Genomic DNA, 72,089 nt, shown 5'->3' with positions numbered 1-72,089 from the left:
AGGTTCCTTAAATGCGGCAACGGCGGCCCGAAGTTGGGTCTTGCATTCCTCCAGCTCCTGTGACAGTTTAATATTCTTCTCTGTAAGAACCTGCACAATAGATGATCCTTAAATCAGTTCTGCTAACTGTTTCAAGTCTCAGGGGCTACTGATACATATAATCGTCAGATTTGCTTACCCGTACATCCCTTACATACTGGTCCGTGGCTCTGGCTAGACCATTTTGAGCAGCACAGAGGTACGCGTCTCCAGAATCCTCTGTAGGGGGAGTATCCGGCATCCGCCCCATGTCGGCTTTCGCCTCTATGTCCGGTCCTGGAGCCCGACTAGTGGAAGCATGATCGGTAGCCTCACCGGACATATTCCGGCGAGCGTTTTTTCTGTTAAAGAAACATGGACGTCATTACATTTTGAGAAAGACGACAACCACGGAGCGGGGTTTTTGTCATACCTCTGCGCCGGCGTCTCCGTCCTGACCGCCTTCCTTTTTGGCCTACCCGGCCTCGGTGCCTCTTGTTGGCGAGTTGCTGCGGGTTCGGCACGGCGTCCCGAATGCCTTCCCTGTAAAACACCATATGTATATGGTAGGTGAAGTATCTAAAAGGAGATCCTAGTTTTTGGAGTTGGGATTTTGGTTTTTCTTACGAGCGACGCAGGGAGCAGTCCGGGATAGTCGGCCGTAATGGCCACCATGGTGTCATCACAGCTCAATTGATAGAACTGCCGGTCTATCAGCTCCACGAATATGTCCGGATCTTCTTCGAGTCCGGGACCGAGGGCCCGGTCAGGGTCCTCTGGTTGTGGGGACGGGCTGTTGACCTCCCTTATGGCTTTTCGCAGTTCCTGCCGTAAAATGGCAAGGTGAGTACCTACGACAAAGAATGTGGGAAGAATGGGAGTAAGGAGATATAACTCACCCAGCTTGGAGGGCTGTACATGGAGAATCCATCCTGTGGCTTGATGCGGATGAACTCCTCTTCCTCTCCCTTGAACATCTCGGACATGATTTTTGCTAAAGCAGCAGCGTTGTCCGGACCCTTACGCCCGCAACGGGTGGCATCGTCTTCCCCGTTAAAACACCACAGGGGGTGCCCTCGATATTGAAGTGGTTGCACTCTCCGCATTATGCATATTGACATAACCTCGATTACTGTCAATCCTGATTGAGCCAGCGCTTTAATCCGGTTCATCAGGTAAAGGACTTCTCCATTGTCTTCCTCCTGGGGGCTCCGTGGGTGCCAGCTTCGGTGTTTCTTCAGAGGAGCATTGTTGAACTCAGGAAGACCCCGCCGAACAGGGTCCGGAAGGGGGACGTCCTCCATATAAAAACATTCCGAAGGCCAGTCCTCGGACATCTTCTTCGGAGTACCAGACAGGTATCCGGTTTTGGCGATGCGCCATATTTCGGCTCCACCCACTTGATAAAGTGACCCCTCCTGTGTGCGGGGGACGAGGCAAAATAACCTTTTCCACAGCTCGAAATGAGCCTTGCAGCCCAGGAATAACTCGCAGAGGGCAACATAGCCGGCGATGTGTAATATGGAAGCAGGGGTGAAATTATGCAGTTGGAGGCCGTAAAACTCCAGGAGCCCGCGGAGGAACGGATGAATTGGAAATCCGAGTCCTTTAATAAGTAAGGAACAAGGCATACCCGCTCCCCCGTAGAGGGGCTCGGGAAGCTCTCCGCTTGCTCCCCGCCATTGTAGGTGGCAAGCCCGGCTCGGACGGGAACCATATACGCTGGAGGGAGAAATCCCTTAGTCTATAGTTGGACTAATCGACTGTGTGGGACAGAACACCTCTCCCAATCACCGGGCTTAGGGCTACGGGGGCGGGAGGAGGAGCTGCGGAGGTCGGCCATGCTGGAGTGGATTTTTCCGAAGCACGCTCCGATGGATTCTTGCTGGGGGAGGATGATGTGGATTGGATCTAAGAATCCCCACCCCTTTAATATACAATTTATTTATCTGGCTAGGGGGCGAATGTAAAAACGCCCTGGCTCCTCATATTCATTCGACGCATAGGAGATAGCCCTTATTGGGCGCAGAAGCCACGAGGTCCAACATTTATGGGGCCAGACACTGCTTAACAAACATTCAAAATTTGGAGAGGAACCCGCCTTGCAATGCCGAAGACAATACTGCATGTCGGACTTGACGTCATTGAAGCCTGGTTCGGGGGCTACTGAGGGAGTCCTGGATTGGGGGGTATCCGGACAGCTGGATTATATCCTTTGGCCGGACTGTTGGACTATGAAAATACAAGATTGAAGACTTCGTCCCGTGTCCGGATGGGACTCTCCTTGGCGTGGAAGGCAAGCTTGGCAATACGGATATGTAGATCTCCTTCCTTGTAACCGACTCTGTGTAACCAAGCCCCCTCCAGGTGTCTATATAAACCGGAGGGTTTTAGTCCGTAGGACAACATACAATCATACCATAGGCTAGCTTCTAGGGTTTAGCCTCTCTGATCTCGTGGTAGATCAACTCTTGTACTACTCATATTGTCAAGAATAATCAAGCAGGACATAGGGTTTTACCTCCATCAAGTGGGCCCGAACCTGGGTAAAACATCGTGTCCCCTGCCTCCTGTTACCATCCGCCTTAGACGCATAGTTCGGGACCCCCTACCCGAGATCCACCGGTTTTGACACCGACAACACCCCTGCAGGGTTATGAACTTTTGAAAGCCGTGCCCGCGGTTATGGGCAGATGGGAATTTGTTAATATCCGGTTGTAGAAAACCTGACACTAAACTTAATTAAAATGCATCAACCGCATGTGTAGCCGTAATGGTCTCTTCTCGACAGAGTCCGGGAAGTGAACATGGTTCTTGTGTTATGCTTGAACGTAAGTAGTTTCAGGATCACTTCTTGATCATTATAGTTTCTCGACCATGCCTTGCTTCTCTTCTCGCTCTCATTTCCGTAAGTTAGCCTCCATATATGCTAGTGCTTGCTGCAGCTCCACCTCACTACCCCCTTTTCCTACCCATAAGCTTAAATAGTCTTCCATATGGGTGTGAGATTGCTGAGTGCCCGTGACTCACAGATACTTCCAAACAGTTTCAGGTGCCGATGATACCATTGCAGGTGACGCAACCCAGCTCGAGTGGGAGCTCGATGAAGATCTTGTTCGTTGTGTTGTTTCATTGTCGTTTGATCAGTAGAGGAGCCCAGTTGCGGCGATCGGGGATCTATGCATTTGGGGTTGTCTTCCTTTATTTGGTTCCGTAGTCGGACCTTGATTGTATTCTGGATGATGTAATGCTATATTTATGTATTGTGTGAAGTGCCGATTGGAAGCCAACTCTTTATCCCATTCTTATTCAATACATGGATGTGTAAAGATTACCCCCCTCGCGACATGCCTACTATGCGGTTATGCCTCTAAGTCGTGCTCCGACACGTGGGAGATATAGCCGCATCGTGGGTGTTACAAGTTGGTATCAGAGCCTTCCCTGACTTAGGAGCCCCCGGCTTGATCAAATCGCTGGCGTTGTTGAGTCTAGAAAAAATGTTTTGAGTTTTATAGGATTATATATATCGGAGAGTAGGATTCTTTTTACTCCTCAGTCCCTTCGTCGCTCTGGTGAGGCCTCCTCATGTAGAGTTTTGACTCTTCTCTTCTCAAATTTCATGATTTTTTTAGGATCACGCGTGTATCTTGGAATCCTTCTGATGGTTTTGTGACGAGAACATTGTTCTTGGTGCCTCCTGACATTTAGGGGTTGTGGCAGTGTGTTGAGCTCCGAGGTGTGGTCGTCACAATTTTCTCATTGCAGTTCTGGAATACCTGAGTTTCACCGACATTGAAAATCTCTTTTATGCAGTTGTTGGTGAGATAACCTCGACGCCACCCAGTACTAGGGCGGGAGTTCGGGAGTATTGCCATAACTCGTATAACGGATGCTTTTCGAAGGTTGAGGTAAATGATTTCTGAAGGTTTCTTGGTTATGTGTTGAAGGATGGATACAGCTGGATGTAGGATTTGCTAATTTTGGGTGAGATATTATGCTTCCCCTGTATCCGCAACACTTGATTGCATAACCAGAAAGTTTCGGGAGTTTATAAGTGGGAATTCAAGTAGCTCCTAGAATATCTTTCCAACAGACACATGATACGATATGGGATCTATCATATGTTTGTTTCCGGCTTATTCTTCAAGCCAATCCTTTGTGTTGTTTTGAGTTGTGATATTCGAGTTGCTTCAATGTCAAGTGTTGATTCCATACCTTTCCTAAGTGTTGTTACCATATTTTTATGTGAATACCAATCCCTCTTGATAATCAAGATTGTCATGTCAAGCCTTTTTCAACCGGTGTGCTTCTCTTCAAGTGGATCCGATCATTTCAACATCTGCAAGATCAATTCTAAGTTTCCCAACGTTGTTTGTTTCATCTGTCCCAAGTTGCCTTTGTTTTCCCGCCCTCCCACCCTTTTTTCGAGGACTCGAATTTCTTAATCAAGTATCCATTTTATTCATGTGAATTTTCTTTATTATTTTCCTTCAATGTTCTTATCCGGTGATTCTCACGAAGATGATAAAGGGAGCTTCAAGTTCATCATTCTTCGTTTCTTTTATCTTCTCCGGTGGATTCAATTCAAGCTTTTGGTGTTGATCATATCCCTTTTCCTTGTTTAAAATGCGTTCCCATGCATGTGCACCTCTTAATCATCTACTTCTCGCTATTCAATTGTTCTGGAGTGCTCAAGATATCTCGAAGATTCGTGTTTCTACTCTGCTTTCGTTCAACCTCTTTCGAGGATGTTATCTCATTCAAGCCATTTAATTCAACCGGTACGATCTCTCTTCAAAATTGTTCAACAGTGTATCTTTTGAGTCGGCCCTAACCCACATGTCTTTTTCCCAGGATCTTACCTGACTCTTCTAATTTTCCTGGAGCGATTATCAAATCTTTTAAAGTTTGACGTAAGAATGAGTTATCATCAGTCAGATGTCTTTCTTCAAGATCTTTCAAATTCTTTTCATCGTTTGGTTCAATCTTTCTATTTTTCATTCCGGAGTGCCTCAAAAATTCTTGGTGGTGTTTCTCGTCATCATTCACGGACTTGAAGACCGAAGAAGTGTTTCCTCGAAATCTTGTGCCTTTCTCTTGAGGATTCTCAGTTCAAGCTTGATGACATCCTCTCATAATTGTTTTGATTGTGAGAATTTTTTTCATCCATCCGGAGCATTTCATGAGTTGTTTTCATTTCTTTCCTCCGGAGGCCATCATCTTAGGTTTATTCATTCTCAGTTTTCAGCTCTCGTTCTCCTAATCTTACCGGTGCATCGTTCAAATATCCTCTAATCAGTTCATGATCTCTTTGTTCTCATATATCTAAATCCCCTCAAATATCTTCTTGCGTTTTCCAATTCTTCCGGGTGAATTTTGCCTTTGATACTTTCATTTTCAATTCTTACGGTGGTTCGTTCAAGATTCTTCTTTTTTTTATCATATCAATTTATTCGTTGTTTCTTTTCTACCGGTGGTTCGTTGAAAACCTTCCGAAGTTCGCGCTATATCTATCTTAATCCTTTTTATGAGAATAAGTAGTATGCCAAATCCGTTGCTTGTCATCAATTTAAATTGGTGAAGGATAAGCATAATGTAATTCTTATTCTTGTTTCATCCAAGTGATTAATTCCTTATTTTGGAGGCTCATCAAATTTTCGGTTTAAATTGTTTCATCTTTTCTTTTTCCGGAGTTCCATGATTTCCGCATTATATCATCACGAAGATCCATCTAAATCATTGCAAGGCTTCAACTTGTGTTTTCAATTTCTCTTCCTCCCTACCATTTCTTTTATTACCGAAGTTCTTCATGGAGACTCTACATGGTGGTTCGTCAAGGATTCTTTTCATTCTTAAATTGTTCTTCAAGACTTCTCTCAGAATTTTGATCCGCCAAGCTATACTCTTTAATCAACATGGTGCCCAACACATGTTTTGTTTTGAGGAGTTCAAGAATTCTTAATCTTGCATTCCAAAGTGCAATTCTTTCATATCACATCTTTTGAGGTGGTGTTATGTCATTGTTGATAATTTCCCTTCGTGTTTCATGATGCACAAGTTTTCAAGAGTGACATATCTAAATCCATCATTTTCTCTTTGCTCAAGACATATTTTCAACCAATCATTCTCTTCATTAGAGTTATCTTGGGTTATATTTAACCTAAAGCTTTCCCTAAGGATTTTGCTATTAATGGTGCTCATAAATGACCCAAGTTATTCATTTATCCTCTCGGTGAAATAAGTTTCTCGTCTCCTTTTTGACCTCAATCCAGTCTATTGTTTCTGTTAGCGGCAGAATTTCACCTCATAATTTTGAGATGTCGTCTATAAGCCCACATCAAGCTTATCCTTTCGTGGTTGATAATCCAACAACTCCGTTCAAGAATATGTTGTAAGCGTGCTCTCCCAGATCTTGTTTCCCTCCGTTCATTCCATTCCATTCTTTCATTTCTTCCGGAGGCATTGTGATGTTTCTCTCTTCTCTCATCATCTCAAGTTGTGAGGAGCGTGTTTTTTCATGCTTATCCATTTAACCGGAGTGTGGTGCCCTCTGCTCAAGTTCTTTTCATCTTATCAAGTTTCATATCACTTTTCAACCGGAGTGCTGCCCGAATTTGTTCTTCCTAGTTCCTCTTTTCTAACAGAGTGTTTTCAACTTTGTTCATCTCTGTTGTATTTGTTTCTCGAAATTGGTTAACCTATCAAGGTTCTTTGGTTTCACTCGATTGTCAAAGAAGCAACTTTGTTTTACCTCTTATCTTCCTCTTCCTTTTTCCCTCCAGTGCCATCCTAGATCTCAGGACGAGATCCTTTCGTAGTGGTGGAGTGTTGTAACGCCCCGGATACAACTTTCCATATTCGTATTCAGACTCTTGCCTTTTCCGGAGATGCGATAAGAGATTCCCTTCGTGGTTGGGTTTTGTCTTCATTTTGCATTTTGTCCATGTCATGCATTGCATATCATGTGATCATGTGCATCTCATTTGCATACGTGTTCGTCTCATGCATCCGAGCATTTTCCCCGTTGTCCGTTTTGCAATCCGGCACTCCTATGTCCTCCGGCGCCCCCTTTAGCCTCTTTTCATGAGTGGGTGTTAAAATTTCTCGGGATGGACCGAGATTTGCCAAGAGGCCTTGGTACACCACCGATAGACCGCCTGTCAAATTTCGTGCCATTTGGAGTCCGTTTGATACTCCAACGGTTAACTGGGGAACCGTTAAGGCCTCGTGTGTGTTGCAGCCCAACACCCCTACAAAGTGGCCAAATAACCCATCCAAACCCCCTCCATCCTCTCGGTCGTTCGATCATGATCGCGTGGCCGAAAACCGCACCTCATTTGGACTCTCCTACCTCCCTCTACCTTTAAAAAGGTGCTCCCCTCTGAAATCCTCGCGCAGATAAACCCTAGCGTCTTCCTCCTCGCGCCGCCAGACACATCCGTCTGCGCCGGACATGTCCGCCGGCCACCTCACTCCGTCCAATCACAAGCCGCCACGTCACCCCGCCGCCTCTCTCCTCCAACCACGCGCCACCACATCGCCTCAGCCTCCTCCCCACCGCGCCACAGCCCGCGGAGCCCACGGCCGGCCCGCCGATCTCCGCCTCGCCGCCGGCTTCCCCGCCATCGCGCGCCCTGCTCGCCGGCCTCCTGTGGCGCCGCCTTGCGCCTCCGCCGACCGGACCTCCACCGCGTCTGTGCCGCTGCGCGCCGCCCGCCGCCTCCATGCCACTGCCACGCCGCTCCACCGCTTCCACTGCCGCCCCGCGCCGCCGCGCTTGCTCGCCACTACCGCCCTTTGCGCGCGCGCCGCCGCCCGACCTCCTCAGTGCCGCCTCGCCGCCTTGAACCTCGCCGGAGTGCGCCGTCCACCCAACTCTGGCCAGCTCCGGGCTCCTAGGCCCCGGATCCGGACTCGCCGCTCGTCGCCAGCCACCCACCTCGCCGGATTCGCTGCGCCTCGCCGTCGACCCGCGCTGGGACCAGATCCACTAGCGCGTCCAACCAAACGGCCGCCTCATCCCGCATCACTCGATCCCACTGGACCGCCCGATCCCGTTTCTCTGAGAGGTTGAAAATTCCACAAAGTCCCTTCTCTGTGATTATTTTTATTCCTACTTCATCATGCCATATCTCCTCATCTGTAGCTCCGTTTTGTGCGTGCTATATATCGAAATGTTCATCAGGATGTGCTCTCCATTTTGTTCCATTGCGCCTTGCTTGTTTGAGTCCATCTTGATGCCCAAATTATTGATGCACGAGTGCTATAAATTGCTAGGTGCTGATTATTAGCAGAGTATGAGCATTTGTCATTTTTGCTACAATTGTTGTGTGCTTCATATGATCATGTGCTCTACATGTGTTTTGGGCTATGCCATGCCATCTTTACAGGGGTGTATGCCATGTATTTTTTTGGTTAATGTGGTGACTAGCACAAGCATGCAAAGTAGCTCTCGTAATATTGCTGATTTCAGGGACTTCAAAATTTCACTAAGTCTTTGCTCTGTTGTTATTTTTATGCCATGTGTTCATGTTGCTACAGAGAGATTCATGCTTCTTTTGAGTATGTTCACTAAGGATGATGTTGACATATGGTTATGCTCTATCCATCCATGTCCCTTTTTGCATTTATGGAGTGCCCTAGCATGACTCAATCTTGCTCTATGTTTACTATAAAATGTTCCTGGCAGATTGTTTACGTGTTAATCAATTTTGCCAAGGTTGTTGTCTTTGATCCATGCACGCTATGAGCTTGTTCTTGCTTTGTTTAGCTTCATGAACATGTCTTCTTGCTATTGCTATGCTTATCTTGTCATGCAATGCCTTGTGTTGAGTGAATCGAGCTCGCAAAGAGGCCTTCATAATTCTATTTTTGCCATATCCAGTTTTCTGCTAAGTCTGAATCTGTTAACGAAACTTGCTATGTTTACATGGGTGCCATCTTATCTTCTGATCCTTTTTGGCTTATGGTCAGTAAGAGACTTTTGTTATATGCTTTGAGTCGATTCATGCCATGCTTTTGTTTGCTATGTTCTGTTAATGTAGCATATTGTTATCTTGCTCTAAACATTGCTTCCTGATGTTAATTCCTGACATGTTATTTTCACTAAGTCTGTGATGCTGATATCTTTTGCCCTTTTGCCATGCTTGTTTGAACCTGCTATTTTGTTATTTAGCCGTAGCTCAGTCTTCATCTTTTGTCAAGCATCTTGAGTAGATCACTTCCATGTGCTTTGTTGCTATGTTAGAGTGCAGTAGCTTAGTTTCTTGTTGCATTCTAGATGGCATCGTGCTGTTAATCGCAGAATTGTGCCATTCTTGTTTTGCTTACCATTTGCAAACCGTGCATCCGATTCCAGCGATCTTTTTATCGATTTCGACCGAAATCAACTCATCTTTCCAGTGGCACACTTGGTTTGCCAAGTTGAGGCCTAGTTCAATATTTCCCTTTTGAAGCACGCATATGCATTGCATATCACATCCCGCATGTCATGCCATGTTTTGCATCATGTTGCTTGCGCATTGCACCGTGGTTGATTGTGGTTTCCTTTGCTTGTGTTCTTGTCTTGGGTAGAGCCGGGAGACGATTACATGATCAAGGAACCGGTTGAGTACGCTTACGAGGATCAAGCTTTCGTCAACTCGGAGAACTTTGCAAGCAAGATGGCCATACCCTTGAAATCACTTCTATCTTTGCTTGCTAGTTGCTCGCTCTATTGCTATGCCGCGATACCTACCACTTGCTATATCATGCCTCCCATATTGCCATGTCAAACCTCTAACCCACCTTGTCCTAGCAAACCATTGTTTGGCTATGTTACCGCTTTGCTCAGCCCCTTTTATAGCGTTGCTAGTTGCAGGTGAAGATGTAGTTTGTTCCATGTTGGAACATGATTATTGTTGGGATATCATTATTATATCTTGTTTAGTTTAATGCACCTATATACTTGGTAAAGGGTGGAAGGCTCGGCCTTATGCCTGGTGTTTTGTTCCACTCTTGCTGCCCTAGTTTCCGTCATACCGGTGTTATGTTCCTTGATTTTGCATTCCTTACACGCTTGGGTTATAGTGGGAACCCCTTGACAGTTGTCTTTGAATAAAACTCCTACAGGAAGGCCCAACCTTGGTTTTAGCATTTGCCACCTAAGCCTTTTTCCCTTGGGTTCTGCAGACTCATGGGTCATTGTGGGATCGAAAGTATGTCTAGAGGGGGGGTGATTAGACTACTTGAACAAATAAAAACTTAACCTTTTCCCAATTTTAGTTCTTGGCATATTTTAGCTATTTTAGGATAAGTCAAGCAATCATCACACAATTCAAGCAAGCATGCAAAGAGTATATTGGCAGCGGAAAGTAAAGCATGCAACTTGCAAGAATATAAAGGGAAGGGTTTGGAGAATTCAAACGCTAATGGAGACACGGATGTTTTTCCCGTGGTTCGGATAGGTGGTGCTATCCTACATCCACGTTGATGGAGACTTCAACCCACGAAGGGTAACGGTTGCGCGAGTCCACACAGGGCTCCACCCAAGGGCAACGGTTGCGCGAGTCCACGGAGGGCTCCACCCACGAAGGGTCCATGAAGAAGCAACCACCCACAAAGGGTCCACGAAGTAGCAACCTTGTCTATCCCACCATGGACATCGCCCACGAAGGACTTTCCTCACTAGCGGTAGATCTTCACGAAGTAGGCGATCTCCTTGCCCTTACAAACTCCTTGGTTCAACTCCACAATCTTGTTGGAGGCTCCCAAGTGACACCTAGCCAATCTAGGAGACACCACTCTCCAAGAACTAACAAATGGTGTGTAGGTAATGAACTCCTTGCTCTTGTGCTTCAAATGATAGTCTCCCCAACACTCAACTCTCTCTCATAGGATTTGGATTTGGTGGAAAGAAGATTTGAGTGGAAAGCAACTTGGGAAGGCTAGAGATCAAGATTCATATGGTAGGAATGGAATGTCTTGGTTTCAACACATGAGTAGGTGGTTCTCTCTCAGAACAAATGAGTTGGAATGATGTGTGTGTTCTGATGGCTCTCTCACTTAATGAGAAAGAGGTGGAGGGGTATATATAGCCTCCACACAAAATCCCACCGTTACATAGTTTTCCAATCTCGGTGGGACCGAATCATAAAACTCGGTCGGACCGAAAATGTAAACCTAGTGACCGTTAGGAATTTCGGTGGGACTGACATGCAACTCGGTAGGACCGATTCGGTTAGGGTTTGGGCATAACGTAATCTCGGTGAGACCGATTACACAAACTCGGTGAGACCGAGTTTGGTAATTAGCTTACCAAAGAGTTGGTCAGGCAAACTCGATGGGACCGATTTGCTCTTTCGGTGGGACCGAGTGAAACTCGATGAGACTGAAAAGTTACAAAGGGGAAACACTGAGTTTACATTGCAATCTCGGTGGGACCGATTCGCTCTTTTGGTGGGACCGAAAAGTTACGAAAGGGAAACAGAGAGTTTGCAACCCCATCTCGGTGGGACCGAGAACCTTATCGGTAGAACCGAAATGCTAGGGTTTTGGCAGTGGCTAATGACAAGTGAAACTCGGTGGCGCCGGATAGGAAAAATCGGTAGGACCGAGTTTGGCTTAGAGTTTAGGTCATATGTGGATATGGGAAAGTAGTTGAGGGTTTTGGAGCATATCAATAAGCACATGAAGCAAGAGGCTCATTAAGCAACACCTCATCCCTCCTTAATAGTATTGGCTTTTCCTATGGACTCAATGTGATCTTGGATCACTAAAATATAAAATGAAGAGTCTTGAGCTTTTGAGCTTGAGCCAATCCATTTCCCTTAGCATTTTGAGGGTTCCACTTTCACATCCATGCCATGCCAATCATTGAGCTTTCCTGAAATAATCATCTTGGAATAGCATTAGCTCAATGAGCTATATGTTGTTATGAATTACCAAAACCACCTAGGGATAGTTGCACTTTCAGTCATCTTTATTTTAAACCCCCCCGGGCCAGTGCTCCTCTGAGTGTTGGACCGAAATGGGCAGCCTGCGGGGCCACCTCGGGGCAACTCAAGGGTTGGTTTTACTCGTAGCTTGACCTATCTGGTGTGCCCTGAGAACGAGATACGTGTGACTACTATCGGGATTTGTTGGGACATCGGGCGGCTTTGCTGGTCTTGTTTTACCATTAACGAAATGTCTTGTAACCAGGATTCCGAGTCTGATCGGGTCGTCCTAGGAGAAGGAATATCCTTCGTTGACCGTGAGAGCTTGTGATGGGCTAAGTTGGGACACCCCTGCAGGGTTATGAACTTTCGAAAGCCGTGCCCGCGGTTATGGGCAGATGGGAATTTGTTAATATCCGGTTGTAGAAAACCTGACACTAAACTTAATTAAAATGCATCAACCACGTGTGTAGCCGTGATGGTCTCTTCTCGGCGGAGTCAGAGAAGTGAACACGGTTCTTGTGTTATGCTTGAACGTAAGTAGTTTCAGGATCACTTCTTGATCATTATAGTTTCTCGACTGTGCCTTGCTTCTCCTCTCGCTCTCATTTGCGTAAGTTAGCCTCCATATATGCTAGTGCTTGCTGCAGCTCCACCTCACTACCCCCTTTTCCTACCCATAAGCTTAAATAGTCTTGATGCGAGGGTGTGAGATTGCTGAGTCCCCGTGACTCACAGATACTTCCAAACAGTTTCAGGTGCCGATGATACCAGTGCAGGTGACGCAACCCAGCTCGATTGGGAGCTCGATGAAGATCTTGTTCGTTGTGTTGTTTCGTTGCCGTTTGATCAATAGAGGAGCCCAGTTGGGGCGATCGGGGATCTATGCATTTGGGGTTGTCTTTCTTTATTTGGTTCCGTAGTCGGACCTTGATTGTATTTTGGATGATGTAATGCTATACTTATGTATTGTGTGAAGTGGCGATTGTAAGCCAACTCTTTATCCCTTTCTTATTCAGTACATGGGATGTGTAAAGATTACCCCTCTTGCGACATGCCTACTATGCGGTTATGCCTCTAAGTCGTGCTCCGACACGTGGGAGATATAGCCGCATCATGGGTGTTGCATTGGCTTCATTTGAAAAACGTACAGACCATAAGGCACTTACACAAATGTTCAAGTTGCCATGTTAGCACAAGAAAGTACAGAGAAAGGCACACATCTTCAAACTGCACAAGCAAATAATGTGGCAACTCACACGCTGCCCTCATATAAAAATGAGTTGCCATATGTTCACAGGCAAATGTACTAGGTTGAAATTGCCATGTTAAAATGCAAGATAATTCAAAAAGTGCTGAAAACATCCACTAAACACACTGTAATGTGGCAATTCAAACACTGGCCTCATATTAAAAATGAGTTGCCATGTAATACAGCCAAATATGTTCAGATATCACAAGTCGGCATGGCAAAACACAAAAATGAGTCTATGGTACAGTGAATTTGCCACATTATCCGGCCTACAGCATGGCAACCGACATAGTGTGATCACAAAATTAGTTGCCACATGAAAAGCATATCTGTGGCAATTGACATAGTTGATCAGGAAATTAGTTGCCATCCAGTGCAAATAGTTGCTGAAACTGCCATGGACGCCTTTATACTACACTTTGAAATACAACTACCTAGATCTAGGGTTCATTGGCAACAACCATAACCTGAAATTCAACAACGAAAAACTTCCTCCACTGATCGCAAATAGCATTTCGAGACAATTCATAAACTAACATCTAGAGAAACGCCGGCTCAATCGCAAGGCAGAACTAGGATGTGGCTGCGGACAGGCCGAGCCACACCGGCATAACTGCCAGCGCGGCGGGGACAAAAACTGCGCAATGCCACCAAAAAATGGCAAGCATGGGACTCCGCCGCCGACGGGAATGCCGGAGCACCGCGAATCCGCCGGAATCTCGATGAATCTCGAGCGAAAAATTGGCCACAGATGGGGGGAGGGAATGCAGGCAAGGAATGTGAGCGTGTGAAGGAGCATTACCTTCAATCTGCGGGGCACTCCGGTGAAGACGCTCTGGTCCGGCAAGCCCCACCAACGGCTGCGAATGCCATTGACTCTTCCACCTCCGCCGCTGCCTTCTCCTCTCGGCTTCTCTTCCAATCGAATGAACTGCGGGGTGGGTTGCGTGAGTAATGAAGTGGAGCGAGTAAATGGAACCGCGAGGGGAGGGGGCGAAGTGCGAGATGTGGTTGATGGCAACCGCAGTTGGGCGAGTCATGCGGGCGCTAAGTAGTTCCACCACATGCCCCCGAGTGGCAACTATTAACCGTGGAGACAAAACCGGCATGTGGGCAAACTCTCTCACACACCACACACGCGAGGCATCCTTTGTGGCACACAAAATCACCCATCTCGTGCAAAGATTCGTGCAGATGTGACTGGACAACGATGGAGACGTGTGGGTGAGTTGGCTAACGCCCACACATGTGGGCACTAGTGTTTTCATTAAAATATGACATTCTAAAAGGTTGACGTTGGACAAGGAAGACAACTTAATGGGTTATCCTTTCCTATATCCAAAACATTATATTGTCTTGGATCATCCAACATGTTGAGCTTGCCTTTCCCCCTCATGCTAGCCAAATTCTTTGCACCAAGTAGAGATACTACTTGTGCTTCCGAATATCCTTAAACCAGTTTTGCCATGAGAGTCCACCATATCTTCCTATGGATTGAGTAAGATCCTTCAAGTAAGTTGTCATTGTTGCAAGCAATAAAAATTGCTCTCTAAATATGTATGATCTATTAGTGTGGAGAAAATAAGCTTTATACGATCTTGTGATGTGGAAGAAATAAAAGCGACAGACTGCATAATAAAGGTCCATATCACAAGTGGCAATATAAAGTGACGTTCTTTTACACTAAGATTTCGTGCATCCAACCATAAAAACACATGACAAGCTTTGCTTCCCTCTGCAAAGGGCCTATCTTTTGTTTTCTTCCTATACTTTATACAAGAGTCATGGTGGTCATCACCTTTCCTTTTTACACTTTTTCCTTTGGCAAGCACTTTGTGTTGGAGTGATCTGGATATATATATATATCACTTGGATGTCGGTTTTCATAAATTATTATTGTTGACATTACCCTTGAGGTAAAAGGTTGGGAGGCGAAACTATAATCCCCTATCTTTCTCTGTGTCCGATTAATACTTTGAACCCACATAGACTCTTCCCGAAAATAAGATGAATTGCAATTGTTTGATGACTAAGAGCATGGTTTGTTAGTTCTCAAGAAAGTTTATAATCTATACTTTAACATGCGAATAGCTTGTTACTTGATCATGAGAAGCTTTATGAGTTGAGCTACTGTTATGATATATAATGATGCTAGAAAAAGTGATTGGAACTATCATTGATCAAATTTATGCACTTGCTAACATTCACACTTTGTAAATTATTTCTTTTATCATTTACCTACTCGAGGACGAGCAGGAATTAAGCTTGGGGATGCTGATACGTCTCCAACGTATCTATAATATATGAAGTATTCATGCCATGTTTACAATAGTTTTATATGATTTTGGTATGATTTGACTAGAACTAACCCGGAATGACGTTGTTTTCAGCAGAACTACCATGGTGTTGTTTTTGTGCAGAAATAAAAGTTCTCGGAATGCGATGAAGATCAACGGAGATTTTTTCTAAAAAATATAAAAAATACCGGAACAAAAATCTAACGGAGGGGAGTCCCGTGGGCCCCACGAGGGTGGGGGCGCGCTCACCCCCCGGGCACGCCCCTGTGCCTCGTGGACATCCCGTGGGGCCCCCTGACTTGTTCTCGACGCCAACCTCTCCTATAAATGCCCAAACCTCCGGAAAATAACCTAGATCGGAAGTTCCACCGCCGCAAGCCTCTGTAGCCATGAGAAATCAATCTAGGCCCTCTCTGGCACCCTGCCGGAGGGGGCCATCATCACCGGAGGCCATGGAGGAGGATCCCGGAGGGGCCATCATCGCCATGAAGGCCAAGATCCAGAGGGAGAACCTTTCCCCATCCAGGGGAGGCCATGGAGGAGGAAACACAAGGGGGAGAACCTCTACTCCTCTCTCTCGGTGGCACCGGAGTGCCATCGAGAGGGGAATCATCGTCGCCGTGATCGTCTTCATCAACATCACCATCCTCATCTCTTTTACGCGGTCCACTCTCCCGCACCCCGCTGTAATCCCTACTTGAACATGGTGCTTTATGCCACATATTATGATCTAATGATGTGTTGCCATCCTATGATGTGTTGCCATCCTATGATGTTTTGAGTAGATTTCCTTTGTCTATGGGTTGATTGATGATCTAGATTGGTATGAGTTGTATGTTTTATTTTGGTACTGTCCTATTGTGCCCACCGTGTCGCGCAAGCGTGAGGGATTTCCCCTGTAGGGTGTTGCAATACGTTCATGATTCGCTTATAGTGGGTTGCTTGAGTGACAAAAGCATAAACCCGAATAAGGGGATTGTTGAGTTTGGGATAAAGGGGACTTGATGCTTTAATGCTATGGTTGGGTTTTACCTTAATGATCTTTAGTAGTTACGGATGCTTGCTAGAGTTCCAATCATAAGTGCATATGATCCAAGAAGAGAAAGTATGTTAGCTTATGTCTCTCCCTCATATGAAATTGTAATGACGACTATCGGTCTTGTTAACAATTGCCTAAGACAATTCTGCACACGGATTCATCATTATTCCACACTCGCTATTTATAGTACTTAAGTAATATATTCTAACTTTATGATAACAACACCTACTTTTATATTTTAGCTTTCCGATATCATGCAAAGTTATCCTCTTCATACCCACAACGTAGTTTTATTTCTCGTTTCTAGTTGCAAGCAAACGTTCGGTGTATGTAGAGTCGTATCAGTGGCAGATAGGACTTGGGAGAATAATGATCTTACCTTTAGCTCCTTGTGGGTTCGACACTCCATACTTATCACTTCCACCTTTGGGAATTGCTTTGATGATTCCTTGCACTTGGGGATTATCAATAGGCCCCTCCCGACGGCCTGAGCATCGGTCCTTTCGAAGGATAGATACACCAAGGCGGCAAGCAGTACAGACGTGTGGGGGCATCTCTAGATGTTCTTCTTGACGATCGTTCTACCTATTTTCGGCACCCGCATGCAGCTCCCCCTTGGTCTTGGCATGTTAAATAGCCAGGTTGCTTATCACACTATTTGTACAAATACGCTTTGATGTATTAATCAAATTATAATGGAAACAGTTTGCGGCCCAACTTACGTGGCACTAGCTTACTACTTCATTTTATCATTCTTATCGATTGCACCCGTACACTTTGGTACGCTTTCATTCGCCAGGGGCATCATTGTGCCCCATACTACGACAACAATCTCCGAACACTTTTTACAGTATAGTTTGGCACCTTGAATTTTAGCATTATATGCATCAGCTCCGAATCATGTCTTTGGTCAATAGTTGGGCTGCCCGGCTCCTGTGCTTGCTACCTTATGTTCCATCCTATCGGCTAGGGTAGTAAAGGGAGAACTACTGTGATTGTGTTTCTGGTTTATCCGAGCAAACACATCAGTAGAGAAAGCTGAAAACTGACTGTCATGATACGGGAGAGCTGGTCAGCTATTCGGAGGTTACAAATCTTTTGCGATTTTTTCTGCATTATGCAACGAATCAGCCTCTACCCGATCAGGTGTCTACAGCACCCTAGTCCGGATTAAATACTAACTAGGGGCTGCGCCTACATTTCTATTGTCAAACTCCTATGGCTAAGTGAGAGTGCTAAAGTGTAACGTCCCAAAATTCTAAATTTTGGAATGTTATGTTAAATAGATAGATTTGATTGATTGTTTGATTGATTGACTGAAAGGGAGTGAATTTGAAACTTTTTGAAAGTTAAATGAGAGGGAATAAAAGGACTTTCCCAAACTTTCATTTTGCATTTATGGTCTCCATGAATTCAAATTCTTCTCATCATAAAACCCTGGAGAGAAGATGACATGACTTCTTCCATTTATTTAAATGACGAGGGTTTTTGAATGCATTTGAATTTCATTTGAAAATATTTCAAATTCAGAACTTTAAGAAACTCAATGATTTTCATGAGAGAAGATAAATTGACTTCTTCAAATTATATGAAATATGAGTTGGAAGTTAAAAGGATCAAATTCAAAGTCCTTTTGAAATTATTTTCAATTTGGAGTTATTTCGGTTTTATTCAAATTATTTTTCTCCAAAAATAAAATACATGGAAAATAGGGTAACATGATTCCCTACATCAGAAAAATTGGAGAGAAATAAATTTGAAACCATTTTGGTATTTTTAAAATGATTTTTATTGGATTTTATTAGAGCAGTAGCACTCTTTGCTTTATTTAGATTTTTGTGGATTTAATTTGGCATTATAAAAATGTCCAGGTTGTAGAAAATATTTTTCTACAAATTTTGGTACATTATATGCCTATATAATATTTTTGTTTATTTTGTTTTATTTATTTTAGTTTGTCTAGATAAATTTTTAAAAAAAGTTCCGACTGGGCCGGCCCAGCCAACCGGGCCAGGCTGCGGCCCAGCCTCGCGCCGTCCCCGAGCTAGCGACGGACTCCGTCCGCCGTACGCCACCGCGCCGCCATGGGAGCCGTCCCCGACCCGGGCTCTCCTCGTCGTCGTGCCCCCTCCCCCACGCCACCTTCCCCCTGGCCCCTTAAATAGCCGGGCCACGAGCCCCGGTCCCCCGACGCCGCCTCGCCGCCGCTCGCCTCCACGCACAGAGCCGCGGCCGCCGTGCCGTCGCCGCCGCACATCCCGCCGCCGCCACTGCCGCACTCCACCACCGCTGCCGCCGTACTCCGCCCGCGCCTCCACCTCGCCGCCCCCGCCCCTCGTCGCGAAGCCGCGCCGCCGCCGCGGAAAACCGCCGTCGCCATTGACCCGCGTGGACCGGTAAAACCGCCCGGTCCGATCCGGTTTTTCTTATTTTTTTGGTTTTTTTGTTAAACCCGATTTTATTTAGTTAACTTATGTAGCAAACGTTCACCAGTTAGGCCTCTGTAGTGAACGGTTTTCTTCGCTTATACCTCTGTAGCGAACATTCTTTCGATAGGATTTTTCTTTTTCTTTTAATTTCGGCCAGGGATCCTTGTGCAAATACTTTCTTTATAGTTCAGTCCTTGAACTTTAAACGATCATTACTTTTCGCTTGTTTATCCAAATCCAACGAAACCAACGCCCACTTATTCGTTATGATCCCCTCTATCCGGTAAAACAACTTGAACATGTTTTTGAAATTTTAAGATTTGAATTGTATCAGATTTAGATTCAAACTTCGTTTGATTATAACTTGAGTTTGTAACACTGTTTCAGTTGATTCTTTTTGCAAATCGAAGCTCTTGACCTAAACTTTCTGCTAAGGCCAAATTCACATAGTTTTGGTACTGTTAGAAATTGTTTTATGTTGCACGAGTTATTTGCTTGGTTTTGAAGTTTTCTGAATCGTTTTCTTCGATCTTTCTGATCTTTTGAGTGATTGCTTATGTGTGGTTACTATTGCTTGCTTACGATAGATTGACCGGAGTGTGACGAGTAGAACTATCAAGAGTTATGAGTGCGAATCGTCTTCATCAATATTGCATGCAACTTCACACTTTGATCATATCCCTTTCATACCCAGTTTTTATGCATTAGTTTCACCCTCAAACGTTGCATGGTTAGGAATTGACAACATGTGGGTATTGGGAAGTAGTTGATGAGGTAGGAACCTATTGCCCTGCATTCAAACCTTGGGAGTTACTTTTACGTTATGCTCATATTGCTACGCTATGCTCATAGACATGGATTGGTTGAGAGAATTCATGACAGATGTGAGAGTTATTATTTAATGGTTAACTTAAGGTGGCTACTCTAATACACATCTGGGTGGATTGGTTGGGACACCCTGGAGCACCCAATGGTTTCCCGGGCACCTGGAGAACCCAGTGCTTGCCCAAGGGGATCCCGGAGGACCCGTGTGATCACCCTATGGAATGCCACCCAGGCTCAAAGGGATCATAAGATTATTCATGCTAGAAACTTCCGTGTGCAGCCACAAGCTATTATGGGCTCTAGCATAGTTGAGTAAGTTGCGTGAAGCTCCTGAAGAGGTGGATCAGCAGGTAGAGGGATGTAGGTTGGTATGGTTTGCCCAGAGTAAGGAGTTAATGCTTCTGAAAGACTGTGTCTCGGTCATCCGTTTCTCAAACACCATGTAGTGCGAGAAATCCAACGGAGGAGATCGAGTCTTGTGGGGAAAAGTGTGCAAACCTCTACAGAGTGTACAAACTAATCATGGTTAGCTGTGTCCCCGGTTATGGACATCTTGAGTCTCTGGTATTTGGATTATCATATTGATCTCATCACATTACTTAAATAATTTGTTGGGTTATTGATGTTAATTTGGGATTGAGTTGGAGGAACCTTCTCAATATTTTCAACCAACCTTGTAGTATAATTTGTTGGGTTATTGATGTTAATTTGGGATTGAGTCGGGGGCCTCCAGCAGCGAGCGGGGAAGCAGGAGGTGGCCGGCGTGTGCTCGTGCGCGGCGAGCACGCGCTCGGCGTCCTTCTGGCGCGGTGGAGACGACGACTGGCAGCGCCAGTCAGCTGGGCCGGCCTGTTGGGCCACTGGGCTGCCAGGCTGCAGGTAAGGTCCAGGTAGGCGTTTTCCTTTATTTGTTTTCTTTTCTATTTTTCTGACATTTGTTTTGATTTGATAAAAATACCAAATCATTTTATTTAATTCTGACAATTTTTGCAGGGGCCTAAGGGATTATTCCAAAACCCCTCACCAAAATTCAGAATTATTGGACAATATTTCATATATATAAAAATATTTATCCATGCAAATAATTACTGGATTAACTCCAATTGTCCAAAATAAATATTTATGAGTTCCTTAAAATATTGGTTTGATTTTTACCTCTGACCAATATTTTCAGAGAGTAACATGAACATTTTCTTGGACCTTTTTGGAGAAATTTTTATCTGGATTATTTCCAGAAATGATTCTGAGGATTTCACAAATCCCCATTTCAAATTTAAATGGAATTTAAACATGATGCACAAATGGCTAGCTGGTCTAGGACATACCAGAACTAGGGATGTGACAGTAAGTTGCGTGAAGCTCCTGAAGAGGTGGATCAGCAGGTAGAGGGATGTAGGTTGGTATGGTCTGCCCAGAGTAAGGAGTTAATGCTTCTGAAAGACTGTGTCTCGGTCATCCGTTTCTCAAACACCATGTAGTGCGAGAAATCCAACGGAGGAGATCGAGTCTTGTGGGGAAAAGTGCGCAAACCTCTACAGAGTGTACAAACTAATCATGGTTAGCCGTGTCCCCGGTTATGGACATCTTGAGTCTCTGGTATTTGGATTATCATATTGATCTCATCACGTTACTTAAATAATTTGTTGGGTTATTGATGTTAATTTGCGATTGAGTTGGAGGAACCTTCTCAATATTTTCAACCAACTTTGTAGTATAAATTTTATTCCTTTGCAGTAGGGAAAAATTGGCTTTTCGCAAAAACATTATAACCATAGAGCTTTTCCACCAGCCAAATATGCATGTAGTGATAGCTATTATTCATCATTATCCTCTGGTGTGAATTTGCCAGTACATTCAATGTACTGACCCTTTGTGGCTGCAACGTCTCATGTTGCAGGATCTTACGACGAGTAAGTGATACGTTAGGGTTACAATTTCTACACTCAACTTTGCCGTTGGTGTTGATGGGAATCCACAACCTTGTTGTTACTTCCGCTATTTGGATTGAGGTAATAGTATTTATGTTATTTAATACATGTGATTTACCTATGTTATAAATCCTCGAGTATTGTGTGTGTCAGCATACCGATCCAGGGATGACACTTAAGCACAGAGACTTGACCGTCTGAGGTCGGGTTGCTAGAAGATGGTATCAGAGCACATGTTGAATGTAGGACGTGACCCTAGAAATTGGCAAGCCCATAGGAAAGATTTTTCTCTACAACTTCATTTTTCAAAAGATCTGTTACCTCTCTTCTCTTCTGAGCTTATTCAAATATTCTGTTTTTTAGTGAGACCATACCCCTTTACCCTTTTGACCACACGAAGATTCAGCTGATGGGATCACTCCAAGAAGTACAAGATATCGGACCACTAATGCCACTTTGGAATGAAGAGGATTTTACCGTGCATTATAATAATGGAAACTATAATGGTTGTGGACTCCGAAGACCAGGATAATTTGAAGGTTGTGTAGAGTTTCCAGATTGGTATGACCTAGGAAGGCTACCCCTATGGAACTTATCAGACTATTGAAGTTGTCACTACCCGAGATCAAGGTGTAATAGAGAAAAACCGGAGCATGGAGCATTAGAACTCAAAGTTTTGTCAAGAAACCCTAAGGCAAGAGATATCAACTATGGAATGATAGCTCATGGAAATGGCAAGAACAGAAACACGGCTACCCATGATTTTAACGCCCGCTTATGCTATTGCCGCTGTGCAAAGTTAAGCATGCATTTCTTTGGAAGGATTGGATGACAAGAAGGCTGATGAAGCACCTATCAGCAAGACGAAGTTTTAACCTTAGCTGGTGTATCGCCAGGATTTGGAGTGTCACATCAAGAAGTTAAGATGGACCTTCGGGAAGCCGAATTTTGACAAAGAAGTATTTTGTGAAGAACTTAGGACCCAGAAGCTAAAAGTAGCCAAGATGGTGGAGCAAAACCTCAAGACATCGGAGATTCGTCAGGAACTTAAGGACAGTAGGGTCATGGTTGATGCCAAGGATGTTGAAACCTAGAAGTTAGGAATGCAGCTCCAGAATACTAAAGGACGTCACGAGAGATTTTGTGTCAATAGAGATGATCTGGCAAAAGAACTTGAGAAAGACAAGCACGATCGGAAGAAGCCATTGGAGACATGAACAAGACTAGAAGAGTTTGTCGATCTTGAAGATTTGTTGACCTTTAGTAGACCAAACCCCTGTTATATACCTATGTTAGATGCGACGTTTGTGAGCTGTCATTTGTTTGATGTTTTCCCGACAGCCACAAAATAAAAATCTGTCTTTTCAAAACTATTGTTTGTATTGTGTGTATCCCTCTCTATCTCTTTTATCTCACCCCAAACCCATGGACCCAATAGAGGATGAATGAAGATGATCTTGTATTTTCTGGACCGATGAGTCAATTGGAGACAGATCGATGGATCCAGAACATGGAAGGTCATATGGAGTATAACACGATAGCCGGAAAGGATATGGCCCAGCATGCTCTTCAGTGCTTTGTAAGAGTTGCTTCTACTTGGTGGAGGATGTACCAAACCATCAATGGATGGCAAAGAGTAACCACTTGGGAAGAATTTAAGTTGACTCTGCAAAGATCTTGTCTTGTGTCCCAGAAGTTGAGGCCTTATGGAAATGATATGAAGAAACCTTGTGCCTACAAGTTTTGTGGAGAAATAGGATACAACCATAAAGGAAACAAGGATGAATACCCTCATAAGCGGAGGATTACCAAAGGAGTTAGCCGAGGATCTTAGGTAATTTCGGTTGGAGATTGTTCGCAAAGGTTTTGTTGAAGCAATGGAAGTTCAGTCTACATTGTTGGGAAAGATCCATGAAGCTCAGAAGGATGACAAAGAGATTGCTGAGGTAAAAGAGAGGAAAGGCCAAAGGTTTTCGTAAGGATGAGCACGACACCTTATGGTTCGAGGACCATGTATATGTGCCCAATAATGCAAAGATCAGGAAGAAAATACTTTAGGAGGCTCATGACTCACCATACTCGATTCGCCCTAGAAACACCAAGATGTATTTGGATTTGAAGGAGCGTTTCTGGTGGATTGGTATGAAGAAGGATATTGCGGAATATGTAGTCGTAGGTGATCTATGCCAGAGAGAGTAAAAGCAGAGCATTAGAAGCCAGCAGGATTACTACAGCCTATGCCGATACCCAAATGGAAGTGGGATAAACTTGGCATGGATTTCATTACCGGATTTCCCAGAACCCAATCGGGATATGATTCTGGGTAGTAGTTGATTCGCTTGACCAAAGTGTCTCACTTTATCCCAGTGAAAACCACCTATACAAGTGCGAAGTTGACCAAGATATATTTGACCTGGATCGTATGTTTGCATAGAGTTCCGAGGACCATCGTATCAGATAAAGGACACACAGTTTACCTCAAAATTTTGGAATCAGCTGCACCAAACTTTGGGTACTAGGCTAGAGTTCAGTATAGCCTTCCATCCGCAGACAGATGGATAGACCGAGAGAGTCAATCAGATTCTGGAGGACATGTTGAGAGCGTGCGCGCTAGATTATGGATCTAGTAGGGATGATCATCTACCTTACGTGGAGTTGTCCTACAACAACAGTTACCAAGCCAGTTTGAAGATAGCCCTTTTGAAGCTTTGTATGGGAGAAGGAGCCAGACACCGTTGATATGGGATGAAGTTGGAGACCGTCAGTTGTTTGGACCAAATGTGATCAAGGAGTCAGAAGAGAATGTTAAAGTTGATTCGAGATAGACTGAAGGTAGCTCAGTCCGGGCAGAAGAGTTATGCACACTCAAAAACCCAAGGAGGTAGTCTATGAAATTGGAGACAGAACATGTCTTCGTGTGTCCCCTCTGCGAGGAGTTAAACGATTTGTAGTTAAGGGAAAGTTAGCCCCGAGATTTGTGGGACCATACCAAGTTTTAGAGCGTATGGGAGAAGTGGTCAACAAGTTGGAGTCACCCGAAGGACTGTCAAGAGTTCATGATGTGTTTCACGTTTCCCAGTTGAAGAAGTGCCATGCAGAGATGGCCAATATTCCCCTGTAAGGACGCTTTACCCTGGAAAAGATAATGATATACCACGGAGTGGATTTCAGACAAAATAAGTATGAGTTTTGTCTCGATATGTGGGATACCCCATGAGTATGAAGGGATGAAGTACTATTGGATATACAGGAGATTGAATGTTGGTAGTATGGAGCAATAGTAAACCCGTGATGAGTCTGAGTAATCACATCTTAGTTTGGAACCAATAGAAGGAAGAAAGACAATACAATTGGATGGATTTTAAGTATGCTAGGAAGCTGGATGTTCGAATAATGATCAGTTGCCCCGATGATGAGTTCAAGGTTTGCAAGTCGTGAGATGGGCCATAACCCATAGGCTCTAGGACCTGCCAAGAAGCAAGCACACTCTTGCTGAAGGAAAAACCCTTGAAGAAGTTACGATTTTATCAACAGACGATCTTATAGGAGTTTACGCAAAACCCGAGAGTTGTGAAGAAACGATAGATGTTTGTTTGGCTTGCAGAATCAATGGATTTATCCGAACTTGGTTCGTCGACAATAGAAATTCTGCAATGCTTGAGAGGATGACCGAGTGTTAGAATGCGAGATTCGCTAAACTGTATACAAGGTAATGATTTAGGTGCGGGATGGATTGATCACCATACCGACTTACTCTTATTGTTCGCCTTGCTATATGGGATGGTAAATCTGAGTGACTTACCTATAGTAGAGAGACGACGATCAAAACCTTGTTTAAACCTTAGAATGGTATAGGTAGTTTTCCCTTGTACAAGGCAGTTTTTGCCAACTGTAGGTTATACGGTGAGGATCAACCCAGACCCATTTCCTGCAGGAGAAGCCATAAATTGTTGACCACCATGAGATATCGAAAGCTGTTTAGTATTGGCGCCAGACCCGTCAGCTAAGAAGAACCAGTCTCGGAATGATCTTACCAAGATGAGAGGACAGAAGAATCATGGTAAAGGTTATGTCACTACCGGAAGAGCCCAAAGAAGGAATTTTCCCGAGAATTTGAGAAGACCGCCCCCGTCAAGAATAAGGATGGAGTATATGAGTATTGATGGGACCGTAACAATGTTTCTAAGGGTGGTAGCACCCCAGACGCCGGTGATGATCGATGGATTCTGAGAAGACCCCCGAACCTAACCTATTTCTTTCTAGGCTCTCCGAATCTCGAGGACGAGATTCATTTTAAGGGTGGCAGGTTTGTAACGTCCCAAAATTCTAAATTTTGGAATGTTATGTTAAATAGATAGATTTGATTGATTGTTTGATTGATTGACTGAAAGGGAGTGAATTCGAAACTTTTTGAAAGTTAAATGAGAGGGAATAAAAGGACTTTCCCAAACTTTCATTTTGCATTTATGGTCTCCATGAATTCAAATTCTTCCCATCACAAAACCCTGGAGAGAAGATGACATGACTTCTTCCATTTATTTAAATGACGAGGGTTTTTGAAAGCATTTGAATTTCATTTGAAAATATTTCAAATTCAGAACTTTAAGCAACTCAATGATTTTCATGAGAGAAGATAAAATGACTTCTTCAAAATATATGAAATATGAGTTGGAAGTTAAAAGGATCAAATTCAAAGTCCTTTTAAAAATATTTTTAATTTGGAGTTATTTGGGTTTTATTCAAATTATTTTGCTCCAAAAATAAAATACATGGAAAATAGGGTAACATGATTCCCTACATCAGAAAAATTGGAGAGAAATAAATTTGAAACCATTTTGGTATTTTTAAAATGATTTTTATTGGATTTTATTAGAGCAATAGCACTCTTTGCTTTATTTAGATTTTTGTGGATTTAATTTGGCATTATAAAAATGTCCGGGTTGTAGAAAATCTTTTTCTACAAATTTTAGTATATTATATGCCTATATAATATTTTTATTTAGTTTGTTTTATTTATTTTAGTTTGTCTAGATAAATGTTAAAAAAAGTTCCGACTGGGCCGGCCCAGCCAACCGGGCCAGGCCGCGGCCCAGCCTCGCATCGTCCCCGAGCTAGCGACAGACTCCGTCCGCCGTACGCCGCCGCGCCGCCATGGGAGCCTTCCCCGACCCGGGCTCTCCTCACCGTCGTGCCCCCTCCCCCACGCCACCTTCCCCCTGGCCCCTTAAATAGCCGGGCCCTGAGCCCCGGGCCCCCGACGCCGCCTCGCTGCCGCTCGCCTCCATGCGCAGAGCCGCCGCCGCCGCGCCCTCGCCGCCGCAGATCCTACCGCCGTCACTACGCACTCCACCACCGCCACCGCCGCACTCCGCTCGCGCCTCCACCTCGCGCGCCATCGTTGCCACCTCGCCGCCCTCGCACCTCATCGCGAAGCCGCGGAAAACCGCCGTTGCCGTTGACATGCGTGGACCGGTAAAACCGCCCGGTCCGATCCGGTTTTTCTTAGTTTTCGGTTTTTTTGTTAAACCTGATTTTATTTAGATAACTTATTTAGCAAACGTTCACCAGTTAGGCCTCTTATACCTCTGTAGCGAACGTTCGTTCGATAGGATTTTTCTTTTTCTTTTAATTTCGGCCAGGGATCCTTCTACAAATACTTTCTTTATAGTTTAGTCCCTAAACTTCAAATGATCACTACTTTTCGCTCGTTTATCCAAATCCAACGAAACCAATGTCCACTTCTTCGCTATGATCCCCTCTATCCGGTAAAACAACTTAAACATGTTTTGAAATTTTAAAATTTGAATTATATCAGATTTAGATTCAAACTTCGTTTGATCATAACTTGAGTTTATAACTCTGTGTGAGTTGATTCTTTTTGCAAATCGAAGCTCTTGACCTAAACTTTCTGATAAGGCCAAATTCACATAGTTTTGGTACTGTTAGAAATTGTTTTATGTTGCAAGAGTTATTTGCTTGGTTTTGAAGTTTTCCGAATCGTTTTCTTCAATCTTTCTGATCTTTTGAGTGATTGCTTATGTGTGGTTACTATGGCTTGCTTACGATAGATTGACCGAAGTGTGACGAGTAGAACTATCAAGAGTTATGAGTGCGAATCATCTTCATCAACATTGCAGGCAAGTTCACACTTTGATCATATCCCTTTCATACCCAGTTTTTATGCATTAGTTTCACCCTCAAACATTGCATGGTTAGGAATTGACAACATGTGGGTATTGGGAAGTAGTTGATGAGGTAGGAACCTATTGCCCTGCATTCAAACCTTGGGAGTTACTTTTACGTTATGCTCATATTGCTACGCTATGCTCGTAGACGTGGATTGGTTTGAGAGAATTCATGACAGATGTGAGAGTTATTATTTAATGGTTAACTTAAGGTGGCTACTCTAATACACATCTGGGTGGATTGGTTGGGGCACCCTGGAGCACCCAATGGTTTGCCCGGGCACCTAGAGAACCCAGTGCTTGCCCAAGGGGATCCCAGAGGACCCGTGTGATCACCCTATTGAATGCCACCCAGGCTCAAAGGGATCATAAGATTATTCATGCTAGAAACTTCCGTGTGCAGCCACAAGCTATTATGGGCTCTAGCATAGTTGAGTAAGTGTCGGAACCCCGATTCTAAGTCACACCGATCTAGCATGTAACACCTCATATCACTTTGAGGCCTCACGCACGGTATCCCCACGGGTGTCGCCTTACCATGGCCCGGGACCGTTTGCGCCTTTTGGCTCACGTATATGATAGTGTCGCTAGCATCCATATGACAGAGAACCCGGGCCGACATGGCTAGTCGTGAACCCAAAGAGGCACAGACCTATGGAGACAGGCATACATCAATCACATCGAGCATGTCGGTCAATAGCGTATGAATCCGGGCTGTAGCACTGGGCTAACAGGACTCCGGAAGTCACCGCGTGACATTTCCCCGAAGGGACAGACATAGGAACGAAGTGGAACACATGCTGGCCATTCAAGTGTTCTAAGCAGTAGTGCTGGGCTAGCAGGACTCCGGTGAACCGGGCTGTAGCGGACTACTATGGCTCAAGGAAGCACTAGACTACATTTCCCCATAAGAGAGGCTGGCAAGGATAAACAACTAGGTTGTCGGATCCCACACATAGCAATACACGTCACACGTACGCATAACATGCAAGTATGTGCTGTACAACATGGCATCACAACATAACGCAACTCATATTGATAAAGGTCCAGAAGAGCCACATGGCATAAATACAAACAGGGGTCACATGACCCATCATTCAGAGCATACAAGCAACGGAAGCATTACATGTCTGAGTACAGACAACTACAAAAGAAAAAGGCCGAGAACCCTGACTATGTACAAGTCCCTCCAAGGTACAAGATCGTAGCTGAGGTAACAAGCTACTCGTCGAAGTCCAAGCGGTACTATTAGTGAGACAGATGTCTCATCTGCAAAACATAAATAAAGCAAACGTGAGTACAAAGGTATTGTGGGGTTTAGTTGCAGCAAGCCAGCTTTGACTCAGTGACTATCCTGTTCTACGACAATGAGAAACTTCTTTGAGGTGAGGAAGCGCACACGAGTCCACTAATCACCACATCAATACACTACTATGGATTCATCCCCGTCTCCTTACGAGAAGGCCATCCATAGCACTCACACTTGTCTTGAGCACTTTAGAGTATCCACTTCAAGTTGTCTATGTACCACGTAAGCATCCAAGAAGTCCATAACCGAGGACACGGCTATTCGAATAGATCATGATAACCCTGCAGGGGTGTACTTCTTCACACATGCTCTCACCACTTATCACCATATACACTTCATGTATCTCGGCAACCTTCAAGCGGAAGCCTGGTGAGGGTGTCGGCCACGACCTAACTAACCACACAAGACTCTAATCCAGGTTTATCGCCTATTCGGGTTCCATCCGCAAGGAGATCCGGCCGGGGTTTCGCTCACGGCCCCAAACGATGTGTACAGGGTTCCCGAGCCCACCATCCGGGTGCCACTCGGTACACCGGGCCACGTGTGCCTAATCTGTCCCAAGTCCACCCTGTCGGGTGCCACTCGGTAGAAAAATAGCACTACCTATAAACACCAGAAACTATTTGCAACTCCTGGACAGAGATCAAGTTGGCTAATAAGTCAAGAGGGGTCGAGTTACCGGAACCCAATATGTGGTAGTAGCTAGTCCTTGGACAACATACACAGAACTCAGTTCTTAGGGACGGTTCTAGTGAGACAACCCACCATGTACTCCTACATGGCCTCTCACCGCTACCTTTACCAAATCGTATTCACACGCTTAACTCTCAGCACCAGAACATACCATAACACTCCAATTCATTCCCGATGAATCAGACCTGACATACTCTAAGCAATAGCAGGCATGGCATGGCAAGAACACAACATGGCTCAAGCAACTCCTACACATGCTAGTGGGTTTTAACTATTTACTGTGGCAATGACAGGTCATGCAGAGGAATGGGTTCAACTACCGCAGCATAAAGTAGCAGTTGAATCGTTGTTGTTCTAATGCAATAAATAAGAGCAGGAGCGAGAGAGTAGGATTGTATCGGAATGAACAAGGGGGGGTTGCTTGCCTGGTAGATCAACAGGGGGGCACTGCTCCACTGATAGGTACTCTCGAACACTTTCCGGAGCAGGACCTATCGAGAAGGAACAGTGACGGAAATCAAACACAAGCATATGCAACGATATGATGCATGAACATGGCATGAATATGTGATATTGTTTGAGTTAAAGCATCTAGCAATTATTTGGTTGATGTCCATTTGAGCCAAGGGTTCAAATACAACTCCGAATTAAGCTCTTAAAAATGCCATTCATGTGTTTTCATATGTACAGCATGTATAGGTTGGTTTGTCATGCATGAAAATGGTACAGATGGATAGATTGAATTTTTCTGATCATTTTTCTTATATAAATTATTTCAATCTGAGCTACGGTTGAATTTCTATGAATTTTTGAAGTTTAGAACATTTTCTGGAATTTCCTGATTTATTTTAATACCAGAAAATGATAACTACGTCAGCATGACGTCATCACTACGTCAGCGAGTCAACGTGGCTGTCCAGGTCAAATCTGACGTGTGGGGGCCACATGTCAGTGCCATAGTTAATTAAAAGAGTTAATTAATTTTTAAACTAATCCTAAACTAAATTTAGCAGAGCCGGGCCCCACATGTCATTGACCCTGGGTGGTCAAACACCAGATCAACTTGGGGGGGGGGGGTTAGACCCGGTCAACCCCACCGGCGTTTAGCCGCCGGAGAGGCCGAACGCGGCGGAGGGCTGCGGAATTCCTCCTCCGGCGACCAAATGGCCGACGGAGGGCATCTGCGGGACGCGGGCACTCGTCCGTGTCGATTTGTGGCAGCGGTTGGGCCTGGGATGGCCGGAGTCATCACCGGCGTTAACCTTGGCGGTCGCCGGAGCTCGGGTGAGCTCGGGGCCGACGCTACGGTGGGTAGGGTGGCTCGTGCGGGGCACCTACGTGCTCTACGCGGCGCGGGGAGGGAGCTGAGCACGACGGCCGGACTGTTGGGTGGCCGGAGACACGTCGGCGGCGAGTGAGGCGGCGGCTGGAACTCGGCTTAGCACGGGCGAGGTGCTACGCTTGGCTGACGAGTGAGCTAAGCAGCGGGGCGGACTCCTGGGAGCTCCAGGAGCACGCTGGTGCCACTGCACCGAGCGGAGACGCTCAGGAGCGAGGACCTCATCGGTCATGGCAGACGGCGGCGCTCGGGACACGCGGGGCAGTGGCTAGCGCGCAAATTATGGCACGGGGGTGAGGGGAAAGACGGAGGAGCTCACTGGGATCCGTAGGGATGGTTAGCGGGCTCGGGGATGCACCGGGGCGAGCGCAGCGGCAAGGGGGATCTCCGGCGGCCGGCGACGAAGATGATGAAGATGACGATGATGCAGGGCCTCCGGCGAGGCGCGGCTCGATGGAGAGGAAGACGGAGTCGAGGCAAAGCTCGTGGGCACGTCGAAGAAGCGAGGGGGAGGCGGTGGCTGCGGCAGCAGCAAGCGGCGGTGGTGGGCGCGCTCGGGCAAACGGGAGAGGGAGCACCAGGGGGGAGGAGAGAGCTCGAGGGAGTGAGAGAGGGCCGAGGGGGGTGCGTGGCGTCGTCGGGGGCCTCCAGCAGCGAGCGGGGAAGCAGGATGTGGCCGGCGTGTGCTCGTGCGCGGCGAGCACGCGCTCGGCGTCCTTCTGGCGCGGTGGAGACGACGACTGGCAGCGCCAGTCAGCTGGGCCGGCCTGTTGGGCCACTGGGCTGCCAGGCTGCAGGTAAGGTCCAAGTAGGCATTTTCCTTTATTTGTTTTCTTTTCTATTTTTCTGACATTTGTTTTGATTTGATAAAAATACCAAATCATTTTATTTAATTCTGACAATTTTTGCAGGGGCCTAAGGGATTATTCCAAAACCCCTCACCAAAATTCAGAATTATTGGACAATATTTCATATATATAAAAATATTTATCCATGAAAATAATTACTAGATTAACTCCAATTGTCCAAAATAAATATTTATGAGTTCCTTAAAATATTGGTTTGATTTTTACCTCTGACCAATATTTTCAGAGAGTAACATGAACATTTTCTTGGACCTTTTTGGAGAAATTTTTATCTGGATTATTTCCAGAAATGATTCTGAGGGTTTCACAAATCCCCATTTCAAATTTAAATGGAATTTAAACATGATGCACAAATGGCTAGCTGGTCTAGGACATACCAGAACTAGGGATGTGACAGTAAGTTGCGTGAAGCTCCTGAAGAGGTGGATCAGCAGGTAGAGGGATGTAGGTTGGTATGGTCTGCCTAGAGTAAGGAGTTAATGCTTCTGAAAGACTGTGTCTCGGTCATCCGTTTCTCAAACACCATGTAGTGCGAGAAATCCAACGGAGGAGATCGAGTCTTGTGGGGAAAAGTGCGCAAACCTCTACAGAGTGTACAAACTAATCATGGTTAGCCGTGTCCCCGGTTATGGACATCTTGAGTCTCTGGTATTTGGATTATCATATTGATCTCATCACGTTACTTAAATAATTTGTTGGGTTATTGATGTTAATTTGCGATTGAGTTGGAGGAACCTTCTCAATATTTTCAACCAACTTTGTAGTATAAATTTTATTCCTTTGCAGTAGGGAAAAATTGGCTTTTCGCAAAAACATTATAACCATAGAGCTTTTCCACCAGCCAAATATGCATGTAGTGATAGCTATTATTCATCATTATCCTCTGGTGTGAATTTGCCAGTACATTCAATGTACTGACCCTTTGTGGCTGCAACGTCTCATGTTGCAGGATCTTACGACGAGTAAGTGATACGTTAGGGTTATGATTTCTACACTCAACTTTGCCGTTGGTGTTGATGGGAATCGACAACCTTGTTGTTACTTCCGCTATTTGGATTGAGGTAATAGTATTTACGTTATTTAATACATGTGATTTACCTCTGTTATAAATCCTCGAGTACTGTGTTTGTCAGCATACCGATCCAGAGATGACACTTAAGCACAGAGACTTGACCGTCTGAGGTCGGGTCGCTACATAAAGCCACATAGTCCGATTGCCTGGTTCATTGCACTAAACACCTCCTTCAAGGACCAAACTATTGGATCAAGAGTGTTTAGATTTATCCCGAACTCCCCCGTACTACCTACGTGGGGGCTGAAGCCGACGACTGGACAACTCTCATATTTAATAAAACGGTCGCACATGAGGCAAAATTTTCAAACAACAAACATTATATTACATAAAGTCTTTGTTTTACAATACAGGAAGGGATAACATGAATGACTTCATTAAAAGATAATGTCTTTTGAACATTGGCCCTCTACAATGCGGGATCCCTTCAGGACATCCTCAAAATACCGGTCGGGCATGCGGTTCTCCTTGCCCGCGGGCGGTCCTTCGGTGGCGAGCTTGACGACGTCCATCTTCGCCCACTGCACCTTGACACGGGCGAAGGCCATCCACGCACCTTCAATGCAGACCGATCGCTTGATGGCGTCAAGTCGAGGGCAGGCATTGACCAGCCGCTTCACAAGCCCGAGGTAGCTGCTGGTATGGCTTCGACAAGCTACAGACGGATTATCAAATCCTTCATGGCCAGTTTGGCCACCCTATGCAGTTCGGTCAGCCATTTCAGCTGATCGCTAAGGGACACCGGCTGCTCTAGCACAAGGTATTGCGACCAGAACAGCTTCTCCGTCGAGCTCCCCTCTCTGGCTCGAAAGAATTCTGCAGCATCGGCAGCACTGCACGGCAGATCCGCAAACGCGCTTGGAGAACTCCAAATCTGGGTCAGTAAGAGGAATGTTTTCTTCACATACTTTCTCTGCATAATAAAGGCCTTAACCGCCGCGATTTTTCTGGCCTCCTGGATTTCCTGGAGGGCGCCTTGGGCATCAACTCGGGCATCGTGTGCGCTTTGGCGAGCCTTGGCAAGTTCGGACTCTTGATCCGCAACATTGCGCTCCAAGGACTTACATTTCTTCAGGGCATCCTGGAGCTCCTGCTGGACCTCACCAACCCTGGCCTCGTGTTTCTCGCGAGCGGCTTGTTCCTTCGCTGCTCTCTCCTGGGCTTCGGCCAGCGCCTTCTTGAGGGTCTCCACCTCGGTCGCCGCTCCTGCAAAATATCATAGCACTATGGTCAACACAAATCATTCATAATTCCTGAACCTAAACAAGGTCATTGCATACCTTGATGGTCCTCCAGTTGTTTCATCACACGGCCAAGCTCCTCCTCGGTCCGCTCCAGACTCTGCTTTAGTCCGGAGACCTCAGCAGCATGAGAGGTCCCAACCAGCAAAGACACCTGTTTATTCACATACACACGTATGGTTAGTCTCCTGCGAAAATTACTTGATCCTCTGTCCGGCTTTTCATTTCGAACACCGGACAGTGTATCAGGGGCCACCGTCTATACTACGGCATTCCTTTTGCATAAATTGCGTTTCATACCTCAAAAGCCTTTCAGAAGGCTTGTGCAGGCTTCGGTCAGCCCGCTCTTCGCAGACCGAATCCTCTCAGCCACCGTACCCATGAGGGTACGGTGTTCCTCAACAATGGAAGCGCTTCGTAGCGCTTCCAGTAGAGTATCTGGTGCCTCTGGATGGACCAAGGTCACTGGTGGAATGGTGCACCTCCTTCTTTCGAAGGAGGCTTCTTGTCGGATTCCGGAGCCGTATAGGTCTCTGAAATTGTATTCGTCCAGGGGCCGGATTGGATATGGCCCCCATCGCCAGTCTCCATGGGGATTTGCTCCCCCATGTGTCCGGCGGCCGAGGGTTCACCCTCTGGCACCACCTTGACGGCCTCCCGCATCTCTCCCTGGCCTGGGGAGGTCCTTCGGGACAACACCTCGGTGTTTTCCATGGCCTTGGGAGAAGAGGCCGTCGAAAGGGACCCACTATCCATCACCTTTGGATCCAGCGAATTCGCTGAAGATGAGGGTCGCTCGAGGTCGGAACGAGCTGGACTATAGCACATGATTCAACATGTTAAAACCATGAAGTAAAGGAGCTAGATATGTGCGCGCGTCTTTGAGTACTCACGATTCGGCCAGGGGCTTGTCCCTGGGGCGCCACTCGGAGCTGCTGTCGATGTCCCACGCAGAGTTGTCCGTGAGGGAAATATTCCCCTTCTTGGATGCCTCTGCCTCCAGATGCATGGAGGCCGCCCTTTTCTTCCTCCCCCCTCCGAGGGAGAATTGCTCTCCTCCTCCTCGTCGTCATCCTCGATGTGGGAGGAATGGGTCTCAGCGTCTTCGGACATCACGTCCGAAGTGCCCTTACGGCGGAGACCACTCCTGGTCTCCTTGGCCTTCTTCTCCGGTGCTTGGTAGGGCATCAGAACCAACATCTTCGTCAAAAGAGGGATTGCTGGGTTTTCAGGCAGCGGAGCCGAACACTGGATCCGCTCCGCCTTCTTTGTCCAGCCCTGAAAAAATAAATGGGGAAGCTTAGACGTCTTCCTTGAGTATGCCAGTAAAGGATACACCTTGAAATACGGAAAACTTACCGCACTGTAGGGATGGGCCAGGTCGTGCCCGCGGTCCTCCATCGTCGCCGGCCACGTCTGGTTGGCCTTAAAGAGCACCCTACAGATGTTTTCGTGCGTAGTGCCGAAGAACTATTGTAAGGTCTGGTGCTTGGCCGGATCGAACTCCCACAAATGGCAAGTCCGGCTTTGGCACGGAAGGATCCAGCAAGCAAGCATCACCTGGATCACATTGACAAGCTTGACGTTCTTGTCCACCATGCTCCTGATGTGCGTATTAAGCGATGTCAGCTCGTCCGACGAAGACCATTCCAGGCCCTTCTCTAGCCAGGAGGTGAGCCACATCAGGGCGCCGGGCTGGAATTCAGGAGCCGTGGCCCAGGTGGCGTCGTGAGGCTCTATGACGTAGAACCATTGCTGTTGCCACCCTTTGACGTTCTCCACAAAGGTACCTTTGGGCCATGTGACATTGGGCAGCTTGCTCACCATGGCAGCTCCGCACTCTGCGTGTTGACCGCCCACCACCTTCGGCTTCACATTGAAGATCTTTAACCACAATCCGAAGTGGGGTGGGATGCGGAGGAAGGCCTCACACACGACAATGAATGACTAGATGTTGAGGAAGGAATTGGGGTCCAGATCGTGGAAATCCAACCCGTAGTAGAACATGAGTCCACAAACGAATGAGTGGAGAAGGAATCCCAATCCATGGACGAAGTGGGGGATGAATACCACCCTCTCATGGGGCTCCGGGGTGGGGATGAGCTGCCCCGTTGCTGGAAGCCAGTGGGCGATTTCCTTGGCCAAGTACCCAACCTCCCGGAGCTTGGTGATGTCCTTCTCCTTGATGGAGGAAAGCATCCACTTGCCTTGCGCTCCAGATCCGGACATGGCTGGAGTGCTTTTTTGAGGTGGAAAGGATGGAAGCTAGGGTGCTGGAGCTCGAGAATGGATGTGCAGAGAGAAGGAAGGCGTGGGTGAAAGAGGTGAATCATTATCCCTTTATAAAGGCAGTGAATATCAAGCGCCTCCCCACTCGCCTTAAAACTCTCCTATTCCCCAAGGGTCATGCAGGCGGCATGGTGGGATTACCCACGCCCGTATTGATGAGAATCCCGCAATAAGGGGACATGATCTCTGCTTTGACAAGACGTGCCAATAAAGCCGCATCTTGAAACATGGAGCAGGAGGCTAAAAAACGGTTCAAAATAATGACCGTACAGTGACGTGATGTCACGCTACAAAAGTTGTCAGTGGATTGTATTCGTAAAATACTATACTCTCTGCGTGTGTGTATGTGGTACTCGTTTTGTAGAGCCAGACATGTTTTCTGTGTTTGAAAGTTGTTTTGGAGTATTCGGAGGAGGAACCCGCCTTGCAATGCCGACGTCAATCTGTGCACTGGACACATAGTCATTGAATCCTGGTTCAGGGGCTACTGAGGGAGTCCTGGATTAAGGGGTCCTCGGGCGTCCGGGCTATGTAACATGGGTCGGACTGATGGGCTATGAAGATACAAGACAGAAGAATTCCTCCCATGTCCGGATGGGACTCTCCTTTGCGTGGATGGCAAGCTTGGCGTCCGGATATGTAGATTCCTTCCTTTGTAAACCGACTCTGTACAACCCTACGCCCCTCCCGTGTCTATATAAACCGGAGGGTTTAGTCCATAGAAAAAAGATCATAATCACACAGGCTAGGCTTCTAGGGTTTAGCCACAACGATCTCATGGTAGATCAACTCTTGTAATCCTCATATTCATCAATATCAATCAAGCAGGACGTAGGGTATTACCTCCATCAAGAGGTCCTAAACTTGGGTAAACATCGTGTCCCTTGTCTCCTATTACCATCGATCCTAGACACACAGTTTGGGAGCCCCTACCCGAGATCCGCCGGTTTTGACACCGACAGCAACCCAATGAATAAATTTTATTTTTTCTTTTTGCTTTCTATTCTTGAGTGTTAACACAATTACGCTACTGTTATGATTGTGTTTTTTTTATGTTTTAATTAGTGTTTGTGCCAAGTAAAGCCTTTAGGATCTTCTTGGGTGATAGTTGTTTGATCTTGCTGAAAAAAAGAAACTTTTACTCTCACGAAATTAATTTTCATTTTTTTACCATAGAGCGATAAAATACCCATTCCACTTGCAGTAGATCAATATACAAATTTCTGAGGCCATCCTAATTTTTCAGAATTTTTGGAGTTACAGAAGTATTCGAAATAGTCAGATTGCTACAGACTATTCTGTTTTGACAGATTCTATTTTCTTTGTGTTGTGTGCTTATTTTGATGGCTCTATGGTTTTCTTTGATGAGTTTTTGCCATAGAAAAGTTGGAATACAGTAGATATAATACAAAAACAAAATATGAATTGGTTTGATACAATACTTATAGTGGTGTTTTTCTTTCTTATACTAACGGATCTCACGAAGGTTTTGTTGAGTTTTGTGTGATTAAATTTTTCAAGTTTTGGATTATCTTACGATTTATGAAGGAAGGATGGAAGAGCCTAAGCCTGGGGATGCCCTGACATCCCAAGCTATTATCCAAAAATGAGCAACCAACTAAGCTTGGGGATGCCCCCGAGTGGCATCCTCGCTTTCTTCCAACGATCATCGGTATTTTACTTGAAACTATATTTTTATTGTCACACGATATGTGTTTTGCTTGGAGCATCTTGTATGATATGAGTCTTTGCTTTTTTTATTTTATGTTTTAAGTCATCAATCCTTGCTGGACACACCTATTTGGGAGAGCCAGAATTATGTCATGACTTGTTAAAATTGCTCTCTATGTTTCACTTAAATTTTTATGAGCAATGGACTTGCTCTAGTGCTTCACTTATACCTTTTTGAGCACGGTGTGCTTAGTATTTTTTTAAGAAATGCTCTCTTGCTTCACTTAGATTTATTTGAGAGTTAGTAAAATTTTCAAGAAATTATCTCTTGCTTCACTTAAATTATTTTGAGAGAAAGAACAAAAAATATGCTCATGATCTTCACTTATACTTGTTTGAGCTTATGAAAAGAAACACATGAAAATTAGTCCCAAAGTAATAGATATCCAAGAATGATATAGTAAAAACTTTCATGAAGATCATTGGAAGAAATAAAGTTGATTCTTAGTAATAGTTTTCAGATATGATGATGTGATATGTGAGTTATGTTGATGAGTAATTATGCTTTATTAAGAATATTGGTGTTAAGGTTTGTGATTCCCTATGCAACTATGAAAGTCAATAGTTAGGCAATGAAATTATATCCTACTTGTGGTGCATTATTCATTGTTATTTATGCTTAATGCTTGCTTATGAGATTATCCGTTTCTTGGTTGGTCGCTTCTCAATCTTTTGCTAGCCTTCGTTTTGCACCAAGTATGATCACTACTTGTGCATCCAAAATCCTTTAAACCAGTTTTGCCACATGAGTCCACTATATCTACCTATATGCGGTATTCTTTCGCTATTCTAAGCAAATTTGCATGTGCCATCTCTAGTTTTCAAAATAAACTTCTCTTCTGTGTGTTTGTTTCGCTCGCGGGGCGGTGAGGGGTGGCTAATATTTTCCATGCTAGATGTGTTATTATCACGATGAGTGTTTATTCACTTGTCATTGCACGAGAGTAAGGCAAAGGTATTAGGATGCTCAGTCCCAAAATGCAAAAAAATGAATTTACTTTATGTTGTTAAATAATAAATTCCTTGGAAAGTGTTGGTATGGAGGGCACCCGTGGATACGGTTAGCCATGGAAAGTGAAAGTATGGTGGAAAAAGGAATACACTTTATTTTCTATTTGGGAACCGCCTATGATATATCTATCTTTGAAGTATTGGGAACTCTAAGTCGTTTTCGTTGGTGGGATGGATACACCTCCCAAAATGTTTTTATCTCTATGTTTTTCGCTTTGAGCTCTGGCACCTCTATAAATCCCTACTTCCCTCTGCGAAGGGCCTTTCTTTTACTTTATGCAATTTTTATTTTTGAATTTGAGTCTCCATCTTCTCTTATAAAAGCACCAACTAGGAGGCAATATGATCGTACTTAAGTATTGGGTCTAGCTAATATTCGAGTATTGGGTCTAGATAATATTTGAGCATGACGGGCTAGGGATAACTTATTTTAGCGTTGATATTTTGAAAGACATGGTTGCTTGTTGATATGCTTGAGTATTTAAATTATCGTGTCAAAACTAGACTATTGCTTTGAACAACTAAAAGTCCAAATGTCCATGCTATAAAGAAAAAAATATGATATGACATGTTAGGCAGCATTCCACATCAAAAAATCTGTTTTTATCACTTACCTACTCGAGGACGAGCAGGAGTTAAGCTTGGGGATGCTGATACGTCTCCAACATATCTATAATTTCTGATTGTCCCATGCTGTTATATTATCAATCTTGGATGTTTTATAATCATTTATAGTCATTTTTTGGTACTAACCTATTGGCATAGTGTCAAGTGCCAGTTGCTGTTTTTTCCATGTTTTTACATCGCAGAAAATCAATACCAAACGGAGTCCAAATGCCACAAAACTTTATGGAGAATTTTTATGGGCCAAAAGGAACACAACAGGCCCTGGACCTCGGGTGCCCTCCGGATCGCCTCTTTGCTCTATAAATACCCCAATATTGCAGAAACCCTAGGGGAGTCGATGAAATATTCATCCAGCCGCCGCGGAGTCCAGAACCACCGGATCCAATCTAGACACCATGTCGGATGGGGTTCACCACCTCCATTGGTGCCTCTCCAATGATGCATGAGTAGTTCTTTGTAGACCTTCGGGTCCGTAGTTAGTAGCTAGATGGCTTCATCTCTCTCTCTCTCTTGATTCTCAATACAATGGTCTCTTGGAGATCCATATGATGTAACTCTTGTACGGTCTGTTTGTTGGGATCGATGAACTTTGAGTTTATGATCAGATCTATCTTTTTATATCCATGAAAGTATTTGAGTTTCTTTGATCTCTTTTATGCATGATATCTTATAGCCTCGTATTTCTTCTCCAATATTTGGGTTTTGTTTGGCCAACTTGATCTATTTATCTTGCAATGGGAAGAGGTGCTTTGTAGTGGGTTCGATCTTACAGTGCTTGATCCCAGTGATAGAAAGGGAAACGACACATATGTATCATTGCTACTAAGGATAAAACGATGGGGTCTATCTCTACATAGATATATCTTGTCTATATCATGTCATCATTCTTATTGCATTACTCCGTTTCTCCATGAACTTAATACACTAGATGCATGCTGGATAGCGGTCGATGTGTGGAGTAATAGTAGTAGATACAGGCAGGAGTCGGTCTACTAATCTTGGACGTGATGCCTATATAATGATCATTGCCTGGATATCGTCATAATTATTTGAAGTTCTGTCAATTGCCCAACAGTAATTTTTTCACCCACCGTTTGCTATTTTTCTCGAGAGAAGCCACTAGTGAAACCTACGGCGTCCAGGTCTTTCTTCTCATATATTTGCCTTTGCGATCTACTTTTCTCTTGCATTTATTTTCAGATCTATTAAACCAAAAATACCTTGCTGCGTTTTATTTCTATTTATTTTATTTGCGATCTATCTTTCAATCTACTACAAATTTATCTCACGTCCATTTGCCTATCTTGAGGCGCCGTACCCCAAAAGGGATTGACAACCCCTTTAACACGTCGAATTGCGAGGATTTGTTATCTATGTGTAGGTGATGTTTACGTTGTGGTTCTTGGTTCTCTTACTGGTTCGTTAACCTTGGTTTCATATCTGAGGGAAATACCTACCGCCGCTGTGCTCCATCATCCCTTCCTCTTTGGGTAAATACCGACGTAGCTTCAACCGACATCAGTACATCCTCGAAAGAAAATAATGCCTCTTTGCACACAAAAGCATAGCAAACATATTTGCTGAAATCTAGATCATCAATATCAGATTTGGTGGCAAGTAAACATGCACTTTTCAATGTATTTCAGAAGCAACACTAGATGGTTTATTGTTTGGTCGCAAGTAAACGTATTTGCTCAAATTCTTTTGCCACAATCTGATTTTCACTCTTATTTATCCCCTGTTTGGCTTTATTAGCTCTATTAATCTCATCTTTCAAAATGGAACTAGGAGTCATAGGAATCAAAGTAATATTTTTATCCTTATGAACAATAGTATACTGATTGTTTCTACCATGGTGTACATAATTTTTATCAAATTGCCATGGTCTACCAAGTAATAAGGAACATGCTTGCATAGGTACCACATCACAATCAACATAATCAACATATGTAGAGATACTAAAATGCACACAATAGTATGTGTTACCTTAACGTTGCCCCTGTTATTGAACCATTGGATGTAGTAAGGATGTGGATGTGGTCTTGTGGTGAGGGATAGCTTCTCCACCATCTCCATGCTAGCCAAGTTGTTGCAGCTCCCTCCATCTATGATGACGCGAACAAAACGTTCCTTCAAAACTCGCTTTGTATGGAACAAATTATGCCTCTGATTTTGCTCAACTTGTGTGACTTGCACACTCAAAACACGTTGAGAAACTAAACATTCATACTTGTCAGCGTCTTCAGGAGCCATGTATTGCATCTCATGATCAGAATCATCTCCACCGTGTTCTTCACTTGTAATAAGAGCCAAAGTGTCCTCATCATAGTCACTAGCGAATTCATACCCGCCAACCTCAGTAGCAATCATCATACTCTTAGATGGGCATTCTCTCGCATAATGACCTCCACCCTTGCAACGACGACAAGTAATACCATGTGTTTGCCCTGTTGATGCCATGGATGAAGAAGAGCTCTGTGCGGAACGGGAAGGTGTACTCCTGGCAGATGGTGGTGGTGGTGCATGTTTTCTTGTATCTCGGTTGGAATTGGCGGCTGAAGTTAGTGGTGCTGCAACAGGACGTGTGGGCTTAGAGGATGCACGCGGTGTCCATGATGAAGGTCGACTTGCAGAAAATTAGTTCATGACAATACCTGTCGATCCTGCACTTCACGTTCAGCTTTGCAAGCAAGATGGAATAAACGAGTGATATTATTATACTCCTTACACTCTAGAATGGTCTGAATCTCTTTATTTAATCCACCCATAAAACGTGCAAGCATAGGTTCATTATCCTCAACAATACCACATCTAATCATTCTAGTTTGTAATTCCTGATAATATTCTTCTACAAATTTTTTTGCTTGTCTTAAACACTGCAATTTTTGAAGTAATTCACGTTGATAATATGATGGAACCCAACGAGTACACATAGCAGTTTTCAAAGTAGCCCAAGTAGCTGGAATAGGATATAATCTACAATGTTCATACCACCAAACACATGCAAAACTAGTGAAAGCACAAGCAGCAGCAGGAACATGTCTCTCCTCAGGATATTGTAAACATGTAAAACATTGTTTAGTTTCTAACTCCCAAGTAAGATATATATCAGGAACATATCTACCCTCAAATGGTGGAATATTCATTTTTAGTTTAGGAAGATGGTCATGATCTCGTACCTTAGGTGGTGGTGCAGCCCTACCTCTGCGATGATATGCATGAGGACGACCTGGTGGAGGTGCTGGTGCTGGTGGTTGCACGTAGTTCTGATTTTGATCAACCTCATCCTCATAATGGTCCTCCACCTCTGCAGTAGCAGCAGGAGCTATAGTAGCATCAACAATAGGTACAACGGCACCAGAATTTTTACCAGGCTCAAGGGGAACGCGCAATGCTCGTCCCACTTGATTTCGAAGGCGATGTTGTTGTTGTTGTTGTTGTTGTTGATGTCGAGGTGCGACAGGTGCAGCGGGCGCTGTTTGTGGAAGACACGTGAGTACTTCATCAAACTTGGCGTCCAACTTGGTGTCAATTGTCTTCTCAACGTCATCAATTCTCTCCAGTGCCTTTCTGAAGGTGCCCATGACGTCTTCCACCTGTTGACTCAACATTTTCTGAAATTTATCATGAAGCTCCTTCTTCGTCATGTTCTCCCAGTCAATCTCGTCGGCTTGTGGTCCTGCCATGGTTAGCAGCAATAGAAACACACAAGAATATGATCCTACAGACTAATAGAAAGTGGCAGTGTGTCACAAATCCGTCAAGCAGATCTCAAATTCATACCAGTTCTTACCAAGCGGCAGGTGGTGATTGGCAACCGTTGTAGTCAAAAATCTCAAAGCTTGAATAGAGCGATTACCAGGGAGAGTCGAACGCACGATGTAGATGTATGTGAAGCTGTATATGGCAGGAGCGATGACGATGGTGCGGCGGGCGGCATGACAACTTGTGAACAGAACTTGAAACTCTAAGGGAAACTAGACACTAAGACCAGTAACTAGACATGACGATGCAACCGCAAATTCAACAAAGGAAAACCCTAAAAACATTATTCAAAGGCTCAGATTGGTTCAGATATGATGAACTAACCCTATTTTTTTGCTTTTTCGTGGACTGTAGGTATGAAGAACAGACTCGATCAAAACTACAAAAAAAACTGTAAAATCTCACCAAGCAACCTGGAAATCTGATACAACTTGATAGAGGCAAAGGTGTCCTGTCTTTTGATGGGATGGTGATTATCGTTTCAGAGGAGTAGACTTTCGCAATCCGACTACGAAAGTGCGAGGACGTCGTGCCTTAGCAACCGCTAAACCAACTCCGAGAGATATTAACCACGTTGGAGCACGATCAACCTAACCACGAAGGTCTATTTCCTGTAAGCAAACGAAGAACAAGCAAGAAACTAAGATTGCAAACAGGATATTGCGAATATAAGATGAAACCTTTATTGATCAAGGTGGGGTTCTGTAACGGCTTGGTCTGGTTGTTGAACACAATCGAAGTACGTGAAGTTGCATCTATGGCGAACTTTTAATCTAAACAAAACCCAAAGTCTAAACGATGCCCTAAGGGCTGTATATATGGAGGAAAGAGGGGGGAATTTTGTGGCCCTTGGAGGAGGAGCCCAAAACCAACCCTAACTCTTGTTTCCCCACACATACAGACTGTAAAAATAGCCTATAATCAAGTATTTTGAAATTACATGGGCCTGACCCAAAAATAAGGTGACGCGGCACCTAGAATAGCCCCTCGATGAAATTTATGAAGTGCCATCTTGTATATTTCATCCAAGGCTTCATGCACTCATTATGGTGGCGTCAAAGTCCTGGAATCATCACTTGTAACTCCGTTCTTGTTCCCCTTGCACATGCCATCATCTCCATGCTTGAACTTGCTCCAAGGTTCATATTTCTTTGTAGCGACCCGACCTTAGACGATCAAGTCTCTGTGCTTCAGTGTCATCCCTGGATCGGTAATGCTGACACACACAGTACTCTTAAGGATTTATAACAGAGTAGCAATCACACACTTATTGCATCGAATGTCACAAAAGAGAACTTATTATAATAAATATGGCTTAAGGCCATCTAAAGAAGATAACAGCGGAAGGCTTGGAAGATAAAGCGAGTCCATCAACTCCAACTGCATAGCTGAGTGCATGACAAACGACCTACGATATCTTACTCGTCATCTGCAAAGTCTGCAACATGATATGTTGCAGCCCAAAATGGGTCAGCACATGGAATATGCTGGCAAAGTAACACAAGAGAGCAATGAACAGATAAATGCTATCACTACATGCATATATGGCTGGTGGAGGCTCTATGGTTATATTGTTCTGCGAAAAGCCAATTTTTCCCTACAACAAAGGAATATATTTTATTTAAGTATCATGGTAGTTGAAACATCATTGAGAAGGTTCCTCCAACTCAATCCCAATTAAAGTAGTCATTAACATCCCAACAGATTAACTTTTTAGGGTGATGAGATCAAATCAATAATTCAAGTACCAGATACTCAAGATGTCCATAAATGGGGACACGGCTAACCATGATTAGTTTATACACTCTGCACAAGTTTGCGCACTTTTCTCCACAAGACTCGATCTCCTCCGTTGGATTTCTCGCACTACAGGGTGTTTGAGAAACGGATGACCGAGACACAGTGTTTCAGAAGCATTAACTCTTTACTCTGGGTGGACCGTTACACCTACTTTCCCCTACATCTGCTAGCCCACCACTGAAAGTGGTCACACGACCTACTCAACTATACCAGAGCCCATAATGGCTTGTGGCTGCACACGGAAGTTTCTAGCATGAATAATCTTATGATCCCTTTGAGCCTGGGTGGTGGACCGTAGGATGATCACACGGGTACTCCGGGATATCCTAGGACAACACTGAATTCTCCAGGTGCCCACATTCAATCCACCCAGATGTGTATTAACTAATGCATAAAAACTGGGTGATAAAGTGGTATGATCAAAGTGTTACTTGCCTTGCTGATGATCTGCAAAACCTAGGGACTCGTAGTAGCACGCTTCGCACTCCGGGTGTTCTGTCACAAACAAACTATAGCATACATAATCAATCAAGCAAATATTCTTGGGGAAAACGCAAATAAGAAGATCTAACCAGAAAGTTCAACTGAAGAACTCCGGTTTGCAAAAAGAATCAAATCAAACGGAGCAACGAAACTCAAACTATGAAAGAAACAAATTCCGAATACTATTCTGGACTAAAGTCAAATTTTACAGTATCAAAATCTTGTTCAAGTTGTTTAAACGGAAAGAGGGCTTCGAGACGAAGATCTAGGCGCTTGTTTCACCTGATCCGGAAAAACGAGCAAAAAGATAAACTAGAGCGAAGATTAGGGCAGAAATCGTGATCGAAAATAATCGCGGAAAAACCTTGGAAAAAGAAAAACTGACGAACAGGCTAACGAATGAATGTTCGCTGTCTGCGGCTAACGGATGAACGGCGTTCGTTAAGTCGAACGAATGAACGCTCGCTGACTAACTAAACCGAGAAAACCGAACCGAAAAAATAGAAAAATACATCTAGGGTTTTAAAAAAACTGTGGTTTTTACCTAAAACCGAAAAAACCGAAACGACGAGATCCGTCGGTGGCTGCTCCGGCGGGCTTACGCAGTGGCGCGGCAAGATGGGGTGCGGCGCGGGGTAGCGCGGTGCTGTGGCGGCGGGGCAGGCGTGGGGTGAGGAGGCGGGGGGACTTAAAAAGGGGCCCTAGGGGCCTCGGCTAGCGCGAGGGGGCGGCGAGGCTGACCCGGACTCCTCCTCGCCGGAGTCCGGCATCCGCACGGGAGGGCGAGGCGGCGCGAGCGGGATGGGCCGGCTGGGCTGCAGCCCGGCGCGGTCCGAAGCAGTTTTTTTAAAAAGTTTTCGCTCGTAAAATCCTAATAAATAGAATAAAAATAAAAAAAACCAAACAAAATTTCACCATCTAAATAAAATATTTAGAACATGATGAACATTTTCTTGGCCCTAAAATGCAATTTTAAAAAAATGCATATTTTTCTAATTCAAATAAAATAACGATAAAAGCCAAAATAAAATATTTATTTGATTTTAATATTTTTCCTCCAATATTTCATTTATTTTGGAGAAGTCATTTTATCTCCTCTGATATATTTTTATTATGAAATATTTTCGGAGAGAAAAATAATTAAAATCAAATGATCCTATTTTCAAAATTTGAGAAAACTCAAATATGAAAATATCGAAATTCCCAACTCTCTCCGTGGGTCCTTGAGTTGCTTAGAATTTCGAGGATCGCGAGGCAAAAATGCAATAAAATATGATATGCATGAATGACCTATGTATAACATTCCAAATTGAAAAATTGGGATGTTATATTCTTGTCCAAGCTAGGCCCTTCATTTGCAAGCAAAATAAATGTATCCAATTTAGCATGCCAGAGCCCATAATGGCTTGTGGCTGCACACGGAAGTTTCTAGTATGAATAATCTTATGATCTCTTTGAGCCTGGGTGGCGGACCGTAGGATGATCACATGGGTACTCTGGGATATCCTAGTACAACACTGGATTCTCCAGCTGCCCACATGCAATCCACCCAGATGTGTATTAAAGTTGCCACCTTAAGTTGAACCACATCTGTCATGGATACACTCAAACCCAATCCACATCTACGAGCATAGCATGGCAATATAAGCATAATGTAGAAGTAACTCCCAAGGGTTTGATAATAAAACAGGTAATAGGTTCTACCTCATCATCTACTTCCCAGACCCACATGTTAAGAGATCCTACTCATGCAATGTGCGAGGGTTGAAACTAATGCATAAAAACTGTGTTATAAAGGGGTATGATCAAAGTGTTACTTGCCTTGCTAATGATCTGCAAAACCTAGGGACTCATAGTAGCACGCTTCACACTCCGGGTGTTCTATCGCAAACAAACGATAGCATACATAAGCAATCAAGCAAAGATGCACGGGGAAAACTCAAATAAGAAGATCTAACCAGAAAGTTCAACTGAAGAACTCCGGTTTGCAAAAAAATCAAATCAAGCGGAGCAACGAAACTCAAACTATGAAAGAAACAAGATCCGAATACTATTCTGGACTAAAGTCAAATTTTACAATACCAAAATCTTGTTCAAGTTGGTTAAACGGAAAGAGGGCTTCGAGACGAAGATCTAGGCGCTTGTTTCACCTGATTCGGGAAAACGAGCGAAAAGATAAACTAGAGCGAAGATTAGGACAGAAATCACAATCGAAAATAATCGCGGAAGAACCCTGGAAAAAGAAAAAATGACGAACAGGCTAACGAACGAACGTTCTCTGTCTGCAGCTAACGGATGAACGGCGTTCGTTAAGTCGAACGAACGAACGTTCGCTGACTAACTAAACTGAGAAAACTGAACCAAAAAAAAATAAAAACGCATCTAGGGTTTTAAAAAAGCCAGGGTTTTTACCTAAAACCGAAAAAACCGAAACGACGAGATCTGTCGGCGGCGGCTCCGGCGGGCTTACGCGGCGGAGCGGCGAGACGGGGTGCAGCACGGGGTGGCGGAAGGCGGCACGGGGCAGCGCGGCGCTGCGGCTCGGCGGTGGCGCGGGCAGCGGCGAGTGGCGGGAGCATCGACGAGCGGCGGGAGCAGCGGGCGGCGGGGCGGGGCTGGGGGCACGGGGTGAGGAGGCGAGGGGGGCGACACAACTTAAAAAGTGGGCCCCGGGGGCCTCTACTTGCGCGAGGGGGCGGCGAGGCCGACCCGGACTCCTCCTTGCCGGAGTCCGGCATCCGCACGGGAGGGCGAGGCGGCGCGAGCGGGATGGGCCAGCTAGGCTGTGGCCCGGCGCGATCCGAAGAAGTTTTTTTTTAAAGTTTTCACCCGAAAAATCCTAATAAATAGAATAAAAATCTAAAAAAACCAAAACAAATTTTCACCGTCTAAATAAAATATTTAGAACATGATGAACATTTTCTTGGCCCTAAAATGCAATTTAAAAAATGCATATTTTTCTAATTCAAATAAAATAACGATAAAAGCCAAAATAAAATATTTATTTGATTTTAATATTTTTCCTCCAATATTTCACTTATGTTGGAGAAGTCATTTTATCTCCTCTCATATATTTTTATTATGAAACATTTTCGGAGAGAAAAATAATTAAAACCAAATGATCCTATTTTTAAAATTTGAGAAAACTCAAATATGAAAATATCAAAATTCCCAACTCTCTCCGTGGGTCCTTGAGTTGCTTAGAATTTCGAGGATCGTGAGGCAAAAATGCAATAAAATATGATATGCATGAATGACCTATGTATAACATTCCAAATTGAAAATTTGGGATGTTACAAACCTACCCCCCTTAAGATGAACCTCATCCTCGAGATTCAGGTTGGCTAGAAAATAGGTGTGGGTGGTCTTTCCGTAGATCATCCTCTCGTTCCCAGGTGGCTTCATTCTCGGTATGGTGGCTCCATTGGACTTCGCAAAACTTAATAACCTTGCTGCAGGTATCTCGGCTGGCAAACTCGAGAATCTTTACAGGTTTCTCCTCATATGCCAAATCGCTATCCAACTGAATTGCTTCCAGGGGCACCGTATCTGTCAGAGGGATATCGTCCATACCTGCATGGCACTTCTTCAACTGGGAAACGTGAAACACATCATGTACTCTTGACAGTCCTGCGGGTAATTCCAACTTGTAGGCTACCTCTCCCATGCATTCCAAAACACGGTACGGCCCTACAAATCTTGGGGATAACTTTCCCTTAACTCCAAAACGTTTTACTCCTCGCAGGGGTGACACTCGCAGATATGCCCAGTCTCCGATTTCATAGACTACCTCCTTGTGTTTTGAGTCTGCATAACTCTTCTGTCTGGACTGAGCTACCTTCAGTCTGTCTCGTATCAGCTTAACCTTCTCTTCAGACTCCTTAATTAAATCTTGTCCAAACAACTGACGGTCTCCAACTTCATCCCACATCAACGGTGTTTGGCATCTCCTTCCATACAGGGCTTCGAACGGTGCCATCTTCAATCTGGCCTGGTAACTATTGTTGTATGAGAACTCTGCGTAGGGCAAGTTGTCGTCCCAACTAGATCTATAATCTAGCGGACAAGCTCTCAACATGTCCTCCAGAATCTGATTTACTCTCTCAGTCTGTCCATCTGTCTGCGGGTGAAATGTGGCACTGAACTCTAGCCTGGTTCCCAAAGTCTGGTGCAGCTGGTGCCAAAACTTTGAGGTAAACTGCATTCCTCTATCTGATACGATGGTCCTCGGAACTCCATGCAGACATACGATGTTGGTCATATATATCTTGGCCAACTTCGCGCTTGTATAGGTGGTCTTCACAGGGATAAAGTGAGCTACTTTGGTCAAGAGGTCCACTACTACCCAGAATGAATCATATCCCGATCGGGTCCTGGGTAATCCGGTGATGAAATCCATGACAAGCTTATCCCACTTCCATTCGGGTATCGGCATAGGCTGTAGTAATCCTGCTAGCTTCTGATGTTCCGCCTTCACTCTCTGACATACATCACATACAGCTACATACTCGGCAATATCCTTCTTCATTCCATTCCACCAGAAACGCTCCTTTAAATCCAAATACATCTTGGTGTTTTCGGGGTGTATCGAGTATGGCGAGTCATGAGCTTCCTGTAATATCAACTTCCTGATCTCTGTATTATTGGGCACAAATATACGGTCCTCAAACCACAGGGTGTTGTGCTCATCCTCACGAAAACCTTTGGCTTTGCCTTCACTCATCTCCTCCTTTATCTCGGCAATTTCTTTGTCATCCTTCTGTCCTTCTTGAATCTTTCCCAACAATGTCGATTGAACTTCCATGGTTGTAACAAAACCTCTAGCAACAATCTCCAAATGAAGCTCCCTGAGATCTTCTGCTAACTCCTTTGGCAATCCTTTACTTAAGAAGGTATTGGCATAAATCTTCCAGCTCAAAGTGTCTGCTACGACATTTGCCATGCCTGGATGATAGTGCAACTTCATATCGTAATCCTTTATAAGCTCCAACCATCTCCTTTGCCTGAGGTTCAACTCCTTCTGTGTGAAAATGTACTTCAAACTCTTATGATCCGTGTACACATCACAATGGTTCCCAATAAGAAAATGTCTCCAGGTTTTGAGTGCATGCATGACAGCTGCTAACTCCAAATCATGTGTGGCATAATTCAACTCATGCGGTCAAAGTTGTCGTGAGGCATATGAAACAACTCTTCTGTCTTGCATAAGTACACTTCCAAGTCCTAAACGAGATGCGTCGCAATACACTTGGAAATCCTTACGTATATCTGGCAGAATCAACATTGGGGCCATAGTCAAACGTTTCTTCAACTCCTGGAAACTTGCTTCACATTCTTCAGTCCAATGGAACTTGGTGTCCTTCTTCAACAATGTCGTCATAGGCTTAGCGATCTTGGAAAAATTCTCAATGAATCTCCGATAGTATCCCGTGAGTCCAAGAAAACTGCGGATCTCTCCAACTGAGGTGGGTGCCAACCACTCAGTGACTGATTGAACCTTGGTAGGATCTACTGCTATACCTTCTCCTGATATAACATGTCCAGGAAATCCAACTTCCTTCAACCGAAACTCACATTTGCTGAACTTGGCATACAACTGATGTTCCCTGAGCATCTCGAGAACTAGACGCAAATGCTCCTTGTGTTCCTCTTCATCCTTTGAGTATACCAAGATATCATCAATGAACACCACAAAAAACTTATCCAAGAATTCCATGAATACCTTATTCATCATACTCATGAAATAGGCAGGGGCATTAGTCAATCCAAACGACATAACCATGTACTCATATAGCGTTGTGGTGAAGGTTGTCTTAGGTATATCCTTTTCTCGAATCTTCAGCTGGTGGTATCCCGATCACAGGTCTATCTTCGAAAACACCTTTGCTCCTCGTAGCTGGTCAAACAAATCATTGATCATCGGCAGTGGGTACTTGTTCTTGATCGTCACTTCATTCAATGCCCGATAATCAACAACCATCCTCAGAGACTTATCCTTCATCTCAACCAAGAGCATAGGGGATCCCCATGGTGGTGAACTTCCTCGAATGTAACCTTTCTCCAATAACTCCTTTATCTGCTTCTTAATCTCCTCCAGATCATTTGCGGCCATCCAGTATGGTCTCTTCGATATCGGTCCGGTGCCTGGCAATAACTCTATCAAAAAATCAATGTCTCGATCCGGGGGCATGCCAGGTAATTCCTCTGGAAATACATTCGGGTAATCCTGATAGAGGCGAAGGTGTCCCGATGTTTCGATGAGATAGATATCATATTCTGTGGGAGTCGACTTTGATGATCCGACTATGAATGTGTGAAGACGTCGCGCCTTAGTAATCGCTAAACCAACTTTCGAGGGTTATTGACCACGCCGGATCATGATCAACCTGACCACGAGGGTCTATTTCCTGCGAGCAAAGGAAGAACAAGCAAGAAACTGAGATTGCAATATTGATATTGCGAATAAAAGAGGAAAGCTTTATTAATGAAGGTGGGTTCTATGACGTCTTGGTCTGGTTGTTGGACACAAACGAAGTACGTGAAGTTGCAGCTATGGCGAACTTTTAGTCTAAACAAAACACAAAGTCTAAATGACGCCCTAAGGGCTGTATATATGGAGGAAGAGGGGGGAGGGATTTCGTGGCCCTTGGAGGAGGGGTCCGAAACCAACCCTAACTCTTGTTTCCCAACACATACAGACTCTAAAAACAGCCTATACTTAAGTATTTCGAAAATACATGGACCTGAACCAATAATAAGGTGACGCAGCACCTAGAATAGCCTCTGGACGAAATTTATGAAGTGGCATCCTGTATATTTCGTCCAAGGCTTCATGCACTCCTTATGGTGGCTCCAAAGTCCTGAAGTCATCACTTGTAACTCCGTTCTTGATCCCCTTGCGCATGCCATCATCTCCGTGCTTGGTCTTGCTCCAGTGTTCATCCCTCTTATCCATGCCAAGCCCTTCATTTATAAGCAAAACAAATGTATCCAATTTAGGTAGCATCATATTCTCATGAACATTAGAATCATTACCAAGAAACAAAAGTACTTGGTAATTTAATTGGCGTGCGTGAGCTCTAGTAATTGGTCCAGTATGTATAGCAGCAGGGGATGTGGGTGTAACAATGGTATTGATGTCCTCATGATCCTCCCCTTCTTGAAATGAAGTCGTCCTCGATGGAAGCTCATCTTCCTCACCCAAATAAGGCTTCAAATATGCAATGTTAAAAGTGGGACTAACCCTAAAATCTGTAGGCAGCTCAAGTTTATATGCATTACCATTTATTTTCTCTAACACCTTAAAAGGACCATCAGCACGTGGCATTAGGTTTGATTTGCTCAAATTAGGAAATCTATCCTTCCGCAAATGTAACCAAACAAGATCTCCCGGTGCAAACACAACATGTTTTGTACCCTTATCTCCAGTAAGTTTATATTTAGCATTCATACGCTCAATGTTTTCCTTAGTTAACTCATGCATTTTTAAAATCAATTCAACACGTTCTTTAGCATCAAAATTAACCTTCTCCGAAGATGGAAGAGGCAACAAATCAATAGGTGCATGAGGTAGGAAACCATACACAATTTCAAAATGGCACATCTTAGTAGTAGAATGCAATGAACGATTATAAGCAAATTCAATATGAGGCAAGCATTCTTCCACATTTTCTTATTATTCTTCAAAACAACCCTAAGCATAGTAGACAATGTTCTATTGACTACTTCAGTTTGTCCGTCAGTTTGGGGGTGACAAGTAGTACTAAAAAGCAGTTTAGTCCCCAACTTAGCCCATAAACATCTCCAAAAGGGGCTAAGAAATTTAGTATCATGATCTGAAACGATAGTATTTGGCACACCATGCAAGCGAATAATTTCACGAAAGAACAAACCAGCAACATTAATAGCATCATCGCTTTTATGACATGGTATAAAGTGTGCCATTTTCGAAAATCTATCCACGACAACAAATATGCTATTCCTCCCCTTCTTTGTTCGAGGTAAACCTAAAACAAAGTCGATAGATATATCCTCCCAAGGAACACTAGGTACAGGCAAAGGCATATATAAACCATAAGGATTGAGTCGTGACTTAGCTTTTTGACATGTAGTGCAGCGAGCAACAAAACGCTCAACATCCCGTCTCATCATTGGCCAAAAGAAATGTGTAGCAAATATGTCCTCCGTCTTCTTCATGCCAAAGTTTCCCATTAATCCTCCTCCATGCGCCTCCTGCAAAAACAAAAGACGAACGGAGCTAGCTGGAATGCATAGCTTATTAGCATGGAACACAAATCCATCATTAACGATGAACTTGTTCCACGTTCTTCCTTCTTTACAATTCTGCATTAAATCTTTTAAAATTAGCATCATGCACATATTGATCTTTGATGGTCTCCAAACCAAATATTTTGAAGTCATGTTGTGAAAGCATAGTATAGCGACGAGACAATGCATCAGCAATAACATTTTCTTTACCCTTCTTGTGTTTAATGACATAAGGGAAAGTCTCAATGAATTCAACCCATTTAGCATGTCTACGATTTAGTTTAGCTTGACTTTTAATATGTTTCAAAGATTCATGATCAGAATGTATAACAAATTCTTTGAGCCATAAATAATGTTACCATGTTTCTAAAGTCCGAAGAAGAGCATATAATTCTTTATCATAAGTAGAATAATTCAGACTAGGCCCACTCAATTATTCAGAAAAGTATGCAACATGTTTGCCATCTTGTAATAACACACCTCCTAATCCAATTCCACTAGCATCACATTCAAGCTCAAAAGTCTTATTAAAATCAAGAAGTTGGAGTAAAGGAGCATGTGTCAACTTATCTTTCAATACCGTGAAGGCTTCTTCCTGTGCGGTACCCCAAACAAAAGGGCACATCCTTCTTTGTAAGCTCTTTGAGAGGTGCAGCAATGGTGCTGAAATCTCTCACAAAATGCCTATAGAAACCAGCGAGGCCAAGGAAAGTCCTCCCTTGTGTGACCATTTTGGGCTGCGACCAACTCTCAATAGGTTCAATCTTGGCTTTATCAACTTCAATTCCCTATGGAGTAACAACATAGCCAAGAAAAGATACCCGGTCAGTGCAAAAGGTGCACTTTCCAAGGTTACCAAACAAACGTGCATCACGTAGAGCAATAAAAACAACACGTAAATGTTCCAAATGTTCCTCCAAAGATTTGCTATAATCAATATATCATCAAAGTAAACTACCACAAATCGTCCAATGAAAGCACGTAAAACATCGTTCATTAATCTCATGAAAGTACTAGGTGCATTAGTTAACCCAAAAGGCATGACTAACCACTCATATAATCCAAACTTAGTTTTAAATGCTGTTTTCCATTCATCTCCCAATTTCATACAAATTTGATGGTATCCACTACGCAAATCAACTTTGGAGAATATTGTAGAGCCACTAAATTCATCAAGCATATCATCTAGCCTAGGAATAGGATGACGATAAAGAATAGTAATATTATTAATGCCTCTACAATCAATGCACATACGCGATGTACCATCCTTTTTTCGGCACTAAAATGATAGTAATAGCACAAGGACTAAGGGATTCACGTATATAACCTTTGTCGAGCAGTTCTTGTACTTGACGCATAATTTCCTTTGTCTCCTTTGGATTGGTACGGTATGGTGCACGGTTGGGTAATGATGCACCGGGAATTAAATCAATTTGATGCTCAATCCCTCGAATAGGTGGTAATCCCGGTGGCACGTCTTGTGGAAAGACGTCAGCGAACTCCTGCAAAATGTTAGTGACAACAGGAGGTAAAGAGGAAGGCACGTCCTCGAATAAAAATAATGCCTCTTTGCACACAAAAGCATAGAAAACATATGTGCTAAAATCTAGATCATCAATATCAGATTTGGTGGCAAGTAAACATGCACTTTTCAATTTAATTTCAGAAGCAACACTAGATGGTTTATTATTAGGCTTCCTTTGTTGCTCAAATTCTTTTGCCACAATATGATTTTCACTCTTATTTTTCTCCTATTTTGCTTTATTAGCTCTATTAATATCATCTTTGAAAATGGAATCAGGAGTCATAGGAAGCAAAGTAATATTTTTATCCTTATGAACAAGAGTATACTGATTGTTTCTACCATGGTGTACAGAATTTTTATCAAATTGCCATGGTCTACCAAGTAATAAGGAACATGCTTGCATAGGTACCACATCACAATCAACATAATCAGCATATGTAGAGATACTAAAATGCACATGAACAATACGTGTTACCTTAACCTTGCCGCTGTTGTTGAACCATTAGATGTAGTAAGGATGTGGATGTGGTCTTGTGGTGAGAGATAGCTTCTCCACCATCTCCATGCTAGCCAAGTTATTGCAGCTCCCTCCATCTATGATGACGCGAACAGAACGTTCCTTCACAACTCCCTTTGTATGGAACAAATTATGCCTCTGATTTTGCTCAGCTTGTGTAACCTGCACACTCAAAACACGTTGAGCCACTAAACATTCATACATGTCAGCATCTTCAGGAGCCATGTATTGCATCTCATGATCAGAATCATCTCCGCCGTGTTCTTCATGTGTAATAAGAGCCAAAGTCTCCTCACCATAGTCACTAGAGGACTCATACCCACCATCCTCAGTAGCAATCATCACACGCTGAGATTTGCATTCTCTCGCAAAATGTCCTCTTCCCTTACAACGACGACAAATAATATCACTTATGTGCCATGTTGATGCCATGGAAGAAGAAGAGCTCTGCGCGGGCCCGGTAGGTGTGCTCTTGGCAGATAGTGGTGGTTGTGCCTGCTTTCCTTTATCATGGCTGGAAGTGGCACCTGATGGAGATGCTGGTGCAGTGGAAGTAGAGGATGCACGTGGTGTCCATGATGAAGATCGACCTGCAGAAAAGTTAGTTCACACCAATGCCTGTCGATCTTGCACTTCTCGTTCAGCTTTACAAGCAAGATGGAATAAATGAGTGATATTAGTATACTCCTTATACTCTAGAATGGTCTGAATCTCTCTATTTATTCCATCCATAGAACGTGCAAGCATAGTTTCATTCTCCTCAACAATACCACATCTAATCATGCCAGTTTGTAATTCCTGATAATATTCTTCTACAGAATTTTTTCCTTGTCTTAAACGCTGCAATTTTTGAAGTAATTCACGTTGATAATATGGTGGAACCCAACGAGTACGCATAGCAGTTTTCAAAGCAACCCAAGTAGCTGGAATAGGATATAATCTACAATGTTCAGACCACCAAACACATGCAAAGCTAGTGAAAGCACAAACAGCAGTAGGAACACGTCTCTCCTCAGGATATTGTAAACATGTAAATCATTGTTCAGTTTCTAACTCCCAAGTAAGATATATATCAGGAACATATCTGCCCTCAAATGGTGGAATATTCCATTTCAGTTTAGGGAGATGGTCATGATCTCGTACCTGAGGGGGAGCCCTACCATTTCCATTATTTGCATGTGGACGACCTGGTGGTTGTGGTGCTGGAGGTTGCACGTAGTTCTGATTTTGATCAACCTCATCCTCGTAATCTCCCACAAAATCCTCCTCCTCCGCATCAGCAGTAGGAGCCAAAGAAGTATCAACAGCAGCACCAACAGTTTGGCCAGGCGAATCAATTTAGCACATCTTGCACCTGTCCACTCATCATTTGCTGAAATTTATCATGCAACTCCTTATTCATCATGTTCTCCCAGTCAGTCTCGTCGGCTTGTGATCCTGCCATGGTTAGCATCAATAGAAACACACAAGAATATGATCCTACAGACTACTAACAAGAGGTGGTGGTGGGTGTCACAAATACGTCAAGCAAATCTCAAATTCTTACTAGTTCTTACCCAGCAGCAGGTGGTGATTGGAAACCGTCATAGTCAAAACTCTCAAAGCTTGGATAGAGCGATTACCAGGGAGAGTCAAACGCATGACGTAGATGTATGTGGAGCTAGGAAGGCTTATAATATGGTAGCAAAAAGGGTCAGCAATTATCAATTCAGAGATGCAAAGTTGAAGAAACGCTCAATGACGATACTGTGTTGGTCCTAGGCTAGACCGTGCTAGAGACATGAGCCTAGAACACTAACAAAATCATGGCGCTGCATGTAAATAAGGGAAAATCACACTCTAGAACTTTTTTTTCGCTCTATTTTTTTAGCGCTCCTTTTTTTGCGCTCCTCTTTTTTTTGCGAAAAATCACTATAATGGCGAGCGTCTCAAAACTCTTCCCTCGTCAAACTGACAGGATGGGCACGATTTTTTTGACTTTTTTCGGAAATCAGGGCAGCGACGATGAAAAAGTGCAAGAAAAAATCACTACGATGGCGAGTGTCTCAAAACGCTCCGTGGGACCTAAAAATAGGATAGGGAAAAAATATTTTTGGTCGCCGATATTTTGGCCTAAAAATGGCCCGGGGGTATCCAGACTCTTTTTTTCCGAGACCTACTCAGGCAAGGAAACACAAAATGAAAACTAGATGGATCTCGAAAACAAACCTAATATGAAAAGAACTCGGATTGGTGGTGGACAGATAGATGTATATGTGGACTCGAATTGGTGGTGGACAGGTAGATGTATATGTGGACTCGGATTTTGGTGGTGGACAGGCGGATGTATATGTGGACTCGGATTGGTGGTGGACAGGCGGATGTATATGGCAGCGGTAAGGAATATGTTGGTGGTGGTGGTATGTGGTAGGAATGATGACGATGGAGAGGCGGCGGCGTGACAACTTGTGAACAGAACTCGAAACTCTAAATGAAACTAGACGCTAAGACCAGCAACTAGACACGACGATGCAACCGCAAATTTAACAATGCAAAACCCTAAAAAGATTATGCAAAGGCTCAAATTGGTTCGGATATGATGACCTAACCCTATTTTTTGGCTTTTTGTGGCCTGTAGCTATGAAGAACAGACTCGATCTAAACTATGAAAAACTGTAAAATCTCACGGAGCAACCTGGAATCTGATACCACTTGATAGAGACGAAGGTGTCCCATTGTTTCGATGAGATAGATATCGTTTTCTATGGGAGTCGACTTTGACGATCCGACTACGAACGGGTGAATACGTCGCGCCTTAGCAATCGCTAAACCAACTTCCAAGGGTTATTGACCACGCCGGAGCACAATCAACCTGACCATGAGGGTCTATTTCCTGCGAGCAAACAAAGAACAAGCAAGAAACTGAGATTGCAATCTGGATATTGCGAATAAAAGAGGAAAGCTTTATTAACGAAGGTGGGGTTCTGTGACGTCTTGGTCTGGTTGTTGGACACAAACGAAGTACGTGAAGTTGCAGCTATGGAGAACTTTTAGTCTAAAGAACACCCAAAGTCTAAACGACGCCCTAATGGCTGTATATATGGAGGAAGAGGGGGGGGGATTTCGTGGCCCTTGGAGGAGGGGTCCGAAACCAACCCTAACTCTTGTTTCCCCACGCATACGGACTCTAAAAATAGCCTATACTTAAGTATTTCGAAAATACATGGGCCTGGCCCAATAATAAGGTGACGTAACACCTAGAATAGCCTCTGGACAAAATTTATGAAGTGGCATCTTGTATATTTCGTCCAAGGCTTCATGCACTCCTTATGGTGGCTCCAAAGTCCTGAAGTCATCACTTGTAACTCCGTTCTTGATCCCCTTGCGCATGCCATCATCTCCATGCTTGGTCTTGCTCCAGTGTTCATCCCTCTTATCCATGCCAAGCCCTTCATTTGTAAGCAAAACAAATGTATCCAATTTAGGCAGCATCATATTCTCATGAACATTAGAATCATTACCAAGAAACGAAAGTACCTGGTAATTTAATTGGCGTGCGCGAGCTCTAGTAATTGGTCTAGTATGTATAGCAACAAGGGCTGTGGGTGTAAAAATGGTATTGATGTCCTCATCAAATCCATCGCTACCGGCACTTCTTCTTGAACAACTCCCATGAGAGAATTTACGTGAGTACTCCTAGGAGTATACCTGAATACATACTTAATCCTTTTCCCCTTCGGGGTGGTGAGCAGAATTGACTTACTGGCGCAATCGATGTTTCCTCCATACATCGATAGCCAATCCATAATGAGTACCACATCCAATACATGGGATTCCAAAATTATCAAGTCTGAGGGGAAAACATGCCTACCTATGGTCAATGGCATCTGAAAACATCCCTGACTAGCCATATACTCCGCTCCGGGTGAGCTTACTAACATGGGTGTCCTAAGTACCTTGGTGGGCAACTTATATTTATCCACGAATCCCATTGAAATGTATGAATGCGATGCACCTGTATCGGAAAGAACTATTGTGGTAAATGACTTAACCAAAAACTTACCGATAACTGCATCAGGCTACTCTTCAACCTCCTCCACGTTCACGTGGTTCACTTGTCCCTTGTTGAATGGGTTGGGCTTCTTCCCAGAGTTTCCATTGCGATTCCCATTCTTTGCTTCAGAACACTCGGTGGTGTAGTGTCCATTCTTCCCGCACTTGAAACAAGTAATGTGACTCAGGTCCTTCTTGGCGGGCGTTGTTGGGTTAGAGCGGTTCTGATTGCTTGCTGCTCCATTACCATTTCCATTCCTAGGGCCATGGTGGTTATGCAGAATTCCTCCATTATGGTTATGGCCTCCATGGTTATGGGTAAATCCTCCCGGGTTCGGGGTGAGATGGGGTTTCTGCTGAGCTCCTGAATTGTACTTCCCTTATCCATACTTCCTCTTGCGGCTCTCAATTTACTGTTGCTTCCCTTCAATCATCAGAGCCTTGTCTACCAACTCCTGGTAGTTGTTGAATGTTGCCACCATCAACTGCATGCTCATCTCATCGTTCAGCCCTTCCATAAACTTCTCCTACTTCGCGGCATCTGTGGCCACATCATCTGGGGCATAGCGAGATAACTTACTAAACTCCTCCACGTACTGACCTACAGTACGATTCCCCTAGCGTAAGTTGCAAAACTCACGCTTCTTCATGCTCATAGCTCCAGTTGAGACATGGGCTGTGCGGAAAGCTTGCTAAAACTGCTCCCAAGTGACATTGGCTGTGTAATTCTCCCACCATGCGGCTACGGGTCCATCTAATTGGTGTGTGGCAAAACGCACCTTCTCTGCATCTGTGCAACCGGCAGTGGTTAACTCCCTTCGAATCCCGCATAGCCAGTCATCCGCAACTATGGGCTCGGTGCTACTGGAAAACACCGGCGGCTGTAACCTCAGAAAACAGGCTAAGTTGTCAACTGGTGGTGGTGGTGGAGGGTTGTTGTTATTGTTGTTGTTGTTGTTGTTGCCGTGATTCTGAACTAGCAACTACATTAGTTTATTCTGCTGCTGGATCAACTGAGTGAGCTTCGGTGGGAAAGCAAATCTGGGGTCACGTCTCGGAGGCATCTAATGGGTTTAGAGGGGAGACATTAGAATAGAATGAGGTCTAATGGGAAAGCACTACCCATATGCACATGAGACAAACACAATCATATCATATCACTCACTCAATCAAGCAAGGGCATACAATCGATCTAACTACCGTTACAGTGCTCGAACTATTATATATACATGGGGGAACACTACTGATCATAGGGTGGTCTACTAGAAATTTTGATCGGTGGAAGACTCCATGATATCCGCTCCAGCTTCGTCTTCATAGTCATCATATGATGTGACTATCAGTGACGGTAGTCACCATGGGAGAATGATGAACACATTTAAAGCAGTCAACAATGAGCAGATTATTTATTTTGGAAAATTTCCTGTTCAACTGGTTGCACCGAATGAAGTCAAGCCCACCTTCAGAACTCCTTGTGCTACACGATTATGGTAGGAATGGTACTTGTCAATTTGATCTGGGTTCGTAGCATGCAAAATCACGTCCAAGTCTTTTGTTCTGGTTCCTAGTAGTTACGTAGTCCTTCCTGAGTCCAAGTTAATTGGTAGGTGATCAACATGGCCGCGTGATTAATTAGGTAGTTGCTTGTTTAGTTTGGATAGGAGAGTCTATTTCAGATTTTGCTGTGATTGAGTTGGTTGAGAACCGGTGCCTGCGTGCACCATATGAATAAAGGCTATGGTCATGTAATAGGGCAGATTTTTGTTTTTAGTCGTGAGTTGAATAAAGCTACAGAAAACGTCCCATGTTGGGGGACACCAAATATCTTCGTTGCTAATCCGTGGGGATTTTGTTGCTGTTGTGCGTGGAATCGAACTAATCTACTCGACGCTAGTTTTTGATCTTACGGTCTTGCATCTTTGCTCGATCAGAATTTCTTATGCCGCTGCCAGTATCGTGAAAGATCGGGCCGATGAACGACTTGCATCTAGTCGGGGCCTATCAAGTGGTATTCAGAGCTAAGGTTGTTCACGGTACTGTGTTGATTGAGATATCAACCTCGGTCAACAAGGGTGATGAGGTTGTTGCTGATTCTAAGGAAATAGTATGTCCGGTGTATGCGGATGATATTCCGCAAAATATTCGGGATGGTTTTGACCACACATACAACTACATCAAGCAATGTCATGATGCGCTTGGCAAAAGGATAGATGTCCCGATCACTCGGTTCGATGGTTTGCAAGACATCATCAATATACCGACAACGAATTCTGTACCACCATAGACTGCTCCGGCTGCTCCACTGCGTTATGCACCACCGGCTCGCGACGGACATGCTGGCATGCATGATCGTCGTTTGGTGGCACATCCTCATGTTGGAGATGATGGTCTTGATGATGGCGTTGACCAGGTAGTGGGTACGCTCCACGGCCATGACACTATGAGCCTCGTGCTGAAACTTCTGTTCATGGTGGAGTGCATGACCGAGTTGGTCAAGCTATGCGTGTGCCTTTGGATGATGGAGTTGGGCGCATAAAAATTTCTAATCCTTCATTCTCCGGCAAGTGCGAACCAGAAATTTATTTGGAGTGGGAGATGCGCGTTGATTAAATTTTTGATGCCCATCATTGTAGCGAAGAGAAGAAAGTTCAACTTGCTGGAATTGAGTTCACCGGTTACGCGCTAATTTGGTGGAATCAAATTTGTTGTTCAAGACATCGCCTGACGACTTGGCGAGGGATGAATGAATTCATGAGGCGACATTTTGTTCCTGAGCACTATAAAAGAGATATGTACAACAAATTGCAGCGGCTCTCTCAAGGTAATATGAGTGTTGATGAATATTACAAGGAGATGGAATTGCTCATGATACGTACAGGGACAACGGAGGATCCGGAGGCGACCATGGCACGTTTCTTTAACGGGCTAAATATCAAGGTGCAGGATCGTGTTGACATGGTGGTCTACTACAACATACAAGATCTTGTGCACCAAGTCGTGTGTGAGGAACAACAGATTAAGCGACGCCAAGTCAACACAGTTCCTAGTACCACTTTGAACACATGGCGACGCTCGCAGCATCAGAGTGAGGATATCGGTCCTAGCTCCAGGACGGCAACATCAAATCGCCCTCATGGTTTCGTGCAAAAGAATGCTTCAAAATCAGGATCGTCGAGGGTTGATTCTAGTGCACAGTCGACCGATCGTTCCAGTGACATAGAGTGTTTCAAGTGTGGAGGAAGGGGACATATGAAGCGTGAATGTCCTAATGAGAAGAGAGTATTACTCACAAAAGATGGCTATGCATCCGCGAGTGATGAAGAGGCAGTTTCTGACACTTCTAGTGAAAAATTTGAAGATGCTGAGAAGGTGGTGACTGCTAGTTTTGAAGCTGCTGAATCATATCCGTCCTTAATGGTGCAGCGTGTGCAAGAGGATCGCATGGAGGGTAAGGGGTAGCGTTGGAATATTTTTCAGACTCAGTGCCAGATCAACAACACCAATTGTAAGTTGATCATAGATGGAGGAAGCTACACCAATGCGGTCAGCAAGGGATTGGTGGAAGCTTTGGGGTTACCTGCATGGAAGCATCCTCAACCACACCGCGTCGAGTGGTTATATCAGTCGGGCAGACCAAAAATTACTCACAAGGTGTGTCTTAATTTTTCGGTTGGTGACTATATCGACATAGTGATTTGTGATGTTTTGCCGATGGATGCATGTCACTTGTTGCTGGGGAGACCTTGGCAATATGATCATCACGCCACACATGATGGAAGGTCAAACACTTATTCTTTTTGGCATTCCGGAAGACGATGTGTGCTACAGCCCATGTTTGCTAGTGATATTAAGGAGGATACTATTCTATTAGTAAAGAAGAATAAGGAGATCCCAAAGCCTACCACGAAACCGAGGATGGCTTCAGTGACGGTAGTCACCATGGGAGAATGATGAACACATTTAAAGCGGTCAACAATGTGTGGCTATCAGTGACGGTAGTCACCATGGGAGAATGATGAACACATTTAAAGCGGTCAACAATGAGCAGATTATTTATTTTGGAAAATTTCCTGTTCAACTGGTTGCACCGGACGAAGTCAAGCCCACCTTCAGAACTCCTTGTGCTACACGGTTATGGTAGGAACGGTACTTGTCAATTTGATCTGGGTCCGTAGCATGCAAAGGCATGTCCAAGTCTTTTGTTCTGGTTCCTAGTAGTTACGTAGTCCTTTCTGAGTCCAAGTTAATTGGTAGGTGATCAACGTGGCCGCGTGATTAATTAGGTAGTTTCTTGTTTAGTTTGGATAGGAGAGTCCATTTTGGATTTTGCTGGGATTGAGTCGGTTGAGAACCGGTGCCTGCGCGCACCATATAAATAAAGGCTATGGCCATGTAATAGGGCAGATTTTTGTTTTTAGTCGTGAGTTGAATAAAGCTACAGAAAACGTCCCATGTCAGGGGACACCAAATATCTTCGTTGCTAATCCGTGGGGATTTTGTTGCTGCTGTGTGTGGAGTCGAACTAATCTACTCGATGCTAGTTTTTGATCTTATGGTCTTGCATCTTTGCTCGATCGGAATTTCTTGTGTTGCTGCCAGTATCGTGAAAGATCAGGCCAACGAACGACTCACATCTAGTCGGGGCCTATCATCATCACTACCATCGGGGTTGGAGTTGGTGTCTTCGATGATGATGTAGTCTTCAGAACGAATCTCCTTAGGTTCGTCGTCTTCTCTTCCTGGCGCGGGGTCTCCCATGAAAACTCCTAGCTTCCTTGTCAGGTCATCATTCATCTCCACAAGTATCATCATTTCCTCCTCATATCCATCGCATGTAGACTTAAGCTCCTCTTCTAGCTCTATGATCCCGGTCATCGCCTTCTTCAAATCTATCATGCTTGCGCACATCTGGTTCTCATGGCGACGAATGTGATGATTTAACTCCTGGATGAATGCTGCAATGGACCTTTCCTTCCTGGTGCTTATCATCTCCCATTGCTCATCCGGGCGCCCACATATCTGGTAGATAGTGTCCTTAAGCTCCTTGTGGTAAACTTCGCCGATGCGTCCCATGGCGATGTGGGCTGCCATGCTCTTGCCTAGACTCCAAGTTGGTGCGTCAAAGGAAAACTCTATGGGCTCAGTGACAGGCATGAATGTCCTTCCTGGAACTTGAACTCGAATCAACCAACATTCCTCTTCTGCTAAAGTGGTGGTGTAGGTCCCGGTGAAGCTTGGTATTCCTATGTTCAGGTACCTAGTGACTTCCTTCAAGTGTCGTCCAAAAGGTGTGTCTTCATCCGGCTGTGTAAACTTGTTCCTTGAGTCCGCCATCCTAAAGAGTAGAAAATGGAGAGGAGTCAGAAATGAGTAGAGAAGAGTGATCTATGGCTCATCTTAGTGGTCGTGTCCTACATTCAGCGTGTGCTCTGATACCATCTTGTAGTGATCCGACCTCAGATGGTCAAGTCTCTGTGCTTCAGTGTCATCCCTGGATCGGTAATGCTGACACACACAGTACTCGAAGGATTTATAACAGAGTAGCAATCACACACTTATTACATCGAATGTCTCAAAAGAGAACTTATTACAATAAATATGGCTTAAGGCGATATAAATAAGATAACAACGAAAGGCTTGGAAGATAAAGCGAGTCCATCAACTCCAACGGCATAGCTGAGTGCATGACAATGACCTACGACATCTTACTCGTCGTCTGAAAAGTCTGCAACATGATATGTTGCAGCCCGAAATGGGTCAGCACATGGAATATGCACGCAAATTAACACAAGATAGCAATGAACAGATAAATGCTATCACTACATGCATATATGGCTGGTGGAGGCTCTATGGTTATATTGTTTTGCGAAAAGCCAATTTTTTCCTACAACAAAGGAATATATTTTATTTAACTATCATGGTAGTTGAAACATCATTGAGAAGGTTCCTCCAACTCAATCCCAATTAAAGTAGTCATTAACATCCCAACGAATTAACTTTAGGGTGATGAGACCAAATCAATAATTCAAGTACCAGATACTCAAGATGTCCATAACCGGGAACACGACTAACCATGATTAGTTTATACACTCTGCAGAGGTTTGCACACTTTTCCCCACAAGACTCGATCTCCTCCGTTGGATTTCTCGCACTACAGGGTGTTTGAGAAACGGATGACCGAGACACAGTGTTTCAGAAGCATTAACTCTTTACTCTGGGTGGACCGTTACACCTACTTTCCCCTACATCTGCTAGCCCACCACTGAAAGTGGTCACACGACCTACTCAACTATACCAGAGCCCATAATGGCTTGTGGACCGTAGGATGATCACACGGGTACTCCGGGATATCCTAGGACAACACTGAATTCTCCAGGTGCCCACATTCAATCCACCCAGATGTGTATTAACTAATGCATAAAAACTGGGTGATAAAGTGGTATGATCAAAGTGTTACTTGCCTTGCTCATGATCTGCAAAACCTAGGGACTCGCCGTAGCACGCTTCGCACTCCGGGTGTTCTGTCACAAACAAACTATAGCATACATAATCAATCAAGCAAATATGCTTGGGGAAAATGCAAATAAGAAGATCTAACCAGAAAGTTCAACTGAAGAACTCAGGTTTGCAAAAAGAATCAAATCAAACGGAGCAACGAAACTCAAACTATGAAAGAAACAAGATCCGAATACTATTCTGGACTAAAGTCAAATTTTACAGTACCAAAATCTTGTTCAAGTTGTTTAAACGGAAAGAGGGCTTCGAGACGAAGATCTAGGCGCTTGTTTCACCTGATCCGGAAAAACGAGCAAAAAGATAAACTAGAGCGAAGATTAGGGCAGAAATCGTGATCGAAAATAATTGCGGAAAAACCTTGGAAAAAGAAAAACTGATGAACAGGCTAACGAATGAATGTTCGCTGTCTGCGGCTAACGGATGAACGGCGTTCGTTAAGTCGAACGAATGAACGCTCGCTGACTAACTAAACCGAGAAAACCGAACCGAAAAAATAGAAAAATACATCTAGGGTTTTAAAAAAACTGTGGTTTTTACCTAAAACCGAAAAAACCGAAACGACGAGATCCGTCGGTGGCTGCTCCGGCGGGCTTACGCAGTGGCGCGGCAAGATGGGGTGCGGCGCGGGGCGGCACGGTGCTGTGGCGGCGGGCAGGCGCGGGGTGAGGAGGCGGGGGGACTTAAAAAGGGGCCCTGGGGGCCTCGGCTAGCGCGAGGGGGCGGCGAGGCCGACCCGGACTCCTCCTCACTGGAGTCCGGCGTCCGCACGGGAGAGCGAGGCGGCGCGAGCGGGATGGGCCGGCTGGGCTGCGGCCCGACGCGGTCCGATGCAGTTTTTTTAAAAAGTTTTCGCCCGTAAAATCCTAATAAATAGAATAAAAATTTAAAAAAACCAAAACAAAATTTCACCATCTAAATAAAATATTTAGAACATGATGAACATTTTCTTGGCTCTAAAATGCAATTTTAAAAAAATGCATATTTTTCTAATTCAAATAAAATAACGATAAAAGCCAAAATAAAATATTTATTTGATTTTAATATTTTTCCTCCAATATTTCATTTATTTTGGAGAAGTCATTTTATCTCCTCTCATATATTTTTATTATGAAATATTTTCGGAGAGAAAAATAATTAAAACCAAATGATCCTATTTTCAAAATTTGAGAAAACTCAAATATGAAAATATCGAAATTCCCAACTCTCTCCGTGGGTCCTTGAGTTGCTTAGAATTTCGAGGATCGCGAGGCAAAAATGCAATAAAATATGATATGCATGAATGACCTATGTATAACATTCCAAATTGAAAAATTGGGATGTTATATTCTTGTCCAAGCTAGGCCCTTCATTTGCAAGCAAAATAAATGTATCCAATTTAGGCAACATCATGTTCTTATGAACATTAGAATCATTACCAAGAAACGTAAGTACCTGGTTATTCAATTGGCATGCGCGAGCTCTAGTAATTGGTCCAATATGTATAGCAGCAGGGGTTGTGGGTGTAACAATGGTATTGATGTCCTCATCAGCTACGTACAATGACCAAGAAGAATTTGAAGGAGTGGGAAGACTTTTTGCCGCATGTGGAGTTTGCTTACAACCGAGCAGTCCACTCTACTACAAGCATGTGCCCATTTGAGGTGTTATATGGATTCAAACCACTTGCACTAACTGACTTGTTGCCTCTTCCATTGCAATAGAGATGTAACATGGAGGCTTCAAAGCATGCTGCATATATGAAGAAGATTCATGAGAAGACTAGAGAAGAGATAGAAAGGAAGTCCAAGTACTATGCAGCTAGGGCAAACAAAAACCACAAGAAGGTGACTTTTGAGACTGGAGACCTGGTTTGGATACATTTCCGCAAAGATTAGTTCCCAAAGAAGTGCAAATCCAAGCTAATGTGTCATGGAGATGGACCATTCAAAATCTTGGCCAAGATCAATGACAATGCTTACAAGATTGAGCTTCTTGAAGACTGTTGTGAGTCCAACATTCAATGTTGCCGATTTGTCTCCATGCTTCGATCAAGAGGGTAAAGAGTCAAGGATGACTCCTTTTGAAGGGGGGGGGGATGATGAGCACATCCCAGGTTCACCTCGTTTATCATCTTCTTCTCATGATAAATCTCAGCTATCAAATGAAGTTTCTACAAAGAAGACCTATTTATGTCCCATGACAAGCAGCCGCGCCAAACAAATAGAACAAGGGGTCAATGTGCTCCTAGCTGATCACAATTCAACTATACATGAGAACTTTATACTGCCTAAGTCTTGTGTGCTAATTTTGCTCAGGTACAATGTTGAGGACAACCAACAACTTTCAGCACATGAAGAAACATGTTCAACTCATGAAGAAACAAGTTCTGAAGCCCCATACAACAAGTTTGAAGAGAACAAGTTTCAGCTCTGATGTAAACCATTTTTGGTGACAAGGGCAACTTGTTACCCCTCACCGAAGAATAACAAGCCGTCTCAACACTCTATTGTTGCTTGCGCATTTCCAGAATTTGTTTCGGAACTTGCTGCATCATGTAAAATAAATATATGAGCATCCAGAATGTGTGGGAGTAAAAAATGGACAACATATGAAGTCTACTTTCAGGAAAATCAAACGGTGCATCATTTGGAGTCCTGAGTCAAAGGACATGAGAGTTCCAATGCAAGCTGTTCAGAGCATTAATTGTTGCGTGAGGCTCCGTGTGTTTGCTCCCTTGACCAGCTGGTTAGCAAGAATTTGAGCCCCTCTTTTGGACTAGTTTCACACCTAAACTAGGAGGGCTGTTCCTAGTATAAACACCCCTTCTCCCACTGCAGCCACAACTCTATGGCAATTTGATTTCAGCATAGGTTAGCTAAGTGCAACCAGAATCTTGTTTGAGAGTTCACTTCCTCCTTAGCTCTTGTAATCTTGCCTTGTGAGAGGGTGAACTCACTTTGTGATTTTACAACAGTAGTCGTTAAGGCAGCGACTAGTTCGTGCTTCCAACTTCGTGCGTGGTTGCGTGGATTGGAAACTAAGAGTGTGATTGGGCGAATACTTGTTGTTGGTTCTTGAATTTGCAATAGTTGGCTTTGGTATCATCAGGTTGCACTAGTTATCCTTTACCCAAAAATGTTGTTGGCTGGGATCTAGGGTTTCCTTCATACCCTTCGGGTGGCATTGATTCGGTCACCAAGCAGATCCATCATGAAGATTGAGAAACCCCTAGTATCAACACAAGAGGTAGATGGTGAGAGGTGTTAGTTCTTGCCGCTTCATCTTTGCACACTAGGACATAGTGAAGAACACTCAATGGGCTCTCACACACACCCGTCATATATCTTTTGGTGGATAAAAGCACTAAGTTTTTCTTGTCGCTCATCATGGAGGCACTCAATTTTGGCTTGTGGCGCTCACTCTCTTTTTGGTTGATTACTCTCTCACTATTTTCTCCATGATGTGTGGATGTTTCTTGTCGGTGATCACTTGACTTGGCAACATGGGTCATAACACGAACTCCTTTCCCTTCATATTGAAGCTATAGTGATTGGTTCGCCCATTGTGGATGACACTGCAGTCAAATTGCCAAGGTCGTCCAAGGAGGAGGTGCAAACGGACATGGGAACCACATCACACACCAATGTGTGTTTGTATGCTCCAATCTTGAAGGAGACTTGAATGGTGTGCTCCACTTGAATGACGCCGGAGTCGCTAAGCCATTGGGCCTTGCAAGGACGAGGATGCTTCATCTTGACCAATTGTAGCTTGGTACATAGCTCTTCACTTGCCAAATTGTGGCAACTTCCTCCGTTGATGATGACCTTCACGGAATGTCCATTGATGCCCGCTTTAGTGTGGAAGATGTGGCAACATTGGTCCTTGTCTTGTTGGTTTTGATGTGTCAAGACCTTGGAGAGAACAAGAGCGGGGCTCGAATCGTTGTCACAAAAGACTTGGTCATCTTTCTCTTCATTCACATACCGGTTCATGGACACGTGCTCAAGTGCTTCCATTTATTCCTTACTCATGGAGTCATAGGTGTCGTCATCGTTGGCAATCATGGTGTGCCGAATAGGGCACTCAAATGTCTTGTGGCCTCGGCCTTGACGCATGACGCATTTGATGGAACTCGTATTGATGGTCTCATCCATTGGAGTATGTGATGATGAAGCTCTCAGCTTGAGGTTGCTTGTAGTAGGAGGACGACTTGAAGATGTCAAAGTTTTCTTGTAACTTGACTTGTCGCCGTTGCTTGGTGTAGGGTTCATCGAGGTAGAAGGTGTCGTAGTCATTGAATCTTGATTGTATGAACCATAGGTCTTGGAAGAGTACTTGGCGTACTTGCAGTTGTCTTGCACTTGTCGCTCCATCTTGGTAGCTTGGTGCACTAGCTCGAGGAGGTTTGAGCATAGTTGGAATCCGAAATCTTCTTGATAGGGTGGTTGAGTCCATTCAAGAATCATGCCATAGTTTGATCCTCATCTTCCATAACATTGGCTCATATCATGGCAATATTCATTTCCTTGTAGTACTCTTCAACGGATTTGGTGCCTTGCTTGAGTAGTTGCAACTTCTTGAAGAGATCTCGACAATAATATGTGGGTAGAAAGAGTTCTCGCAAGAAATCCTTCATTTGATTCCATGTTGTGATGGGTGGGTCACCTTTTGCTTCTCACCTCTCAATGACTTGCTCCCACCAAATGAGGACATAGTTTTGGAACTCAAGAGATGCCATGGAAATCTTCTTTTCTTCTTCATAGTTGTGTAAGCGAAAGTCTTGTCGACTTCCAATGCCCATGAAAGGTAGTCTTCGGGATCATTGCTTCTGGAGAACTTAGGCATGGTGAACTTGAGCCTGCCATAGCGTTGTTCTTCAATGCGTGTGGGTCAATTGTGATGGCACTCTTGCCTTGGTTGAGGGTCTTCGACCGCTTTTTCCTCGTGTGCCGCTTGATTAGCTTGACGCGAAGGGCATGGGATTCTTGCACGGTTCCTCATTTCTTGGTGCTCCTCGATGCGTGTGGCTTCTTCTTGCCGCTCTCGTGGGATGACCTTTTCTTGTTCTCGGTTGCGTGCTTGGACGGCTTGGGTTGCTTCATGTAGAAAATGTTGGGCTTCAAGGGCTTGTTCCGCAC

Source organism: Triticum urartu, chromosome 5A (genome assembly GCF_056163025.1).
Source record: "Triticum urartu cultivar PI428250 chromosome 5A, HENAU_Tu73, whole genome shotgun sequence".
In the NCBI taxonomy this organism is placed as follows: Eukaryota; Viridiplantae; Streptophyta; class Magnoliopsida; order Poales; family Poaceae; genus Triticum; species Triticum urartu.
This window is presented reverse-complemented; position numbering follows the sequence as displayed.